The sequence below is a fragment of the Mesocricetus auratus genome, unplaced genomic scaffold (assembly GCF_017639785.1).
Source record: "Mesocricetus auratus isolate SY011 unplaced genomic scaffold, BCM_Maur_2.0 Super-Scaffold_100676, whole genome shotgun sequence".
Taxonomy (NCBI): Eukaryota; Metazoa; Chordata; class Mammalia; order Rodentia; family Cricetidae; genus Mesocricetus; species Mesocricetus auratus.
The window spans coordinates 160,734,867-160,806,955 of NW_024429266.1; the positions used below are offsets into that span (position 1 = coordinate 160,734,867).

The following is a 72,089-nucleotide window of genomic DNA, read 5'->3' on the forward strand; positions in this document are numbered from 1 at the left end:
GAAGTCACCCAGCATGCTCTCCCCTATCATAGCAGCCCTGGGAACTAACATAACCACTACGCTGTGGGGTCTGTTACTATCCTCTCCCTTGGGGAGCTGATGTTTTTTGGAGGGGAACCAAGAATCAAGAGACTTGGGTGGGCTATAAAATCTCCTTCAAAAAGAGGCTGGTAGGTGTGAATTTTATGAGCTGTTCTGGCTGAAAAGAGCAGGGCTGACTCAGAACAGGGCTGCTAGCAGACACATGTCATCTGACACTGAGGACAGAGCTTTGGTTCTCTGCAGCACGGCAGCTGGTTCAGAGGTTGGCATGAATCGGCATTCCCTGTGTTCTGTATAAACCCTGAGGTCTTCAGGAGAGGCCCTGAAAATCAAAGGTGATTCACATGACATTGGCAGAGGCTGAGCACAGCAGCTCAATGCCCACTGCAAGCCCTTCACATGACACTAGGGTACCTTCAGAAGCCATAATATCTATGCTTTCTTCTACCAGTCCCTGAAGGCTCCGCCGGATCTATACGGACCGTATTTCCTAGAGCTTTAACTCAGACACCACCAGGATGGAGAAGTCTATGAACACCTTGTGGAACAGTTGGATTGACTGGTCTTCCCCGTGGTTGTTTGAATGAAAATGGTCCTAGTGTCTCATAGGTTTGACTACTTGGTTCCTCATTGGTGGAACTGCTTGGGAAGGATTAGGAGATATGGCCTTGTTGGAGGAGGTGTGCCACTGTGGGTGGGCCTTGAGGATTCAAAATCCTATTCCATTGCCAGTTATCTCTTTCTCTCTGCCTCATGGTTGGGTCTTAAGATGTAAGCTCTCAGCTTCTGCTGCTCCATCACCATGCCTGCCTGCCTGCCTCACCCTCTGAAGTTGTAAGCCAAGCCCCTAAAGATTCTTTCTTTTAAAAGTTGCCTTGGTCATGGTGTCTTATGGCAACAGAAGAGTAACTAAGACATCCTGCTTCAACTTAGTAACTGGAGGCAAGTACACTGAAACCACTGAACTAGACCACCCTATGTGTTAAAACAGTTTATGGGGAACAAAATGTGGATTGTCTCTTGGGAATAGAGAGCAACAGCTCCTCGGGAAAGCTAGAAGACTTTGGGACAGTCAGCAGGGGCTTTGAGCTGGTGCAGACTGCAGGCTAATAGGCAACTAAATGGCCCTACCTGAGGCAGCTGACCAGGAAGGGAGGCGTGGCTTTCGTGAATAACAGAAACCTGCCTCACAAGGTTTCTGAGGAATGCTGAGTTTAGGTTTCTGTTTACTCTGTTACCTGGGTCCCGTCCAGGGCTGTCATTTGGGGACATTGTCAGCAGCATTGCTATTTTGGAGTCCACTTTGTGACTTAACAGTAGCCTAGTAAACCTTATTGGCCCAGAATCAACAGCGCTCAGTGACAACACCTTCTTGGGAACCACTTCTACTCTATGCAAGCTGTGCCCGCCCTTCTCTTAAGTGCTCTCCTAATATAAAGGTCCTCTCTAAAACAACCCTCTGCAAAACGCCTTCTTGAAGTTCACAAGACACAAGACCTGGAAGCCACCAGCCCAGGGTGGCTTTGGTGACTATTGCTTGTCTGGAACCCTAGACTTATAAATCATGCCCACCTGAAATGAAAAGGCTTCTGTCATATGCAAAGATCCTGCCACCCATCTCGTTACTTTCATTGTCTCTCTGTATTTTTCTGTTATTATTAATATTAAATATTACTTATACTTATACATGAGGGACACTGAGGCAGACTATTCTATTGGGTAAGAGATTTATTAGGAGAGTTAGTAACACCATCACTCAACAATATGTCAGGAGTTCTGAAGAGAGTTCAGACCCATGAGGCATAGGGGAAACCCTCTTTCATTGGTCTTGTGGGGGTAGTAATTGAATGAAAAAAAAAGAAAAGAAGGAAGACATGACTACTCTTAAGGTATGGAGAAGATTTTTATTGTATATAAAAGGGAGAAAGGGAGAAAGGGAGAGGGAGGAGTCCAGGCTGAACATGGCCAGCAGACTAAACTGAACCATGAGAGGAGGAGGAGAGCAAGAGAGGAACCATCTGTCCCCGGGCCAAGGGGCCGAGAGGCCAACGCAGCCAAAATGGCTGAGTTACATAGGGATGGGACCAGGGGAAGGAAGTGGAAGCCCAGCCCCTGGGAGGGAGATGTTTAGGGCAGGGGGCCGGGTGAGAAGCTCTGGGGGGAACCACAGGTACTGACTGAGACTTGTCCTGGGTTTGAGCAATCTCATGTAATTAATGAGATGCACCAAGTAAGTGTCTGACTCCTGGGTGGTGGGGCGTGGGTAAAGAAAGGTGTGGCCCTTTAGTTAATGTATGTGCATCATATTGGATATGCTGCCTGTAGTCCCTGATATCTCAGAGAGCCGAATAAACCCCCTTAGGGGAAATGAAAGTTACAGGTACAGATGGCCATAGTAGGGTGCCTGTCATCTGCTTTACAGAAGCTAGAAGGAGGACTGAGCGGGGTGCACGGGAGGAAGCTGGTGTAGGGGAGCTTGGTCTAAGCGGCCCCTAGTCCATTAAATTATGTGAGAGTAGAGGGGACAGCGGTGAAGAGGCCATAGGCAGCACATACCTAGGCCTTGCCATTGGCAGCACATACCTAGGCCTTGCCATAGACAGCATATACCTAGGCCTTGCCACAGACAGCATATACCTAGGCCTTGCCACAGACAGCATATATCTAGGCCTTGCCACAGACAGCATATATCTAGGCCTTGCCATAGGCAGCACATACCTAGGCCTTGCCATTGGCAGCACATACCTAGGCCTTGCCATTGGCAGCACATACCTAGGCCTTGCCCCTGAGCCCCAGGAGGCACACAGAGAGCTGACAAAGACTAGAAAGACCCAACCTTATCACAAGACCTAATGGACGGATCTATAAACTGAATGAGCTCATGCATGCTTCCTGCCTAGGGGAATGACAGTCTCCCTTTGATTACTGTGCCCTGTAAATGGACCTCCTGAAGACCCCCCTCCTGAGCCTCACAGAGGGCTATTAGCAGTATCCCAGCCTGCCATGAGAAAAGCCCACTCCTCCACAGCGCTAGTCCTAGGCCTAGCTCTGGGCTGCCGGTATGCACAACCTACCCAGATTCCCAGACACAGATTAATTGTGCCCGGGTGTGTTTGCTTCCTAGCTGCCCTGAGATGCCCACTTTGAAGTATACATGAGAAGACATGGTCTGCTGCACAACAGGGAGGAGACGTCAGAGGGAGAGTAGACAGGTGGGAGGGAGAGGGAAGAGGAAAGGGAGAGGAAGAAGGGGAAGGGAAGGAGGGGGGAAGGGGGACGGAAGGAGGAGGGGAAGGAGGCAGAAGCAGATTAGAAAGCAGAAAACAGAAAAGAGGTCTGGTGCCTTGATGGGACTTGAAAATCAGGAGCAGGTGAGTTGATCTACCCTGGAAAGTCAAGGGTTTGGACAAACATCTCCTTTGCTGTTCAAGGCTGGGGGGCTGGGAGCTGGCAGGCACACACTCTCTCTTACAGGGGTTATGGCAGGTACAAAAGCAAGTAGAGACAAAATGGCAGGAAAAAGCCAGAATTCTACACGGCAGGGCTAACCTCCCCACCCCCACCCCCTCTGGTTGCAGAGACAATCCCTAAGAAGTACACAAGTACTACAACTGTCACTGAACAAGTCCACACAAGGTGTTCCACAAGGGGGAGTGACCTACGAAGGACGTGCTTTCAATTTCTAATGGATGGGTTTATTAAGCATATGGCAAGCAAAAATAGCGAGTAGTGGCCACAAGGAAGCAGAATCATCAGATGAGGTGTTTACAACATCCAGCAGAGATGATTGGAGCAGCCCCGAGGAGAGAGAGAAGGGAGGTGACGTCATCAAACTGGGACTTCCAGCATCCAGGAGACACTGCCTGGGGAAGCCAGCCAGGATTTCTGATTGAGCTCTTTCTCTCTCTCCATGGATGAGCTTCCTTCCAGCTTCTTGTTCCCATGGGGAATTTTGTACCATGGGTTAAACAATAGTAATGTCTGTTGTAAAGTACCGTGTCTGGCTGCATTGCTGTTTCTTCTCTCTTCTTGTCATAGTGTTAGGACCCAGCCCATCTGTGGTGATATTTTGTTTATGATCTAACAAATACAGCTTGCCTGAAGATCAGAGTGCAAAGCTAGCCACACTACTTAGCCATAGAGGCCAGGCAGTGGTGGTGTACACCTTTAATCCCAGCACTCAGGAGACAGAGGCAGACAGATCTCTGCTAGTTCAAGGCCACCCTGAGCTACATGAAATTGATCCAGTCCTAAAGAGAAACGGAGCTCACAGAAAGGTGACCCCAGCTCTGTGGAGGCGGAGACAGGGGTGATATGGCTGGGTAGAGGAAGGAATGCAGGGTGGGAGGAGACAGGAGCAGAGTGAGTCTGAGGAGCACTGGAATCGGAAGCAGTCTGAGGTTTGGTGGAGACAGCTGCCACCCAGAGATGCAGTCTGAGGACAGGGGCTGCTTTGCTTCTCTGATCTTCAGCTTTAACCCTGATATCAGTCTCTGGGTTTTTATTATTAATACCAATTATAATTTGTGCTATACCTATCCCCCTCCAGCCAAAGGCCTTGGGGTACACCTGGAGACAAAGGGGAGGAGCCAACTTCTTAGTAAGCTTAAACAGCACATGTAAAATTTACCAGAATAGGTTATGTCACACGGGCTGGAGCAGCATGAGAAGCAGATTCGGTCAGTGGCCAGGAAGATACAGAACCTTTTCCTTCCGTCATTCTGGAGATGAAATTTGGGACCTCAAATTTGCAAGGCAAGCATGCTCCCACTGAGCCCCATTCCCACCCCAGGTCAGACCCCTCTAACCTGATCTGATGTGGCTGAGATGACAGAGGTGTGACCCTGGGACTTGTTTCATGGGTCATGGCACAGATCAGCCTGAGAGAGCCACTGACCTATGTGGTTGCCTTTGTGTGTTATTGTATCAGTACATGCCAACACAGACCAGGACAATGAGTGCCCCTAAGGTCACTGGACTGCTGTGTCTGAGTCTCAGTTTCTCTGTTTGTAGGCTGGCGATCAATTAATTACCTACTTCCTCAGACTCTCAGATGGTTTAATAAGGGCAAGCATATCAAGCGATTATGGAAAGGTTACCCCTTGACCCTTGGTCCTGGCAAATACACAAACTCTTCAGCATGGCTTGGATCCGTGTCTCAGCATCACAGATGTCTGAGGAAATGAGCCCTGCCTTCCAGACTCAGCCTAGAACAGGCTGAGGGGCTCCAGGCACAAGACAGAGGGGCTGGTCAGTAGCCGAGGGATGAGGGTGGCAAAGCTCTGCCTCTCTCCGCCAGGAACAGGGGAATCGATCGTGAAGGAAAGCAGCAGGCCCTTGAGCACTCCACAAGCCAATAATAAAATTTAAAATCAATGGGGAGGCTGACAGCAAACCGATGGAGGGGCCAGAGGCCAGGCGGAATGAGTTTCTGTGCTCAGAGCAGGCAGACAGGCCGGACAGCAGGGCTTCCAGTGAATGGCCTCCTTGGAGAACTAGGGTGCTAAGCACCCAGGGCACAGCCAGAGCACAGTTGAGCCTGGGACCCTGGCTTTCTGCCTTCTAGGCCAAGTATCTTTCCTGTGCATGAGGCCAAAGAGGAGCTGAGACTATTCCAGAATGGAGACCTGGATGACAGTACTGAGCTGTTATCCAGCCTCTGGTGGGACACAGCCAAAGCCTGGCAGATAGTATTTTATTGCAGTGATTCCAGCCACATTTTTAAAATTGCAGACACTGTGGTCTGGCACAGGAATTCAAACTATTTCTCAGTCGAGGGGCTGTACATGTTCATTTATCCCTGTAACATTTAGTGAGCCTTCTCCATGTGCTGGGGACTAGGTTGAAGCAGCCAGACAAGACAGTGAACTTCTATCCATGATGTAGTTACAGCCTGCCGCAGTACCTATCACCCACCATACAGGCAGGCAGGTGGAGGAACGGCTTCAGAGGGCCGTGGACAGGATGCGGTCACTCTCCCTGGGCAAAGGCAGTGTTGATGAAGGATTGATGGGTCTCGTCAGCCACACACATCCTGAGTACCAAGGTGGCAGTGAAACTTGTACTGGACAGGAAATAGGTTAAAAAAAAGAGAGGGGGTGGCTCAGAGCATGGCAAATGAGGAGAGAGAGGGGGCAAAGAGAGGGAGAGAGAGAAAAGCCAAGTGACAGAGACCATGGGACAAAGAGAGACGAGGAGACTATGCACACACTACAGAGGCCAAGATCACCTATGTGTGTGTGACAGACACAGACAGAAGAGACAGTGACAGAGACAGAGATGCACGTGCTCATGGCAGAAGAGGAAGAGAGTGCTTGTGATGGAAGGGTTACACTCTGTGCAGAGATGGAGAGAGATGGGGTGAGATAATGTGTGTACAGAGGGAGGGAGGAGAGGAGGAGAGAGGGACATGCAGCAGGAGGAAAAGGGAGGTAGAGATGGGGGAAGAGAGAGGGAGGAGGAAGGGGAGAGGGAGAGAGGGAGGGAGGAAGGACGGAAGGGGGGAGCATACTTGCACAGTTCAGACCCAGTTGTGCAGTACTGGTTTTGGCTAGACTGTGACTCTGAATTTTTGGAAACTTCTCACTGGATTCCTAAGAATGAACGACCTTTGCCAGCACCCGGGAAGGGGTCTCCTACAGTCGACAGCCCCACCTAAGCTGCTTTGGGAAGCCCACAGCAGCTCTCACAAAGCCACGTGGGCTGTCCTGCCAGATGGCAGAGCAACAGCCTCAGTGCTGCGGTTGGTGTCACCCTCTCGCTTGAGCACGGGTCTGGGACAGTGTGGAACCGGAGGGGCGGTGGCCTCCCATCCCTCTGTGGGGGTATGACCTTCTCTTGGTTTGGAGACAAGAGGAAAGGAGAAAACAATTAGCAAGCAGATGAGCAGACTGTTTCCATTTCAGTTGCAGGGCCGGTCATTCATTTCAGCTGAGGTATTTGGTAAATTAAAGCCACATGGAAGTTAAGTGCGCTGATTTCATGCTCTAACTGTTTGGAGTACAAACACCCAGGCTCTGGCTATTGTTTGGAGACCTGGAGGCAGTAATTAACTCATAAGGTCTCACACTAACAAACGACTTCCTTTACAAGCAAAGTGTCAATCGGACCTTGATTCATCAAGTCACTAATTGCTCTTCTTGGTTTCACATTTAGTCCAGAGCTTTAAAGCTTTAAATGGATTACAGAGTGTTATACAGTGTCCCTGAACTGCTCTCTCTCTCTCTCTCTCTCTCTCTCTCTCTCTCTCTCTCTCTCTCTCTCTCTGTGTGTGTGTGTGTGTGTGTGTGTGTGGTGTGCACGCGCATGTGTATATGGAGGCAAAAGATCAACACTAGGTGTGTTGTTCAGTTTCCCTCCGTATTTTTCAGACAGGATCCCTTACTGAGCCTGGAGCGCATTGATTTGGTTATGCTGGCAGGCTAGCAGGTCCCAGGGATCCCCGTCTATCTCCACCACCTCCCACCAGAATCACAGGTATCTACTGCCAACGCTGGCTTTTACATGGGTACTGGGACCAAACTCAGTTCCTCACACTCGCACAGCAAGTGTGCTTACCCACTGAGCCACCTTCCCAGCCCCAGACTGCAGCTTTTTTTTCTTTAAGATAAATAATAGAAAGCCAGTTAAAACCAAAGCTCCATACAGGCTACCTGAGGAACTGGAGAATGGAGAATTGACAGGGAATGAGAAGGACCTCAGAGTTTCCAAATGAACCGGCCCTCAAATTAAAACTCTTTTCTCTCAGATGCTCAGAGACAGCCAGCCAGGTAGGCACACCCTTTTGTCTAATGAAACCCATAGACACAGTGGCCTCCATGCCCAGAGGTCGTGAGCACCGGGATGGTGTTAGCAGCTGCCTCCCACATGTGACATCTCATACTGGGCTCACCCCCCCTACACGCCCCCCCCCTTGTAAGGGCCTCACTGGAGCAGAGAGAGCCAGCTCTGAGAAAGGTCTGTGGAGACCCATTGCCAGCAGGGGAAAGCGATGCAGGCCACTGCCACTGATGCATTTGGTTCAAATGTCAACATTCCAATCAAGCCTACCCAGAACTGTCCTCATCTGCTCACTTGACAGGGAGACATTGTCTTTTCCTGCTGACCAGATCCACTCAAAATATGCCACTTGGGCACAAGGGATATCTGGAGCTCGGGACAACTGAGATCCAACAGATGTGGGGAAAGTTCTCACACTTCTGACTGCAAAGCTCACTCAGAAGCTGCCGTAAGCAAGACCATCCACTACAGGCCTACGGCCGGACATATAGGCCAATGCAATACAAGAGAGAGTTCAGAAGGAAACTCTTACATTCGTGGTCAACTTGATTGTTGTTTTTTCCTGACGAGGGTGCCAAAATAATTAAATGGGGGAGAGAATAATGTTTTCAACAAATGGTGAGGAGAATGGAATTTGACATTTTCATTGCATCATACACAGGCGTTAACTGCAAATGGATCACAGACATAAAGGCAGTAAGCAGAATTCTAAAACTCTTAGAAGAAAACATGGGGGACATCTTCATGAACTTAGGCAACGTCATCCTGGCACCAGCACAGGTGGCAATGGGCACTGCCCTGTCAACTTTTCATAGGTTAGAGTCATCTGGAAACAGTGTCTATCAGATTGGCCTGTGGGCTAAGGCTGCGGGGCAGTTTCTTGGTTAATGATTGATGTAGGAGGACCCAGCCCACACTGGGCAGGTGGACCTAAGGTGTCCCAAGAAAGCCGCTGGGAGTAAGTAGTTTTCCTCCATGATCTCTGCTGCAGTTCCTGCCTCCATGTTCCTGCCTCAGCTTCCCTCAGTGATGGATTGTACTGTGGACATGTAAGCCAATAAACTCTTTCCTCCACAAGTTGCTTTCGGTTGTGGTGATTTATCACAGTGCTAGAAAGCAAACTAAAATAGACAGAATTATTCAAGGATAATCCACAGATCTGAAGAAAATATTTGCAGTTCATAGCCCTAGTAATGGACTCATTGCTAGAACAAATAAGGAATCTTTTGTGTCAATACAAAAGCACATATCACCCAACTTACATACGCAAAGGATTCAAATGAGATGCATAGATGTCTATTAATGATACGAAGAGTCTCAGTATCACCAGCCACTATAGAAGCGCTCACTAAAAAGTACAGTGAGATGTAAGCCACGCCCACAAGGATGGCTACAAACAAATGTAAAAAGGGTTTTGTCATTTGTGTGGGATATGACGAGAAAAGGGACAATGTAAGTGAAGCATTTGAGGACTGGAGAGATGACTCAGCAGTAAGGACACTTACTGTTCTTACAGAGGACCCAGGTTCAGTTCCCAGCACATACATGGCAGCTCACACCCTCCTTAACTCAGTTTCCAGGGGATTCAGCTCCCTCTTCGAGTTCTCACAGGCACCAGGCATGAATGCATACGGTGCACATACATATATACATGCAGACAATACATATATAGACAAATCCATTAAAAATTGAGGCATTTGTCTTCTGTTTCACAAAGGCTGTCACAATATACCCAGTGTGTGATTTCACATATCCAAGTTTAAAACAAAGACCTAGAGGGAGGGTTGGGTGAGTGTTTCAAGAGAGAAAGTGGGGCGAGGGCACAGGAGATTTTGTGCATTTAGGGGGTCTTTTGTATTACTTTACCACAATTCAACAGGTGTGTTATTAAATACTAATCTGATAATGAAATAGTTTTTGGAAATAAAAAAATCCCCAGCAGCTTCCATTTAAGCAGCTGTCTACAGGTGGTCTGGATACTCAGGGTGGTCAAGGTGAAGGTAGGATGCTTGTAGGAAGGATGTCTGATTTGGAGCTAGGTCACTGGGTATGAGCTGGTGTGACTGGGCAGGGAGCTGTGGGAATTCAGGTAGAAACAGGGCAGCAGTGTGACAAGGCCCAGCATTACCTAGGATATAAAGGTTGACAGTATGTTTGATCGCCAGAGCAGACTCATTTTGGATCTGTCTTGATGATGAAATAGCAAACATCTGGCAGAACAGGAGAAGGTTTATTTCACATGGAAAAGGGAAAAAAGTAAAAGAAGAGAGGAGAGAGGGGGAAGAAATAGAGATATGGGAGAGACAAAGAAAGCAGGGAAGGGAAAAGGAAGGGAGGGAAAGAGAACAGGGGAGGAGGGAAAGGGGAGGGGGAGGGGGGAGGGAGGGAGAGGTCCAAAACTCTAGGACCATATTTTAAGCAACTAGACCCATTAAAGAGAGGCAAGAGTTCTAGACTTGACCGGGCTCTGCCATTTCCTTTTCCCTGAGATATGTGACCATTTGAAACAGCTACCATGGTGTCACTTACTCCTTGATAATCATGTTCTCTGCATCATTATCCAATCAGGCTTCATACACAGGTCAAAGTGTCTTTCAAAGTAGCCAGCCGCCTGCAATTGTGGCTTCCTCTATGAAGAGCAGTTGTGTACACACGGGAAACACTGGAGTCTTCTACCTAGACGCCTCCCGCCCCCGCCCCTGGCACCTCCTCTCCAGCTTCATCTTGGAGAGGCAGGTTTCAGACTCAAGTTTCTAGTTGGCTTTGGCCTTGAGGAGCCCAAGAAGGGTCCAGCTTTGCTTCTGAATGGGACAGCCTCGGTCAAGTCCATTGTGCACACATATGAGGTCCTGGTGTGGAAGTGCAGCCAGGGCAAGGCATTCCCATCCATGGTTTCTGGAAACACAATCTCACTTGCCATATGCTCTGGGAAGCGTTTATAAAAGCCAGTCAGTGCAGTGGTAGCAGAATGTTTTCAAGGATTTGTGTCTTCCTCCCAGCCAGGACCTCTTGGAGTCATGATACTGCCTAAAATGAATTGCTGGGGCTCTGAAGTCCACCAAGCCAGGAATACAGCCAGTGTGACTGCCCGTCCTTTTCAGTTTGAAACTAAATGAAAACTTGGGTTGTTAGCCTGAATTAATTATTTAATTTGAAAAAGAAAACAAACACCAAACAACCAAGCCAGTCAAACCTATGCTAAGTCAAACCAGCTGGGGGGTATGTTCTGTTGGTTTTTGTTTTCAGCAGAGAAAGCTGGTGTGGTGAGGGTGTCATAAACAGAACCGGGAGCTGTGCTGGCTCTTTGCAGAGGCAGCAGCATTCCAGAGATGGTACAGACAGGGAACCTTGAACCTCGGCAGCATTTCTTCCTCCATGAAAGCCCAAAGCTGGCACTGATGAGGATAATATAAATAGGCTGCAGTCTGCAGCAAGGACATACTACCAGCCTTTAAATGTCTGCAGGGCCCTTGAGCAGAGGGAAAAAGCCAAGCAGGCAACCCTATGCTCTGCTTGCACTAACCCAGAGGCAAGCATTAGTTACACACACCCTCATACCTGAGAGGCTCAAGGTGAGTCATTGTGACTACAAAATGCTATTTATTTATTTTCAGTTCTTGCCTGTTGGTTCTTTCCCCTTTCAAGCAAATTAATAAAAACTCCTTCCAAGTTGTTAACATGAGCTGATATCTCAGCTTTTATGCCTGAAGGACTTACTATCACATCTTCATGAAAGATGCTACAATTTAAAAATATTGGAAGTTATTTGCGTGAGAACAGCCACCCTTCATAAATACAGCCTGAACAAGGATGCTACACCATCGGTTAATCTTACAGTCATTGCAAATGAGAAGGATAGAAGACTTGCAGATAAATGACTTTGTCTGTAGCCAGAAGCAAAGTGTGTACAATAAAGCACACATTCAATCGAACACAAGAATAAATCTACTTCATGTTTTCTCCTTGTATAGTGTGCTTATGAAAACCAGGCCAGTCTGACAAGTGTGTCGTTCTAATATAAGCAGCACTAAGATGTACACAATTCTTCTTCATAATTAATATATTAGACAAATCATCTCTGAATCATTTAGGCAAATCATTCTTCCATATTCATGGTGAAGGCAGACTTCCCTGCCTCTTATCTAAGTGACAAACAGCCTTTTGCTTCCATTGCCTTAGATAACTACAGGGACTTCTATTTCCAAGTTGTTCTTAATAAGGGAAAATTTCACAGTGACACATGTTTGTGTTTCTAATCCCCAAAATACTAAATATACATTTGAGATACAAAGAGAACATGGAAATTCTACTAACCAACCATGGAAAATGGCATCGGCTAGGGTGGGGGGAGCCAGCTAAGCTGGTAACATGCTTACCTGGCAAGCATGAGGACCTGGTCAGCCAACTTGAAAAGCTCCAGGTCAATGAGACACCATCTTAGAAACCAAGATGGAGGCTGTGTATGGAATTCAGCTTTTAGGTATTTACCTGGTATGCACAAAGCCCTGAGTTTGATCCCCAGCACTTCACAACACAAGCTATGGCAGCGCATACCTACAGTCCTAGGACATGGGAAGCTGAAGTAGGAGGACCAGGAGTTCAAGTCCAGCCTGTCTAAAAAATCCACAAGTTTCAAGACTGATGAATTTGAATTTATAAATAAATTTTACATCATTCATTTTTATTTTGTATGTAAGAGTGTTTTGTCTGCATGCATGCGTGTGCGTGCGTGCGTGCGTGTGTGTGTGTGTGTGTGTGTGTGTGTGTGTGTTTGTGTGTGTGCCATGTGTATGCATATATGCAGTGCCCGAAGTGGTGGGAAAGGATGAAAGGATGTCAGATGCCCTAGACCCAGAGTTATAGATGATTGTGAGCTGTCATGTAGATGCTGGGAACTGAATCCAGATATTGTGTTAGAACAGCCAGTGCTCTTAACCACTGAACCACTTCCCCAACCCCACAAGTAGTTAAAAAAAAATCAGCAACAAAAAGGTAGGCTACATCCTGAGTATACATACCTTCAAATACACAAGCATACATGGAAACACACACACATACACACGATGACATAACCCTTGGGGTCCCGGAAGCTGGTGGAACTTGAAGCATGCAGCATGGATACAGAGCCAGGAGCAGACCAGCTGATGAGTTAAGACTCCAACTTGCAATTCAGCTATGGAGTCGAGGACCAGGCACTGTTTTACATCCTTATTAACTGAAAACAGTTTGCTAAACAAATTCTCAGCAAAACAAGCAAACAGAAAAGGGTACTTATATCTAAGATCAGCATGAGCCTGTCAAGCAGCAGTATGCAAAATGTAAAAAGATTGACTTTGGACGTAGGAGCCCTGTCTTGGGAATGAGGAAACTAAAAAAAAAAAAAGGTGATTTGGTTTCCCATGTTAACAGTAAAATAAATTAATTGATTAAAAATAAAAATTAAAGAATTGTATTCATTTTCCACTCTAGGAAGAGAATCCAGTACATAACAAACCTTAGTTAAAACTGAGGTCTTACACACACACACACACACACACACACACACACACACACACACACACAAATTCCTCTCTCCCAAAATTTGGTCCTCACATAGCCCAACAGTAAATCCTCCCCACCTGTTTTTCCCTTTGTAACTGGGAATAGAAGCATCTTAAAGGAGGGTTGTCATGGAGATTTGATGCTGATGTGATAACTGAGCTGATGGTTATCAGTTAAGCTGCCTCAGGCTATAATGTGAAAGGAAAATCCCCTTCCCCTGGTTTAGAAACAATGCATTTTATTGACTCCAAGTCTTGTTGGTTTCAAGATTGGGTTGGTGGAACGGTGAATGGTCAGCCAGGGCTTCGGTTCTCAGGGCTTCTCTGGATTCTGCTGTCTTCTGTGACCAGGCTGGCTGCCTTCATGGCCCTGAGATGAGTGGCAATACCAGACTGTGTGACTTCTCCCTCTCAGAAGCTTCCTCTCTCCAAACACCTAGTCCAGGCCTCAGCTGCCCCCTACTGGATTAACAGCCCCACCCAGTAAGTAACTGACATGCTTGCAGCTGCTGGGGAACACAGCTGCTGCTCCATGGGACAGTGGAAGTATGATGCTATGAAAGATGACTGTCACCATGAGGATGCTCACAGTGTAAGGATTCAGGCATTACACTGGCCTGCCCCTGTCACCTGGCAGAATGCTGGCAGTACCCTGGTCAGCCCAGTGTTCCATGGTTGCCTAGTCTGCATGCAGGTGCAAAGGACCCTTTAAAAGAAAGACCCCGCCCACTTATGCATTCTTTCTGCTCTCTCTCTCTCTTTTCCCTCTTTCTTTACCCTCTCTCTTTCTTGTTGTTCCTTTGGGGCGGACAGGAGTTTTCCTGTCTCCCTCTTCTCTTCTGTCCGTTCTCTGTCTCTGTCTCTTTACCTCTTCTCTCTTTCCTTCCCCCTCCCTCCCCTTTCTAATGAAACTTCTCACTCAAGCTCTGTCTGCCTGGCGTGTTTGTCCCCTGTCTTGGTCACCCTCACCCACCATGTAATCCACCAAGGTCTGGCTCATGCTTTGTCACAACACACAGTATAGTCACAGAGCTTTGTCCCAGCATTTGATGTTATCTTCATGGCATCTTTCTCTGAGTCTAAAGAGGGGTTTGGTTGAAACCAGAAAAAGACCCCTTCCTCTGGTTTTTATTTATATATTTTTTAAAGATTTATTTTTGTTTTATTTGTGTGTGTGTGTATGTGTGAGAGAGAGAGAGAGAGAGAGAGAGAGAGAGAGAGAGAGAGAGAGAGAGAGAGAGAGAGATACAGGCAGAGTGAGCACATACCATGCATATGGGTGCTCACAGAAACCAGGAGAGGGCAAAGGACCCCCTGAAGCGCTAAGAAGCATGTTCTATGTGCATGTATGTCTGCATACCATGCAGAGGTGAGAAAAGGGTGTCAGATCCCCTGGAACTGGTGTTACAGACAGTTGTAGTTGCTATGTGGGTGCAGGGACCTGAACCCTCGTCCTCTGGAAGAAAAACCAGTGCTCTTAACCGCTGAGCCATCTCTCCAGCCCCTGATCTGTATTTTTTGAAAAAAAGCAAAGGAATGTCATTTCTCCAAAAAGACACTATAATGCCAACATCCATTTTATCTCACTGGCCAGCCTAGATCATTAAACTCTGCCACCTCGTGTTGTATCATCACCTCTAGTCCAGTGAGATGTTGGGTTCTAAGAATTGTGGGAGTTGCTGGGACAAGTTTGAGGGCATGGTGCTGCTATTAGCTGGCACTCGTCATCCAGCTCATCTATCTCTGTGGCTCAGAGACACAACAGGAAAAGTCCCCTTCTGTCAAGGCCAAGATACCACCTTGTCCCTTTGGCTTGAATGTGAGCTGTCCCCTCTCCAGACTTATGTGCTGAATATCTGTTTCCCTGCTCAGGGCGCTGTTTTGAGAAGATGCAGAAACTTTGAAAGGTAGGGCCTGATTGAAGGAACTAGGTCACTGGGGTAAGCTGTGCCTTTGAAGGTTGCACAGGGTCTCCAGCTCCCTGTCCTCTGCTTCCTATCATGAGTTAAGACCCTCCTCCACCACACTGCTACTGTGATGGGACTATGTGTGGCCATGGATTGGAGCCCTCTGAAGCCATGAGCTGAAATACATCCTCCTTCAATTGTTCATGTCAGGGATTGTGTCACAGTGATGAGAAAAGCCACTCATCACCACAGCCGTGTCAGCCACATTCTTCTCCTTGATGTCTTGGGATCAGGACCAGCACATGCCAACTTCATGGCCCTTGCATTGGCATTGATTCTCTAGACACCTGGCTCCTTGTTGGACCAACATCCCCTAATCAGAAAGGAAGGTCTCATCTTTCCTACAGGCAAAACAGTACCACCTCCTACTTCCTGAACTATGTTAGTGGTGGTTTTGTGTTTTGGAAAGTCTTGGGAGATATTTGAATACACTGTGTAAAGATATGCTACTGTGACTGGTTTAATAAAAAGTTAAATGGCCATTAGCTAGGCAGGAGGTATATCTGGGACTTCTAGACAGAGAGATATCTGGGAAGAAGAAAGGTGGTATCTCCAGAGAACACAGAGGAAGCAAGACATGCAGGAGAAGAGGAAAAAGCCGTGAGTCACAATGCAACAGGTAGATGAATAGAAATGGGTTAAGTTATAAAAGCTAATGGGACAAGCCTAGGCTATAGGCCAAGCTTTCATGATTAATAACAAGTCTCCGTGTTGTTGTTTGGGAGCTGACAGGACAAAAAAAAGACTCTTTATAGGAAAGATTTTGTTGTTTTTTGTTTTCTTACATGTGACTAATTGCCATTTGTCATATTATCTTAGTTGACTGACAGACTCTTTGCTTGTAATCCTGCACTGGAACACAAATATATTAACACAGAGACTTAGGTTTTTATTACTATATCCCCTCATGTATGCTGCTTCTGTCTGTTATGCTCCAGTACAGATGAAATGAAAAAGCGAGTGTCATAGATTGTCACAATCCCCAGCACATTCAAATCTCTGGCAAGTCCTGCATAATTTGCTTAAAACCTGTGTTTCTCAAATCTGACCACTTAATCCCTGTGTGTGTGGGTGTGTGTGATGCTAACATTTCACAGAACTAAGATTTGCTAGATATCACTATGGGAAACACTGGCCTGCCAGCGTCTTGTTTTACAGGTGAAGAAACTCAGGCCCAGATGAGTTCAGGAAGCTTCCAGCATACATGGCAAGCCCATGACCCTTAGGGCAGAGCACAGTTTTCATTCCTATTCAGAATTCCTTAGCTCCAACCACCCCATCCCACCTGCTGTATTGATTGAAGATCATTGGGGCTAATTATAGCAGACATACCAATCGATAAAGCCATCAATGAGTATTAATGGGCCATCTATTTTGTTCCTGTCTATTGGCATCTTCATTGTGACACCCAAGGCTTGGGTGACATTTTTATGGAAGACACAATTTTTCAAGGGCTGTTGATTGATTCCTTGAAGCCTGGGGTTCACCCACAGATACATTTTCCAAGAGTTTGGGCTTCATTGATCTGGGCTGCTCAATGACCCCACTCTCTGTAATTTTATTTATTTTTCATGTTAGACTGCTCTCACCTCTTGGTACTTCCTTCCAGCTGTGTCACAGTTATTGACTGAGTGGGATTTGACCTTCTTTATGAACCAAAGAAAATGCTCTTCAGCATTTGGGAAACAAAGGGAGACTGCTGTGGACAGGGCTGGAGAGAATACCAGGTTGTGCGGGCATCCTAGCTCAGCTATTGGGTCTGTACTGAGAGCCAGCCACCTTCCCACCAAGCTTCCCAGCTGGTCTGTCACTCTTCCAACAGAGGTGTTGTCAGCAGCACAGCACCCGCCTGCAGATCAAAACTCTCCTGAGGCCTCCCTGGTGTGGCAGGCCAGCAGCTTCAGGCACAGCTGTATCCCCTTGGGACACAGGTTCTTTTCAGCTCCCATGGAACACAGTGTCTGGGATGTAGCCCAAACTTGTGTTTCTTCATGAACCTTTCTCAGGTTCCTGTAAGGGCATGGCTGCCTGTATATTCTCACCTCTGAACCCAGGAGCCTGAGGGGCTTGGTCTAGATCCTCTCCAGTAGTGTGTCTCCTCTGGGAGACACTTTTTTTGGAACAATGGTGCTAAGTGACACTTTATCTGTTGCAGATTCCCAAGCCAGTTTTTTTTTTCAGTTTTGTGTCTTCTACCACTACCCAGAACAAAACAAACAAGAAGGAAGCCTGGCAGAGGGCTTCCTTGGATGTGTGGGTGAAGCTAATACAGTTAGAATACAGCAGAGGGGGGCATTCCAGAGGAGACTACAGAGGTCCAGAACTTCTGGGGGTGGGGGAGGAGGGATGACTGACTGTCTCAAAAGAGAAGAGTTGGATGAAGTAACCATGGAGGAAGGGAGGGAGGAGAGAATAGAAGACAGAGGGAGGAAGGGAAGTTATGAGACAGCTGAGCTAGTAGTGCTACAGTAGAATATTACTATTTCTGTGGTTTTAAGTAGGAGACGTGAGGAGGCCCCAGAGCAGACATAGATTATCACGATCCACTCCTTGTTGCTTTTCGGTAGGCTACTCTATCATGGATAGGGGTCTATTCCAGTACCCAGTTCTGGAGATGGAAGGTCTAGGGACTTGTGTGATCACGTCCACTTGTTGGGAGTCTCAAAGCAGCTGCAAATATCGTGTGTGTGTGTGTGTGTGTGTGTGTGTGTGTGTTGGGCGGGGGTTGGGGGGGTGGGGGGTGGGGGTGGACAAAGTTCTTGCCCCATTAGTGCCTCACAACAAGAGCTAAGTTTTTACACATAAAGCCTTGGGGTTGGATCCTCTGAAGGTCCACCAGACCCAAGATAAATGATAAATAGATATTTATTAGGGAAGCACTTATATAGATAAGAGTAAATAACCACTGCGGTCTTCCTGCTCCAGAGGATGCAGTCTCTGCCCTTCTAATGCTCTCTGAAACCCAAGAGAGCAAGAGCCAGAACCTCCTTTACTTTTTAATGGGTCATTTCTGCACCTGAAACCATGCCCGAAGGGTGTGACCGCCACTACAAGTTCACTGGCAAGACAAGATGCCACTATAATGCTCAAACTACACTGCATGGGATTTTGATAGGAGAGCAGTAGGGAGCCATGGAGGAATTGTAAAGATGATGGAGTGGGATCAGATACCAATTTGGGGACCCCTGCAAGCATTTGTGTGAAAGATGTGTTGACTGAGCATGTGTACAAGGGAAGGTGGCAATGAGTAACTTGATGAGAGTTGACACTGTCCTGCCCTGGGAATAGCTTGGGACATATTCAGAGGTAAGTACTTTGTAAGTATAATCTTTTTATTTAGTCTTCATGCTACCCCCTTACAAAGCTGCTATTATCTCTGTTTTATGAATGAGGTTAAATAATTTATGTGAAGGTCACACAGCTGGGTAAGGAACAGAGTCTAGAAGCCATTGGGCAAGGCCAGTGCTCTTAGCTCTTAGATTTGTGTTCCTTACTGCTCTTGACCCCCATAATGATTTCCTGAAGCCAGATCATAATTAGGACTACTATTGCTGGGATAAAACACCATTACCAAAAGCAACTTGGGGAGGAAAGGGTCTGCTTTCGCTTCTATCACTCAGGTTACACTCCACCACGGAGGATCAAGGCAGGACCAGGAGGCGTGACCTGAAGCAGAAGCTGCAGAGAAGCGCTGCCAACTGGCTTAGCCCTCCTTGTTTGCTTTGCCTGCTTCCTTATACAGGGCAGTGTTCTCAGGATGGCACTACATGCAACGGGCTGGGCACTTTCACATCAAGAAAATGCCCCCTGCAGATTCACCTAAGGGCCAGTCTAAAGCAGGCGTTTTCCCCAACTGAAGTTCTCCCTTCACACGTGACCCTGGCTTGCGTCACACTGACAAAAATACTAACAGCACAGGTCACTAGCCACCCACAGCTTTCTGCATTCTAGTAGTACAATGTGAGCCTTCTCCGACCTCCAAGGAAATTTTTTTAAAGATAAGATCTCATGTAGCTCAGGCTGGCCATGAACTCCCCTACATAGCTTAACTTGAACTTTTGATTTTCCTGACTCTACCTCCTAAATTCTGAGGCCACCATCCCTGGTTTAGGCAGTGCTGGGGGTTGAATGCAGGACTTCATGCATGCTGGACATGCATGCTACAAACTGAGCTACATTCCCATCTCAAGAAAGCAAACACTTCTGGTTGATTCAAATAGCTGGTGCTCCCACAGCATGAACTAAGTGGAGAGGACCATCCTGCTTCTGTCATCCTTTGATGTGCTCCTCAGGAGCAAGAGGTTTAATACATTGCATCCTCACTTGTCAGTCAGCTCAATGCAGTCTATTAGGACAGCTCAGAAGGTCTTGAGCCATTTCCTGCTACTCCTGGTCCCAGGGAAAAGATGCCCAGATTCTCCTGACTCCTGAAAGTTACTGGACTGGGACCTTGGCACATAGTTCTGGGAAGCCAAGCTCTGCATTTTCCTGTCCAGTGACCCAGTCCAGGGAACAGCTCAAGTGCCCACCTCTTCATGAGGAGGTCTCCTGAGTCACCACCTTCCTTCTGCACATCACCACAGTCCCAGCAAGTGTATCCAACCTTTTGACACTGAGACATGACATCAGCATCGGCAAATACATGGGCTGCATTCATAATCGGCCTTGGATCCTGCATGCCCAAAGTCAAGATCTCACTTAGCTGCCTGCGTAGCTGGCCATACAGCCTGACTCCCAGAGATACTGTTATTCAACAGCTTAAGTGGTGACAGAGGTAGAAACCACAGGGGACTTTAGAAGACCCAATCCAGATGGAAGGGAAGAACATGTTTCTGTTGTAGCCAGGAAGTGACACTTTCTCCCTCACAGCTAAGTCTAGCTCAGTTTCCTCACTCAGGTGATGGAGTGCAAACAGCTGCCTCTTTAACATGTAAACTCATTCCATGGTGGGAACAGCACTGGGGTGGCTGGGGACCTGCAGAGCCTCTGAGGACTGTTAGGTGTTAGTAGCCTGGCTGCCGAGTGATGTGCTATGAAAACTGGAATAATATAAATTGTCAGCCTCAGCAGAAAATGCTTTCATGGAGAAGTTAATGAGGAAAACGTTGCCTGGAACCAGCCCACCAAATACCCAGCCATATGCATATGCCCCTGGTGGCTCGTCTTAAAGCAATGAGATGCTTTGATCCCCTGCCAACTTCTGCTCCTCTAAGCATGGATGGAGTCTTTCTGGGCAAACTCTTTATTCAGGGTTCAGGAGCATAATTTAGCACAGTAGGGATGAAGCCATTTATTCATTCTGTGTGTGTGTGTGTGTGTGTGTGTGTACTGGATGTTGACATTAGAATCTGTCATATGCTGGACAAGTGATCGACCATTGAACTATATCCATGGACCTCTTTCTTACTTTTCTACTCTTTAGTTTTCAAACAGGCTCCCACCAAGTTGTCCAGGCTGGCTTTGAACTCACTACCCTCCTGCCTAAGCCCTGCAAATAGCTGGGACTACAATCCTTTACTAGCCCTAGCTTCACCTGTACTTTTAAGAAGTGCAGTTTTGTCTTTAAAAGTTTAATCGTGCTGGGGAATAGCTGGCTCAGTAAAGTGCCTGCTGTGCACTAATGAAGACTTGAGTTGGACCCTCAGAACCAATACTAAAACAGTTAAAAGGCTACATATGGTGACCGGCGCCTTTAATCCTAGTGCTCAGTGCCTAAGCTAGCCTAACCAGTGAGCCCGAGGCCAGTTATAGAGATGTTAGCCCAAAAGAAAAGTTGAAAAGAGACCAGGGAACAACGCCTGTGGGTTGACATTGGAGTTCTACACACATGCATGTGTACGCTTGCTATCCACAAACACACCAGGCACACACCCACACAGAAATAAAGTGCAGAGTTAGAATTATGTTTCCACTCAAAAGGGATTGACATTAGCAAGTGTAAAATGTGCTGTTTGGAATTCCAGGCCTTGGAGACCAAATTCGATAGTCCACTAGCCCACATAGCCCTTAAACTTAGATCTGCCTGCCTCAACCTCCTGAGCAGCCAGGATTACAAGCTTTGAGATACCAACCCATCTTGAAATGAAGCACACAGAGAGATATGCAAGTCCCCAGCATGAATGACGGCCCCTAGCCTTCGTCCCACGTGGTGATCGGCTCGGGGTCCCAGCCGCAGGTGTGCAGAACTGGTCTCATCTCACCCACCTGTGACCTCTCCAGCTGCACAGGCTCCACACCTGGCTGTTTCTGGACAAGTCTCAAGGATTTGTTCACGGGTTATTTGATCTGAAGTCTGGGGAAGAAAACCAAATGTTCAAAGATGAAAGTGTTTGTGATGATAGTCTGTTCTTGGGGAAGAGAGAGCTGACTGCCTTCTCCTCCATCCTGATTCACTGGTCTGGACTCTCGGGTGGCTACGCCCCTCCTCAGTAGCAGAAGATGAACACTGGGGTAGCGTTTGCTTCAGTATCCACCTGACTGTTTATCCCATCGGTGGAGCCGGGCCTCAGTGTCCAAACTGCTTCCTGGATGTTCCAGGAAAGTTTCCATGGCAACACCACCTCGCTGTAGGACCAGGTTCTAATTTACCAGTTTCCAGTCCAGGTGGGTTTTTCCACCACCAGGTGGAGACTAGCTCAAGTCTATTCACTGGGAGATTCTTTGCAGATTCAAGAGGCAGCTTGTTTGATTTGGAAAGCCCCTCGGAGGTGGGCTACTCCAGTGATTGTCAAACTCGAGTGATCACAGGCCCGAGGGGCATCTCAAACACACAGCTGCCTGCTTGTGTTTGAGATTAAGGAATCATTGTTTGTCTTGCTGAATGGGATAGCGGCATTTGTGACACAAGAGTGGCTTGCCTTAGAATTATGCAGATAAATATAAAAAGACAAGTAGGTTCCCACAGGAGATGGGAGCATGCAGAAAGATGGGAGCAGGTGTTGTTAATAAAGATGCAGGAAAGGCATAGAGAAAGCACAGAGGGCTGTGCCAAAACTAATGAACGAATAGCCATCGCTGAAGGGCTGGGAGAGGGAATGGTTAGGAACTGACAGGAAGCTGGGCATGGAGGCTCACTCCTGAAATCCCAGGACTTAGGAGGTGACAGCAAGAGAATCTTGACTGTAAGGCCAGCCTGTGTTACACAGTGAGATGCTGATTTCAAAACAAAACAAAAACCTTCCAACAACCCACTGACAAAAGCCAGAGAAGCTGCTGCCATGAGCTGTGTGTGCCCTGGGGTAGAGGGATGGAGAGCTATTGACACCAGGGCAGGGGTTGGCGATGGGTCCTTTTTGAGTCTGTTTTCCGGACATTTTCATGATCAAGTTTAGAGCAGAACAGATTCCCAGGTCCAGCTTCAGACTCACCAGCTCAGAATCCTTTGGGATTGGGGCTTAGTTACTGGTTTTTAAAGATTCCCCAGGCATTTAATCACCAGTTCACGATAGCCTTTCTTCTTACAGAGGAAATCTGGTCCCCAGAGACATTCAGTGACTTGTGGAGAAATCCCAGAGAGGCGGGTGAAACCTGCATCAGAAGGTCAAACACTATCCCAAGGCAGTGACTCGTGACAGCCGGACAACCCCACAGTCCGGGACCACGACATTGTTACTCTGTCCCTCCCAGCACTCCGTGTCTGCTGGGTGTGGTGTAGGACTTGCCCCCACACTGCCTCAGTGGGTCCTTTGAAGACAGGGTGAGTTGGAACATATGAAGTGTTGAAAGCAATGTTTATCAAAATACCCAACCAACGGTAACTATCCTTTTCATCCGTGTTTTTATCTCCAAGCTTACTATTATTTCCTCTTTTTCTTTTCTGAACTGAAGAGCCCGAAGCTACATAAGCTAAACCCTTCCTCCAGTCCCACCCCAGCTAGTAGGAGGTTGGCCACAGGCTGGTGAAGCCCAGGCCCATGTGATTTCTTACCACCCACCTTTCAGCAGGCCAGGCCCTCTTCTAAAGCCCAAGCCGTGCAGGGAAGCCTGCTTCTCAGCCAGCATCCCCCTACTACCTTGAGTGTGGACTGCAGGTGACACTGACATGTCCTAAAAATGCTTTCCTCCTGCTACTGGGGCAGCAGTGAAACTTCAAAGTTTCCTGAGAATAGGTATTATGCCTACACGGTGCTAGCTAGCTACAGCATCCTGCAGAACCTGATATCCCAGATCCGAGACTGCATCTGCCTGTGTGCGCATGAGCACACAGACAGACAGACAGACAGACAGACAGACCAGACAGACAGACACAATTATTTTATTTATTTCATTTTACTGAGTGAATAAGAGACAAGAAAAATCTATCCTTACAAATGGATCCTCTCATCCCCAGTCATCTGACACTTTGCTACTCAGGACTAATACTTACTAAAGTCCCTGTGGAGCCTAGAAATGGCCTCAAAATCCTCAGCTGAGCAGGTCGTACAGCCACATCTCCCAAGCTGGAGTGGTCTTGTGAGAGGAAACGGATGGTGCCGGCAGCTCTTTTGCAGCAGATGCATTTAAAACAGTGGCTCTCAACCTTCCTAATGCTGAGACCCTTTAATGCAGTTCCTCACGTTGTGGTGACCTCCAACCATAAAATGGTTTCCTTGCTACTCCATAACTGTAATTTGGCTACTGTTATGAATTGTAATGTATTAAATATCTGTGTTTTCTGATGGTCTTAGGCAACCCCTGTAAAAGGCCATTCAACCCCTCAAAGGGGTCGTGACCCACAGGTTGAGAACCACTGATTTAAAAGCCCTGCTTACCCCTCAGACAAGAAGGCTATTGTTTGAGGAAGAGATGATCAGAGAGCACAGAGTCAGAAGAGTCTAGCCAGGGTGGATAAGGCTTGCCTGAAGGACTTCGAACAAGTCGTCTACTGTCTCCAGGTGTGAGCCCTGGGCTGGCGAAGGCCACTGCCCTCTTCTCAGATCACCCAGAGAACCAATTGAGAAAGCGTCTGCAGAAGCAGGAGCTGTGGGCCCAGGAAGGTGAGGTGCATGTTGCACAAGCATGGAGACCTGAACTTCATCCCAGAAAGAAGTCAAAATAAATCAGTGCTCTGGTGGGTGTGCTTGCAACACCTACGCGTGGGCACACAAATTCCTGCTATGATCTAAATCATTGCACATGCACAGGTCATTAACAATAAAACAAAGTACCCTGTGGCTACAGATGACACTAACATAGTAAAGACCGTGGCTATATCCTGAGTAACCCTCTCTACTCCCTACCGATTAATCATAAAGGTAGGAAAACTCCCTGGCAGCTGGACTGTTTTACAGCTATCATGACTCACTGAAATATGGGCTCCCGAGTTGACAGTAGGTTGCACGGACTTGCTTTTCCTTGGACCTGCCAAACAATCCTCAAATTCAAACTCTAGTGAGAAAATGCTTCTACCACACGCAGGGACACTCTACCTAAAACTACTGGGTCAAACATAGTTTAGGAAACAGGATCTTTTAGGAGATGGGTGAGACACACATACCCTCCATCGGATAGCAGTCCACGATCAAACCCATTTGATCTGAAAGCCAAAATACAATCGTCGATAGTCAGGGTGAATGAAGAGACTCGGACTGGAGCTGGGTTCAGATCCGGTTTTAGTAACTGCAGCCCTGCTCCTCCCATGCTCCTGTGTTCTGTAGTCAGAACTGATGGGAAAACACGGCTTGTCTCCCACCACTGCCCGACCTCACGGCCGCCATGATCATGACCCCTTCTGTGGCTTAAATGTGAATGTGACTTATGTGTTTGGCTGCATAGTAGGTAGCGCTGTTCTGGAAGCCAGCAGAACCTTTGGGAGGTAGGGAGGAAGTGGTCTCTGGGAGACAGGCCTTGAGGGTTATAACCTGGTTCCTCATCCTGTCACCTACCCGCTCTCTAATAGGCAACTCCATGCTGCTGCCACCATGGCCATTCCTGCTGTCCTGCCTCCCAGGACATGACGGTCTGTAACCTCGAACCTTGAGCCAAAATAAATCCTCAGCATGCTTCTTGCCAGTATTTGGTCACAGCAGTTAAGAAAAGCAACTGGTACAACTCAGTGTTCAGCTCCTTAGCCAGGCTGACAAGGCCTTGGGTGGTTTAACCCCTGCTAGACCGTCTCCTCTATTAGTCCCTCTCAGCAATGGCTCACCTTTGGAAAGGGACCTCTGTGCCAGATGTACTTGGCATTCCCTTGGCCTCCCTTTCATTCCGCAGAAAGCACAATCACTATGAACTACCTCCTGTTACGATTTGAACCTGAAGTATCCTCACAATCACACATATTATGTGTGTTTGAACACTTAGTCCCCAGTTGATGGCACTGTGGGAGCTTTGGGAAGGAGAGCCTCACTGGTGGATAGAGGCCACTAGCAGCAGGCCTTGAGAGGTATCGCCTGGCCCTGCTTTCAGCCCTATCCCTGCTTCTTCATCTACAAAAAAGCTATGCTGCAGGCCTCTGATGTCACAGAACGAGCAACTCCTGCTGCCAGGCCAGATAAACTGCTCCCCTTGAAACTGTGAACAAAAATAAACTTCCCCCGGAAGTAGCTGCTGCCAAGAATTCTGTCCCTGCAGTGAGAAGGGTAGCTGACATGGCCTTGCTGTCAGTCCTTCCTCGACACCCGCTCTTTCCCACACACAGCTTGGCATGTAGCTCCGTGAGCTGTAGTCTGGAGTATGACATCCTTCTATAGAACCAGGCTCCACCTGCAGGGATGCTGCCTCTCTGTCCTCTGGTGCCATGCATGTTACAGGTATCCAGAGCACACACAAAGCCAGGCCCCCATGACCCTGCTTGTGACTCACCAGAGCAGAGCAACGTCCTCAGCACAAGGCTCTAAATCGTGTGTGTGTGTGTGTGTGTGTGTGTGTGTGTGTGAGGGGAGGAGAGTATCGCACATGTGTGTGGGGGAGTGCATGTGTGTATAGAGTCATGCCGAAGCCAGAGATCAACTTCTAATGTCTTCCTCAGTTACCCTCACCTTGTCTCTTTGGAGACCGTGCTCCTTACTCTTTCATGAGCTTGCCCGTTTGGCTAGGCTGGCTGGCCACCAAGCTCAGGCGCCTTCCTGTCTCCACCTCCCCTTAGCATGGTTACCAGTGCACATCGCCACGCCCGGATCTTTTAAGTGAGCTCTGGGGACAGAGCTTAGATCCCCTATAAGCCATCTCTCCAGGCGGAGTACCACATCTTAAAGAGGCCCCGCACTGATAGGCCCCACGCTCCCTTGATCTGTCTCCCAGTATTTCTTCTGCTCTTTGCTAGGGTGTCCATGCCTTCCACTGGATGGGACCTGCCCCTTCCGGGCCCCTCCCCCACCACACCTCTCAACATCAGCATCGCCCCTCTGCAGAATGACGCTCTTTTGCTTCACATCTCCTGCAACAGAGGCAGCTGAATGCCACCTAATCTCCATCCTGCCCTCTTTGTCGTTGGTTTTGTCGCTGGGATTTAATTTTGAAGTGATAGTGATCCCAGTTCAAAGTCTGCATTTCCCAGCCCCTCTTACGTCTAGGTGGCCATATGAGTGTTTTCTGATGAGGGCATCTGCAGAGAATTTGGTTGATTGGTTGGTACCGCCCTCTGTTCTTCGTACCTTCTAGCATATCACCTTGACAGGTGGCGTGCCTGCATATCATCCTGACAGGTGGCACGCCTGCAGCCATCTTACACCATGGGATAATAGCCTATGGACTGTGGACCAAGATGGTGGACATGGATTCCTGTAAAGAAACCATACAAACTACTTCTAGATTTAGAGGGGAAACAACTCTAATGTAGTTAAACACTGATGTTTTTTTAAAGGAAAAATATTCTACAAGTCATGCTAACATATTATTATTTAAGTCTATAATTAGACATTTGATGGGTTATTTGATTACTTTCCTCTCCCAGGAGACAGATTGTAATAATCTAGCTGTGGAGAATGCAATCAGTAACTGATGGAATTGTCCTTTCATTTTACAGACATTCTGGAAGCTTCTACTAGACCCTTCTTTTTCTGTCTTTAAGCTTCATGGTGAATACTACATGCAGAAAGGGCTACACTTAAATGCTTGAAGGGAGGAAAAGGAAAAACTGCCTGCAGATAAAGGTTAGTGGTCCATCCCTCTTCTTACCATCACATGCTCTTCTGGAAAGCTCCCACTTGCCCAGTGCCATTTCTTTCCCATCAGGCTCCTCTTTTGCTTTCATGAACTTGCTCTGAAAGCTCCAGCCACACTGACCTCTTGGTCATTCCACAAAGGCCCCTGCTCTTGCCTTTTTCCAAATCTGTGCCCATGCTGTTCCCCACCTGGAACTCATGTAGCCCAGTGCCTTAATGCCTTTTCCTGTTGCTTTGACGGAAGCAACCTAAGGAGAAAGGCGTGTTTTGGTTCATGGTGGGGAAGGCACAGCAGCAAGAGCTGGTCTCTCATGCTGCATCTACAGATAAGAAGGCTGCTGCGCTGCTCAGCTCTTTCTTCACTTCTACAGCCCAGGACCTCGGCCAGGGGAATGGTACCGCCCACTGTGGGTAGGTCCTCCCCCCTCAACTGATGCAACAAGATACCCACCCTTCCCAATACACACTCAGGCATGCCCAGAGGTCCATCTCCTAGGTGATCCTATAGTTTGTCAAGGTTCCAGCTCACACTTCCCATCACACCTAGATAATCACTATCACCCAACCACGGGATTTGTGCTGGTTAGTTTTATGTCCAATGGACACAAGCTGGAGTCATCTCAGAGGAAAGAACCTCAAATGAGAAATTGCCTGCTTAAGATCAAACTGTAGTCAAGCCTTTAGGGCATTTCATAGTGACTGATATGGGAAAGCTAGCCCATTATGGGTGGTGCTGTCCCTGGGCTGATGGGTGCTATAAGAAAGGTGACTGAGTAAGCCAGAAGCAATCTTCCATGTTCATGTCCTTTGCGTCAGCTCCTGCCTCCGAATTTCTACCTGGTTTGAGTTCTTGCCTTAACTTCCCTCAATGGGCTTTGAATCAGGATATATAAGCCAAATAAACCCTCTGCTCCCCGAGGTGCTTCTCGTCATGGTGTTTCATCACAGCAATAGTAGCCCTAATTAAAACAGGCCATCGACTTTAATGTCCCCTCTTCCAGGAGGTTAGACCCATCTCCTAAGTGTTCCTCTTCCCTTCCCTTTAGAGTACTTGCCACACTGTACCCCGTGCTACAATTGAATTGCCTCCACAGTGATACATGGCAGTACTAACCCTGCACACAATCTTATTGGGGTTTCTGCAGATGTGACTGAGTTAAGATCAAGTAATTAGTAGAGGCTTTAATCTTCCTAAGTGTGACCATGTGAGAAAATGAACATGTAGAGACAGCCTTAGAGGTAGAACACTGTGTGGAGGAAGAGGTAGAGTGTGGGAGCATAGCTGTAAGTCAGGGTGAGCCAGGAAGAAACAGGCAACAGATTCCCCTTAGAACCTTTAAGGACTCTACCATCATTACCTGGGTTTTGTGCTTACAGCCAGTTGTGATTGGGAGAGTGAATTTTTGTGGACTGAAACATGGACTTTGCTACTTTATGTTGGAGCCCCAGAAGATTGATACATTAACCCTTGTATTGTTGCTTTTCCTGGGGAAACATGGAACAAATGACCATCTACCCCAGATAAAGCATTAATGACTGACCAATGCAAGTCCAGCTTGCTGAATCTATGAGTTTGGTGAACTTACTTAACAGATAATGGCTGGGGGCTGGTGACCCTTCCAAACAGCTCCGTTTGACAAATTCCACCCAGCATGGGTGATGACATGTTAAAAGTCTCATAAGTAGAATTCCCTGTAGTTAACTTTCCACCTCTCTATGCTATTGTCCCTTGGGCAGGTGTGTCTAACCTGCAGCTAAAAGGCTACAAGGAGCTGAGGACGGCAATAAACAGGGGCCAGCACAAAGTTTAAAAGTTGCTTAGAACATTAGGAAAAATTTTGTTAACTTGATTGCATGGTCTAGAACCACATTGAAAGGTTGGGCATGCCTACTAACACCTCCTAAGACTATATGCAGCTGGGGATGGCTCGAACCTCAAGCAAATGCTTAATGACTACGCCTAGCTCCTTTTATGAGGGAACATCCATAGGCCTGATCTTGTGAAGGTCTTATTCAAGCCATCAGAGATGCTCTGATTTGGTAATCATAACATCCTGGAGGACAGAACCCACAAGAACAACCTTCCATTCCCATGGATTCTACATTTTCTCATTCTCCCAACTGTGGGCTGAAAATCTCATTGAAAGGCTGTGTCTGTGCTAAACACAGACCTATCTTCTGCCACCATTTCCCAAACATGTAACAATTGAAATAGCATTTATCTCTTATTAGATTTGGTTTTTTGTTTGTTTTTCGAGACAGGGTTTCTCTGTGTAGCTTTGGAACCTATCCTGGCACTCGCTCTGTAGACCAGGCTGGCCTCGAACTCCCTGATATCGCCTGCCTCTGCCTCCCGAGTGCTAGGACTAAAGGCATGCACCACCAATTCCTGGCCCTCTTATTAGGTTTTATGAGGAACCTAGTGACTTAGAGCACGTAGGAGCTGTGTTTTGGTTGTGTGCTAACACTGCCTGATTTGATGGAAGGAACTTGAGCATCTGTGGATTTTGCTATCTACAGAAGGCCCGCTAGCCCACTCCCTCTACATATAGAGTAACAATTAAATATGCTGTACAAGACTACACTCCTAGAGGGATGGGAGCAGTGCTGTTTATTGCTGTGGGAACCCTTGTATCCTTCTCCTCAGGATTCTCAGCATCCTGTCTTGACAATAATCAGGTGGGACACATTACTGCCATTTCTAATAAACACCTCTGTGAGAGACATTGAAGAAATAACATCTTCCCACTGGGGCCTTCCTGCCTACTTAGCCTCCATTGCTCCTCCCACCCCCTCCCACACAGCATCTCCTCCCTAACTGGTCCCCTCATTGATATTAATAAAATCCATACTGTCAGCACAATGGAGGCAAAACCCTTAGAGAAAGTCTTCTTCCTCGTGAGAAGCACCCTTGACTGACTATCCTGGAAACTTAAACTTGGTTCAGTTGCTCCTGCCAAAGGCCACAGTAGCTCCAAACACAGCCCTTTGTAAGCCCAATACTGCAGATTGAACTGCATCCCTACAAGTCCCACCTATGCAAGTTGCATAGATGAAGTCCACATCTGTCAACCTACAACCTCCTACTCTAGTACAACTCAAGACCTTTGGCAACCCCAGGTGTGATGGTGCATGCCTTTAATCCCAGGCAGGAGACAGAACTCTGAATTCTAAGTCAGCCTTGTCTACATAGCATGTTCCAGAACAGCCAGGGCTACACAGAAAGACATGCCTCAAAAAATTTTTAAAAGAGCCTGTCATGATTTGAATGAAAGTGCCCTGCCCCCCTGCTCATACGTTTTCATGCTTAGTCCTCAGTTGATGGACTGTTTGGAAAGATTAGCAAGTATGGCCTTGTTGAGTAGGTGTGTCCTTGTTGGAGGGAGTGTCACTGAGTGGACTTTGAGATTTAAAGGTTCAGTCTCTTTTTCTCTTTGTCAGCTGCTTGAGGATCAGGATATAAAACTTTCACCTACTAATCCAGCATCATGCCTGCCTGCTGTCCTGTTTCCCCACCATGATGACATGGACTAACTCTCTTAAACTCTCTTAAACTGTGAGCAAGTCCCAATTAATGCTTTTTTCTATAAGATACATTGATCATGGTGCCTTTCACAGCAATAGAACAGTGACTACGACAGACCCTTTGCTGTGGGAGTGTACAGGAGTGGAGATATATTCAGGTCCTCACTCTCTGGCACTCACTGACCAGCCAGCTTAGCCAAATCGGTGAGTGCTAGTTTTCAGAGACTCTGAAGAAACAAGGTGGGCAGCTCCTGGGGAACTGCACCTGAGGTTGACCTCTGACCTCCACACTGACTTGCACATGCATAGAGGCATAGACACAGATGAAGGGCTTCCATGTGACCCGGATGCAGGAAACTAGCCCTGCCACAGCAGAAGCAGGAAGCATGAAGGGCACCTGGGAGCAACCAGAAGCTCCCAGGAAGAGCATGAGTCAGCAAATACCTTCCTCTCCAAACCAGGGAGAGCACAGGCCTTTGCTCTGTAGAGCCCTACAGTTTGCAGTTTGGCTAGGACAGCGTGTGTGTGACTGGTGGAGGCAGATGATGGCAAAGGTATCAGTCAAACAGAAGGCTGGCTCAGTCCCCTGAAGCACACAGCAGAAGAAGCCATCCTGCCATCTGTTAATGTGTCCTGAATGTGAGGCTCCTCTCTGCAGCAGGCAACTCAGGGAAGCCCAGCATCCTCTCTCACACCAGGCTCCCCGGGGCAGCTTTGGAACTGCGCAGTCCTCTCTGCCTTTCCTCCCCATTTCTAGATTAATTCAGCTACACAGAGGTGCCCTCCAAATGGGTCACACAGGATGCCCAAAGACCTTCCTGTCAGGGTATGCCTGCAGTGGGCTTGTGAAGACATTAGGATCAGAGCCTGGGTCCTGGGCAGTCCTAATAAGCTGGACCCAGCCACCCTCCCACCCCCAATATGCCAATTAAGAAATAGTAAAAGGCACAGAAAGAAGGGTCATTCACTGTGGTCCCATTGGGGAGAGCAACCCATATCCCAAGTCCATCTTTAGGCTCTGGTGCAAGGTTTAGATTTAAAGAGAAGGCAAGGGGTATGTATACCAAAGCAGTGATGGTCAAGGTGTGGTCCCACCCATCATCTTTGTCTCAGCTTTACTCTTTAACGATGAGTCGTCAGAACTGTGTGAAAGCTCCTCCTCCTCCTCTGATGGGCATCGGGCTGCCCACTTGAGATTTCTGGGAACTTTCCAGTTTCTTGGGTCCCATTGTTTCAATAGTCTGACAAGGGAGGGGTGCAAGAGTTTCTCTTTAAAATATCTTCATTCCTGGCAGGATGGTTACACTCCCCCCTACACACACACACACACACACACACACACACACACACACACACTTTTGATGAGCATCAGTCACAAGCAGGAGACAGTAACCCATTCCCTTGCTGTGCATTGAGCTATGTGCCTGTCCTCATTTATTCCCACATCTGGGAAACTGACACCCCAAAATTTTCAAGTTAACTCTCATATTGAAAGACCTCTGCTTCCTTCTCTGTCACCATATTTTTAAATGTTTTGGTAATTTTAGGGAAGGAAACTTATTTTGAATATGTCTTATGTTGAATTGAAATATCTTCGCCATCCATCCATCCTACCCCCAGCTCCTAGCCTTATATACATTAAAGCACTCAATCTAAAACTTGATCAATCAAAAAAGCTTCTCTTTATAGCAGGTGGAAATTATTACATAAATCCACAACTGTCAAAATTCATACAACAATGGACTGAGGAATACTCAACACCAATTGATACACCTGCAATGTAACCCTTATACTTAAGGCTTGGGAAATATTGAGGAAGAATGGGCAGAAGGATTTTTTAAGAGGCCGAGGACCAGGATGTCTGCTGTGAGAGAGTGTCTCCTATTTATGACATGGAAGTAGTACCTATGAAGTGTCAACCATAGAGCTGCCTAAATAAGGCCTAAATAAGACACCAGACAATGTGGATATGGGAAATCTCCCAGGGCTGTCCACTTTAGATGAAGAGCTACAGGCAATTAGTTAATGGCTGCTGAGGGAGAGAGGATCAGTCTTTTCAAGGAATTAGCCCCTTGCTAGGTTACCCAATCTCAAGTGATCAGCACATGTACATACATGTGAATGAACAACACTAAATGGACTCAGAAGGATGTGTGAGTCTCTCTGTGTGTGTGTGTGTGTGTGTATGGTGTACACATGTACATATGTAACAGTAATCATTAAAAAAAAGAGGGGGAATACAGGTGGAGTTGGAGGTTGGAGAGGTAGGGGTGGGAATGACACAAATACATAAAATTATCAAAAATATTAAAATTTAAAAAGTTGCTTAATGATTGGGGCTGGAGGGTTGGTCCTGCAGTTCTGAGCACTTGCTGTGCCCTTAGAGCTTGGAGTTCAAATCTCAGCACCCACATAACAAGCTGGGTCTCCAGCACATAGCTGTAACTCCAGCTTTCAGAGGGACAGAGATGAGAGGATCACTTGGTTGGATTCCAGATTAAGAAACTGAGAGTCCCAGCTTCAAGGGTGAAGCCCCAGCTCAAAGGAATGGGAGAATAGTGATAGAAGAAAATATTCAACACCTTCTGGCCTGCATGTGTTCACACACAGGTGCACGCATGCATACATACATGCACATGGGCAAGTGAACATGCATGCACACAGGTGCACACACACAGGCCAATGAAACAAATCCAGTTTTAAAGGCTTGCTTAATGAAATCTTTGGCTCTTCTCATCTATCTGGTTACATAATGCTTGGCCAGAGCGTCCTACTTCACAGGATGGTCAGACAGAGCAGGTGTGGCCTCATGCTTATTTAATAGCCTAATAAAGGAGCATTCCCGCTTGAGAATGTGGCCTGGAGTGGACTGTTTAATCACAGCTGGTCAATATTTACGAGGCCAGAGGCCCAGCTGTGCACATGACTTATTTACAAGCCAATTCTGGAGCCCAGAAGCCTCCCTGTGAGGTCCACCTGTTCCTAGGCCTGGCCCTGGTGAGTCTGCCAAAGCCAGCAGGAGAGAATGCATTCGCTGGCCAGGCAATTCAAAGGACAATTCGCACCTTGCTGCCGCCTTCCTGGAGCACTATTCCCTTTTATTCCTTTTGAATAAAAAGCTTTTCTTCTCTGTCAGCCATAGTGTTTTCCCCACCATCCCCCTCCAGGTAGCCGCAGCCCAAACAGAAAAATCAGACAGGAACCAGATACCCTAAGGCTTCCGGTTTCCCACATGGATGTGTGTTAGAATCACCCCGGGGAATGCTTGTTAAAAATTGTAAGAACCAAAGCCTTGCCCAGTCTTCCTGAGCCAAAGCCTTGCACATGGGGCCTGGATGTAGTTCTTTTCATTAGCTAATTGGGGTTGGGTGCCTGAAAGAAAGCTGTAGATAAACTCTGAGGCCCCCTGCTCCTAGGACCTTGGATTCTAAATTCTAAAAGCAAAGTACTATATAGGGGTGTACATCCTCACTGGTCTGGGGTGCTCAGAGTTTGAGGCCTCAGCTGTCTCTAAACAGACAACATAGGTGAAAAGAGGGGACAATAGGCTCTTAGAGATTATTCTACAAAGAGACACTTAAATCCTTCCTTTAGCTTCCAGCTAAGGTCTACTACCAATCAGAGGAGGAATGTGTCTCCCAGGAAGAGATTTCATACAATTCTGACAAAATTTCAGACTACCTTGTAGGAGACTGAAGCCCAGACAATGATGGCTCAGTGATGGGCAGAACCACACCTTGACCATGACCAGTCAGCTATGCATAATTTATTCTGTGTTTAAACTTAAATATCAGGTCAAGACCCCTAAAATGGACTTGAGGGATGTCTCCTGACATGTCAGGAGACATCTTCATTTATTCCTCTTCCTGATGTGGCCACATCGAATAAATCTCCTCTCTTTGCATTTCACTGTTACTTGTCTCTTTAATGGGCCTGTTGAAGACAGGTGGCTGAGCCTGTGTAGTTAGGGCTGCCAGGGCACAGACTTTGTCCTTAACAGCTCCAATGACAGCATCCTGAACTGTTACCCTGCAGCTGCCCAGCTATGTGGCTTCATACACGCAGCTTATACTCAACTGAACCTCTGCCCTTACCTGAAAGATACTAAGAAAAGGTCATTTGAGGTTTTGTGAATTCCACATTATGGTGTATATCTCAAATGTCCCCCCACAATCCACAGGTTTAAGGCTTTGTCACCAACCCTCAATGTCTCTAGGAGGTGTAGGTTCTTTAAGAAATGAAGCCATGAGGGAGAAACAAGTCTCTGAAGGGGATACTGGGACCTCAGCCTCTTCCCTATTTGCTTTGCTTTCCAGTAACAGCTCTGTCCTCCGTGGAGCCCTCTGTGATGCTCTGACTCTCCATAGCCAAAAGTAAGAGGACCGATAAGCCATGGACTGGAACCATGAGCCAAGACAGACCTTTCCTCCTTTAAGTTGGTTTTCCTCAGGGACTTTGTCCCAGCAACAGAAACCTAACACCATAGAACATCAGAAAATACAGCAAGCGCCTACCAGTCCATGACAATGTGGTCAAAAATGGAGATAGGGTGGAATACGATAAATCCAGGACACAAACATGAAGCAATCACACAGATGAATTTACCGTCCTATTCACTGGGCCAAGGAAAGATTTTTTTTGTCAGAGTGTGAACCTGATGACCGTGAGCCAAGCTTAGGGGATGTGCTCTGATACCTAACTTGAGAACTGAAAAGATGAGGGAGTGAAACCGTGAGGACTGGAGGCTAGACACAGCTAACCACATGGAAGGAAAGGAACTTTCAAAAGCCCTGAGTCAGGACAGAGCTTGGCCCAGGGAGAAAGCTTGAAGATGTTCCAGAAAGCCAGGCAAAGGGTGTGGCACACTGGGGACTTTGGAAAGGGAGGCAGGACTTGCTATATGGAACTGACCAGCTGCTGCAAGCAAGTCCAACTGATTGGCTTCCGTCTCTGAGGCCTAGCTTCCGTCCTTGTGGAAGGACCACCACAGAGCCGCTGAAGCGCCCTTTGGCCTCTTTATTCCTCCCTTTTGGCTATGGTTGATTAGCCCAGGGATAAGCTCTGCTTGGCCTCTGCCTATTTCACTTTCTCTCTGGACTAGGGAGCAGAGAAGAGGGAGAAGTTTAGTTACTTTAATGGGAAACCTGACTTGTGACCAAGGATAGTCTAGTTTAGTCTTTCCTTAGACTCCACACAAGCAGCCAACAGGAATAGGTTATCACTGTAACTAAACCGGTTCTAGATCCCTCCACCTCTGCCCCAGAAGCCTAGCAGGGTCCTGTGGGCCAGGAAATGCTCACTATCAATGTCTTTAATCCCCCCAAATGGTTGGCTTTTCTCCTCACCCTCATTTGTACTTTTGAGTTCCTTAGGAAATAAGCTCCTGTGAGTGGCTTAGCTCTCCCTAGCTGGAGGTAATTCACATCAGATGGTGGCTGTCAACTTTGACAAGGCTCTGCTGAGCCACACGCTGGGATTTCTGAGGCTTTGCTCACAGTGTCCTGACCTCAGAGAAAGTGCCCAGCACATTGACAGGGCCTGACATAACTTCCTTCCACACCTCAGCTGATGTGTAAGGCAGCATGCCTTCGAAAAGGCACAGTGAAGCTGGAGACCAATGGAGGTTTCCTTCCTTTCCCAAGACTACGGTGCTCAGCCGATTGCTGAGGAGTAGGTGCGACACCCTGGAGGGGAGGGATGGGATGTGAGACTTCCTGAGAAGAGTCTCTGCACAAAGCATTGTCAATATTGTTTATTCAGGCCTCTCGCTGTCACCTTGATAAATTACCCCTCCCCACAAATCTTACAGCCAAGAAACCAAAGCTGGAGATTTAGAAATAGGCTCTCTTGTGACACAATCCCAATTGAGATCCACATAAGATTCTGTGCCATGGAAGTCAGGTAAAGGCCCTGGAATGATTCTGAGGTCCCCGAGAAGCTCTGTGCAGTAACAGGCTCCTAGAACCATAATCCCAATGAAAAGGGGAAGTGTACACCTCAGATCCTGAAGGAAACTTAAATGAGACTTCTCCAGTGTGTTCTTCGATTCTGAGAGTTCTGTTATGCATTAGATATGATGTTTTGTCGTGCCCTGCCCCGCCCCCATAGGCTCTTGTGAAACAAAATCAGAAAGCATGAAGGAAGTGGGGTCTGGGGGCTGGGGCTCCACCGGCAGAGTGCTTGCCTAACCAGCATGAAGCCTTGACTTTGATGCTCACCCAATATAAACTGTGCGTTGTAGCTCAAGCATGTATTCCCCATACTAGGGAGGTAGAGGCAGGAAGAGCAAAAATTCATGATAATCCTCAGCTACGCAGTGAGTTCAAAGACAGCCTGGGCTTCAAGAGTTCCTGTCTCTATAAGAAGAGCATATCCAAAGTGCACAAATAAAATATACCTCCCCAGAGAGACTGAAAAGGCATGTGCTGTTAGTTATTGGCTCATAAAGGCTCTGACTTAATCATCAGAGAAAAGCAATGATGCATTTGTAACTTGGTGGCACTATCAGGTGTGGGCGTGGCAGAAACTATCCGGTGGCGCCTGGTTGGAAGAACTGGATTACTGGGGATATCTTGTCCTTGGCCCCCTCCCTCTGCTTCTCTCTGCATTCTGTTTGCCACGGTGAGCAGTTTTGTTCTTTCATGTACTGAGATGTCTGCTTCACCGTGCTGGGGTCCAGCAGTAACGGAACCAGGCATCATGAGCCAAACACACCTTGCCTGCTTTACCGTAGTTCTCAGGTATTTTGCTACAGCGACAAGAATCACCCCCCTCCTCATCTCAGTTTCCGACTCTTTGAGGGTACACTGGATTTTTGTCACTCTAGAAGGTTGGAAGGCTGCGGTGCACTCTCAAGAGCTGCATATTTAAGGTCAGAACTCTCTGCTCTGGACCTCGTTCTTTCATAGGTGAGAAATGTTGAGCAAGCTCCCTCCCCTCTGTGATCCTTAGTTTCCACAGTTGTGAGCTTGTGCTGACAAGGACCCCCTTTAGAAGCATTTTATGGGGTGATTCTCACCTTGCAAAGGGGAAACAGACTCAGAGCAATGCATTCACTCTTCATTCTTTACAGAAAATGATATAACGGGAAGGGGGTAGAGAAACTCCACGCACACAGCCTTTGAATGACCAGTAATTATTATCACCCCTTCTATAATGGCCAGGCAACACTACTGAAAGTCAAAGGTAAGGAGCTGGAGAAATGACTCAGCAGTTAGGAGTACCTGCCATTCCACCAGAGGACCAGAGCTCAATTCCCAACATTCACACTGGGCTGCCTGTAACTGCAACACTAAGATCTCCATTACCCTCTTCAGGCCTCTGTGGGTACCTGTGTTCATGTGGCATGCATTCACCCAGATGCATACACATACATGTAAATAAACGTGATAAAAATGAAGGATCTTTAAAAGAAAAAAAAGGAAGATAAAATAGAGAATAGGAAAAGTGCCATACGTTGGGTTGTTCCAGGCAGAGTTCCTAAGCTGAGGATATCCAGCATTCAGAGTGTAAAGTGTGGTTTTCTGCATCTCAGGAACATTGGGAGGGCCTGAGAAAAGTCAGTGAGAGTACACAGACCTCTGGGAACCTGGCAATTACTGAGAATCTCATGAAAGTTCATCTTACAAATGGAGGTTTAAAGGAAACCGGGAAGAACATTGAAACCAGATCCACCCCCACCAAAGAAAAGGGGCCTCCCTTCACACATCCCTGTGTGGACAGGGTATGTGAAAGCAGCAGTTCCTGGAACCAACACAAGTCAAGCTGATAACTTTGGCCTTGGATACACATAGCCACTGCCCTTGGCCAGGGGATGAAATAGCTGGAAAAAGGAAACTCCTCCAACCTCTCTCTTGTCCTCCTAGTGGTACTCCCAATGGCTGAAGTCAGCTACAGAAGCTACAATACAAGCACAGGGGCTCCATGGATACATTGCAAGAAGGTGGAACAAAGAAGACACAGACATTCATTTTAGAAATAAAGGATCTATGCACATGGGGAATAAGGTTCCAAAAGGCCCTTTGGATAGCTGAGTGGGATGGGTGGTTACGTTTTTAGGAACTATTTGACTTTCCCTCATTACTATACAACAAAGGGAGGGTTACATTTTGTGTCTATGTCAGCTTTGTGTTTCTGTAACAAAACAGCTGAGGCTCAGAAAACTTTGAAACACAAAAGTTTATATGGCTCACAATTTTGGTTTCTGGAAGGTCTGAAAAGCATGGAGCCTGTGTCCTGCTCAGGGTATCCCACAGCATCACAACATGGCAGAGAAGTAGATCGGAAAGTTGGCATGCACATGGAAAAGTCACATGATAAACAAGGAAGCAAGAGTCCTGGGAGGAGCCAAATTCACTCTTTTATAGCAACTACTCTCACAAACACTAATTAGAGCTTACCAGATCTGACCTACATCTGTAACATAACATCTATCTGTTCATTCATAAGCAGGGAGCTCTCCTGATTGCCCATTGAGTCCTACTTCTTAAAGGTTCCATTCCTCCACACTACCACGATGAGGACCAAGTGACGAACACATGAGTCTATGGGGACAAACCTCATCAATCCATATCAAGGTCTTTCTGTATATTGCCTGTTTAGTCCTTAAAGGTCAGTTCCAAGCAGCAAGACATTAATCTTCTCTCCCAATCAATAAAGGCTCAGTGATTGGATTGTTAATTGGTAGTCCCAGGAAGTCAAGACTCAAAACTACAATCTCCTTGAACCTAATGCAGTAGCACCCAGGTTCCCCTTCACAATGATTCACTCTACCAACTGGTGCTGGCCTAATGTAGGTAGGATCACCTCTCCTCTGACGAATAGACCCACCCACACACACACACACACTCTCTCTCTCTCCTTTCTGGTACGGTGGTAGACAAAGAATCATTGATGTGAAGTTATAATAACTGGTGGAGCTCTGAAGCCCCGCTCCAGAGTGTTTTTGAGATTGACCTTAATACATCACTAGGATGCATCTCAGCCCAGTCTGCTTTGGACTCCCCCCCTTCCTTTCCTCAGGTGTTGCCACCGACACATCTGGCAGGTCTGGAATTTTAACTTTGCCTTCCTGGCATCCACCTGCCACAGATGTTAGATGTTGCCCTCTGAGCAATGCTCGTAAACAAGACTACAACTGAGAGTTTCCAAGCAGTAATAGGCAACATCTGTACTGCTGTGTGCCCCACCCAACACTCCTATACTCATTCAACTCCTCGGCCATCTGAGGAGGTTGGCAGGCACTCAGAGGACAGTGGCCTCGCCTTGGCTCATTTCACAAACACAACATCTCCACCATGAATTGGTCTCCAGAAGAGATCCTGTGTTAGGCAATAATTTGAATATTTAGGACAATGATTGCAAACTGTTTTGTAGAACATGGGCGCTCTATCAGGTGTTTATGGTGGTTTTAAAATGTTGGGAGTGTTGTCTTTGGAAAATACTAGGTTAAAATTGGTTTCTTGGTTCTAGGATGTGCTGGGCTTTTAATATGCTAATGTGTATTGTTAGTCTATGAAGACATTCTGGGCACAGAATTTCTTTAGATCTATGTGGCTGCAGAACACCCTCACCCTGCATCATGCCCAGGCAGCCCGTGGATGAGTGGTGGTGAATGGACCTTACTGGAAGGTTCCATTAGGCAGATAATTTCTCAGCTGTTACTTTGCTCCCTGTTTATTTGTTCCTCTTTGATGAGAAGAGAAAGGCATCCCAGATTAGCTCTGGAGGTGAAAGAAGAGGTGGGTGTGAGCAGGAAGCCACTGGCAAAGAAAGATGCAGGCTGGGAGGGGTGGTGCCTGCTAGAAGCCAGACTCCTCCTGGTTTAGGAAGGTGAAGCCCAAGAGCCGTGGACCACAGACTCTCCAGTCTCTGTGTGTGTGTGGGGGGGGGCAGTGGGTGGGGGGGGTGACGACAGGACACGACACTTTCTCCAGATCCAGGAGGAGTTTTCAGAGTCTGACTTCCTGGTCCAGCCTATGGGGGCCTGTGAAGGCCCTGATGTTTTTAAGAGAGCAAACAAGAGGGAGAGAAATGAACTTGGGGGCTTCCACCCCGTGAACGGATGGATGTAGCACCTTCTCTTGCTGTTCCCTGGGGTTTTGGCTGCTGTAGCTCACAGCCTCCAAGAGCAGAGACTGCTGGCTGACATAAAGAGGACCAGGCTCTGAGCTCGCTGCATCATGTTGGCCTGAAGGTATGAAGCCAGTTTCAACATAAACCTGGTGATACGATGCTAAACACAAAAGCCAAGCCAACATCAGGTAGGATTCTCCTACCTCATTTAATGAATGAACCCTCAAAGATTTACGAGGAAAGAGAGCTTAGGCTTGTGGCTAACTCTTAAAGACAGATAATCCCTAAATCTTACTAATTAAAGCTTCTTATGGATACACCGTGCATAAATCATTCATGGTGGTTTTGTTTTGGTTTTTGTTTTCTGTTTCTTGAGAGAGGGTTTCTCTGTAGCTTTGGAGGCTGTCCTGGAACTTACTCAGTAGACCAGGCTGGCCTCGACCTCACAGAGATCTGCCTGTCTCTGCCTCTAAGTGCTGGGATTAAAGGCGTGCTCTTCTACTCACCCTACCATGCTGAAGCTTCCTAGAACATCAGGTTCCTGTATGACTGCTGCTCAGGACCCACAAAGTCTCAGCAGGGTTTAGGTCTGTCTGGGTCTTAGGCTTTCTATTGCTATGAAGAGACACCATGACCACGGCAGCTCTTACAAGGAAAACATTTAATTGGGGTGGTGGCTTACAGTTTCAGAAGTCCAGTCCATTATCATCATGATGGGAAGCATGGCAGACAGACGTGGTGCTGGAGCTGAGAGTGCTGCATCTTGACCAGAAGGCAGCAAAAAGTCAACTGATGATCACACTGAGGGAGCTTGAGTAAAAGAGACCTCAAAGCCAGCCCCCACAGTGACATACTTCCACATCAAAGCCACACCTCCTAATAGTGCCACTCCCTCTGGGAGTCATTTTCTTTCAAACCACCACATTCTGCATTTGTATATGATGGAGGATATGCCTGGAAAGCTGCTCAGTTGAGTCAAGGTCTCAAACAGCTCACTTCTGAGCTAGCTCTTAGTTCAAATCCCACTCTTGTCATTTTTTTTAGTTTAAAAATATTATATTTATTGTGGTATTCAGGGGACTATACCATCCACCCACATGGGCTTGAACATGCCACAGTGTACATGTGGAGGTCAGGGGATGATTTTGTGAGTCGTATTTTTCTACCATGTGGGTCCCTGGAACAGAACTTAAGACATCAGGCTTGGTGGCAGATGCCATTACCTGCTCACCCATCATTTCTTCTATATTTTGGGTTATGTCCAGTCTAGAAATTGACCCCAAGACAAGGATATGAATGGAAGCAGGTGCCTGGAGAGTCATGGATGGGGTCTAACAAGGAAAGGACAGTGGCTGTAAAGGACGTTATTAGTAGATTTCCACATGGACAGCTGAGATGCCCTTTTGCTAGAGAACATGGAAGACTGTAAAGCAAGATTCAAGGTGATTTTCCCCAAAGTCTAGGATGCTAGTTGCCTAGTGCATGCAGGCCCTGCATTTGCTGGAGGCTGCTTTTAGAATTAGGTCCATAGCAGCTCTGGTCCACTATGCCAGTTAGTTGTCAACTTGACACAGACTAAGGTCATTCAGGAAGACAGAACCTTAGTGGAGGAGATGCTTCCTCCATCATTTGCTTGGTTAACAATCACTGTGGAAAGGTCCAGTTTACTGGGAATGGTGCCACCCCTTGGCAGACAGGCCTGGGTGGAAAAAAGGAAAAAAGCAGGTTGAGCAAGCCGTGGGTAGCAAGCCAGTAAGCAATGTTCCTCCATGGTGTCTGCTTCTATTACCATCCTGGCTTCCCTCAGTAGTGAACTAACTACAAGCTATAAGATGAAACAAACCCTTTCCTCCACAAGTTGCTTTTTGTTATGGTAATTATCACAGCAATAGAAACCTAAGAAAGACACCCACTCCACAAAGAGGTGAGAAGGAAGCTCTTGTGTGAGAACTATAGGTCCTTGTTATTGGAAGGATGGGGACTAAGCACAGGTGAGTCACCACTGATCTAGGATTTGGCTATGTGGAAGAGGCAGAAAGACTCAGTTTCCTCACCTATAAAATGAGGATGGCTGTTAGCATCTATCCGATAGACTGTTGTGATCATTAAGTGAAATTGTCAAATACAACAGGGGGCGCTAATGAGCCACTGTTGGATGACAGATCTACCCAAACATGCTTTAAATCATCAACACTCATTGACTGAATGCTCTGGCTAGTCTTTGTCATCTTGACATACACACTGAAGTTATCTACAAGGAGGGAACCTCAATTGAGGTGTAGGGCATTTTCTCTTAAGTAGTGATTGATGGTGAAGGACCTAGCCCATTGTTGGTACTTCCATCCCTGGGCTGGTGGTCCTGGATTCTGTAACAAAGTAGGTTGAGCAGGCCAGCATTCCTCTATGGCCTCTGCATCAGCTCCTGTCTCCAGGTTCCTGTCCTGGCTTCAGTGATGGACCACAATGTGGAAGAGTAAGCCCAATAAACCCTTTCAACCCCAGCTTGTTTTTTTGTCACTGTGTTTTACTGCAGCAATAGAAACCTTAACTACTAAGGCATCATACTCTGTGGTGTGTGAATAAGCCCACTGGAGCACAGCCGAGACAGCTCATCCCTGCTCAGTGACAGAAGTTACAGCTGGAAGGCACAAAAGCTGGAGCTGAGGGGAACTGATGGGCTAGGACACCCACCACCAAAGCAGCTTGCAAACCATGACTGACAGGGGGGTGCTGACTGTCAGCCTCAGTTTCTCTCCACATGGACTTTTCTAGGAGATAACTTGAGCGCCCTTCCAACACGGCAGCTGGCTTCCCCCAGAGCAAGCCAACCAAGAGGCCACAGGCAGAGCCACAGTGTCTTCCTACCCTCAGGATCACATGCTGTCCTTTCTGCAGAGTTCTATTGGTCACAAGCAAAGGTTGGCTCTGGTCAACTGTGGGAGGGGTCTATCTGAATGCACAGAGAGCAGGACTAGAGGGGGCTTGGTCTCTTGGATACTGGTCACCAAGTAAAGGAACCACAGGGACATAGAAATGACTTGGAGAAGGAACCATTTTGCTGTAAGAACAAAAGAGTCCATCTGCAGCCTTGCCTCTGCAGAGTCAACTCTCTCTCCAGTGTGCCCCTCCTGCTCCTCCCAGGCATCTCTCCCTGTCTGTTCTGTGTGATGAGAGGTGTGTCTCTCCAGCCTTCCCCAGAGCCAGGAAGGTATCATTTGGCTTTGAGCAAGTATCTCAACAGGCAAAGCGAACAGAGGGCGCGAAGCTCTCCAGATCGCTGTAATTAAGCAAAGAAAGGTGCTAACTATGAATCTGGAGCCCCAAATGTCCTCCGAGGGGTAGTTTAGGGCTGTGGAGAATCTGCTAACTGGCAATAACTTTGGGAGGAGGCTCTGCCAGAGCAAAGTCAGCGTCAGCATAGATCACCTGCAGAGGACCCTGGGCTGACTGCTCATCCAGGCTGGAAGACTGCAAGCACTGAGCCAAAAAGTCCAGCCGGGGACTGAATTAATGATGAGCATGAATGGAGCCTGGCACAGCTTCCTCGAGGAGAGGCGGGCATTTAATGAATTTTTCATGGCCTGCTCCTGGTGCCATTCCCTTGGTCCATGTGCTGTGAAGGGGCTGGCTTGGATAGAGGGTACAGTGGCAGCTTCTTCCCTTGCTGCAGTGTCACCCGTCCTGGACACCTTTAGGGTCCTTGCTAATTTACAGTGGTCTCCCTTAACAACACACCCATGACAGCCATTTCCTAGTTCCTATGACCACAGCATCTAAGAGAAACAGCTTCTGGGAGATTTCTTTTAGTCCATGGCTTCAAAGAGCCTCGGTCCATTACACTGGGGTAGGTGGGGCTCAAGTGAGGTGGAGACTTGTTCACACAGTGGAAGAGTGGCCAGAGCTAGGGGCTAGGCCAGAACCATCAAAGGCCCATTCCCACTGACCTGCCTCTGCTAGTAAGGTCCCATGTCATGAAGGTTCCACAGTTTTCAAAAGATGAGCCAATGAGGGCACAGTTCAAATTCTGACTGTGACACCCTTTAGTCCAGCAACAGGATAACATGCAGTACCTCCATGACTACGGGTGAGTACCTTTCACAGGCCTCTGAATATGACAGTCTTGTAAGAAAAAGTGCTATGAGGCGGAGATCCTTCCCAGGAAGCATGGACTGGCACTAAGGGAAAGTTATTCTCTTAAGATGTCTAGATCTTTATTTAATTTGTGCTCTTGGTCTTTCATGAAACAGGGTGGGGGATGAAGGAGAAGAAGGGAAAAGAGGAAGAGGAAAGGCGAGAGAAGATGGGGAGAAAGGGAAGAGGGATAGGAGGATAAGAAAGGAGAGAGAGAGAGAGAGAGAGAGAGAGAGAGAGAGAGAGAGAGAGAGAGAGAGAGAGAGAGAGAGAGAGAGAGAAAGGGAGGGAGGAAGGGAGGGAGGGAGGGAGATTCTTATTGCCACTCTGGTCCACTCAGGACCAGACATGTGCTCCCCACTGAGTTCTCACAGGCATCTTTATGTCCTCATACAGTCCCATTTCCTGCTTAAACTAGTATAGACTAGATTGGGTTTGTTTTTACTGTAACAACAGGCCAATCTTCTAATCAGGTTGAGAAGTTATGATGCCTTGTTAAAAAGAAAGTAACTAGGATAATAAAATCAACAGGCAGGCAGGCACAGCGGGGGAGGGGAGGAGGTAGGGAAGGAGAGGGGGAGAGGGAGCCTCATCCTTTCTACTCTTAGTGGTGGGAGCTAGTGTGGCTGGTACCTGGGACCAGCAGGTCTTACTCCATGGAACCACCCAGGAGAAAGAGCCATTTCTGAAGGCACAACGTTTTCATCTCCCCTGATTCAGAGTATGAGGGTATGTAACATTGTTTTGGTTTGAGTTTGATTAGCAATTGTCAGGGAAGTTTGGGCTTTCACATAAAATGTACTGGACTTACATTCTTGTGCTGTGAGCCTGCCCCCTCCAGCATCAGTCTAGAGTTATGTAGAGGTCTGATGCAGGCTGGAAGGAGGCTGGCCTGTGAACTAAGTCGCCCTGTGTTCCCCTTTCTCTTCCTCCATCCCCACGCTTTCACTGAGCCTGAAACCCTAGGTGCATGCTGGGGCAGTTTCAATGATAGGATACCTGTGACAGGCCTGCAAGTTCTTAGCTTTGAAGGACACTGATGGTCGCTGGTGTCGTTGTATTCCCAGGGAACTGTGGTGAGTAGGTTCCGTGTCATTGGCTTCCAGTTCTTCTCTGTAAACAGGGGTCTGGGTTTGTGGCATATGATGGAGCTGAACACGAGGCTGGCACGGCTTTCAGTCAGTCTCATTAGAAGTCACTCCTCTGACTGTCGGGACTGGTTTTCAGACTGTCTAAAAACCCACCATGCCCCTTTCGCCCAGAGATTCTTCACCTAAGGACTGATGCCCTTCCTATCTCTGTAGAATGTTACTCTTCAGGACTCAGCCAAGCTCTACATCCTCCATGGAAATTTCTCATCACAAAACCGTGGCACATGCCAAACTCTGGCAGCAACTAGAACACAGAATCGCCCTCACCACTGACGAGGTATCTTTACTGAGTGACTAAAGCAAATCGGAACATAGAGGTGTCTATGTAATGTCAACCACAGCCCCTACTGGTCATGTGACTATAATCTATTTGAGGAAACAGTTCATTCACTTAGTCATTCTTCCATTCATCCCATCCCCAGTTACTGAAAGTACAGGCACAGCATGATGTACTAAGAATACACATTCATAAACATCCATGCATAGACACTTAAATAAGCAATGGTACAGGCACATTCATTTTCTAGTAACATAGTACAGTGCTGGAGAAGGGAAGGGGGCGGGAAGAGGAAGGAGAAGGGAAGGGGAATAGGAAAGAAGAGGAGAGTAGGGAAGAAGAAGGGGGGAAATGAATGGGAAAGGGAAAGGGGATGGGAAAGGGAAAGGGAGAGGGAGAGGGAAAGGGAAAGGGGGAGGGAAAGAGAAAGGGAGAGGGAAAGGGAAAGGGGATGGGAAAGGGAAAGAGAAAGGGAGAGGGAAAGGGAAAGGGAAAAGGAAAGGGGATGGGAAAGGGAAAGAGAAAGAGAAAGGGAGAGGGAAAGGGAAAGAGAAAGGGAGAGGGAGAGGGAAAGGGAAAGGGAAACGGGGAGGGAAAGGGAAAGGGAAAGGGGATGAGAAAGGGAAAGGGGAAGGGGAAGGGAAAGGGAAAGGGAGAGGGAAAGGGAAAGAGAAAGGGAGAGGGAAAGGGAAAGGGGGAGGGAAAGGGAAAGGGAAAGGGGATGAGAAAGGGAAAGGGAAAGGGGATGGGGAAGGGAAAGGGAAAGGGGATGGGAAAGAGAAAGGGAGAGGGAAAGGGAAAGGGGATGGGAAAGGGAAAGGGAAAGGGGATGGGGAAGGGAAAGGGAAAGGGGATGGGAAAGAGAAAGGGAGAGGGAAAGGGAAAGAGAAAGGGAGAGGGAAAGGGAAAGGGGGAGGGAAAGGGAAAGGGAAAGGAGATGGGGAAGGGAAAGGGAAAGGGGATGGGAAAGGGAAAGAGAAAGGGAGAGGGAAAGGGAAAGGGGATGGGAAAGGGAAAGAGAAAACAAAGGACTGGGCCCAGACCCCAGCCCTATCACTACTTAGAACTTTGACCCAAGGAGGGAACATAATGGAGACTGTAGGTTTGGGCAGGCTGCCTTTTCCTCCCTCTTTGGTACCCAGCTTAGAAGACACAGAGCTGAAACTCTACATGCTCTGCTCTCTGGGCTTTCTTCCCCAGAACCAGGAAGACTATGTCATTTTGCCTTTAGTAACCTCACAGTGGGAGACATTTGGGGATGTATTCTGCAGACAAGGTGCCCCTTTCTAATTCACAGGACAGCCCAAGAGGTAGCAGCACCCCTACACTTCCCAGAGCCTCAGTTTCCTTATCTATAAATGGGTTGAATAATAGCCACTCTCTAAGGTACTGGGGAGGGGTTCAATGAGCTAACACATGGGTCATGTACCCTCAGTTGCAAAAGAAAGAAACCCAATTAAGCCATCAAACCAAAAGAAAAGGAGGAGAGGGACAGAGGGAAAAGGGACAATGGAGAATTTCTGGTATAAGTTGCTGGGAATGGCACAAAGGCTTAGAAAGAAAATCACAAAAGCAAGAGGCTGAAAGAGGGGTGTGCTTGCCAAAAAGTTCTAGAAACAAAACCACCCTGTGCATTTCAACCAGGAAAGAACTGAACACAGGAACTAGAAACGTATGCCATGAGCAGAAGGGCTGAAGAAGTAGTTAGGGGACGTAGCTGGCCTATTAGTTCAAGGGCATTACCAACTGTGGGGCCCAGAGGGCAGAGGACTTCAGTACCTGCCACTCTTACTGTCACTCATGTCTGTGAAGCTGGCACTGGAGGCCTCTAAAGAAAGGGCTTGTCACTAAGTTTCCTTAACTGTACAAATCCATGTAAAAGCGTGGTGCTGGACAGTCAGGACTCTCCAGCCACCAAACAGGAGATGCTAGAGACAACCCCCCCGTGGGGTACCCGAGGGTTTCTCCAGGAAGAACGTGACCATGTCCCCTTTTACCCAGGCCGGTGCCCTTCACATCTTGTCATTCACCCCGAAGCCTTCAGGGATGCTATTGGCAGAGCCAGTGAGGCATGATGGGGGCAGAGGAGACGAAGCATCAGACATGGCTGCCACCTACAGCTGAGACCGGTTAAGTAGCTCTAGTTGGGTGGGCAGGTGGATCTGCGCCAAGGCCATGCTTCACCGAGGCCAACTCTTTCACTTTAGTTAGAAAGCCCATCTAAGGGCACTCTGAGACTCGGCTGCTCTCAAGCTGTAAAATGGGGGTGATTATAACAATAGCATGCACCAGGCCCCTGTGAGGCTGCAATGAAACTGTACTGGGACCACCTGGCAGGAAGCCAAAGTACCGCCTGGTGCGATGGTTGCTCTCTGTAGAGTATCGTCCGTGATAATGTGCTGTAGGCTGTTCCAGCTCACTGTGGCTTGGCTAGCAAGTGCTGCACAAAGGATGGCGGTTTAAAGCCTTTGATCTCAAATGGTGGCGGTGTTGATTGGACCATGAGGACATTAACCCCATCAATGGATGGGCCCATGATAACAGCATAGATGAATCAGCTTGCAGAGGGGGGCTCCTCCCTGGAGGAGGCAGGTCCTTGGGGCATGTCTGAAGCCTCTGTTCCCGTACCTTTCCTGTCTCCCTCTCTCTGCCTCCTGCATACCATGAGGTGAGCCACCTGGCCCCACCACACCCCCCCCCCCCCATGATGTCCTGTCTCACCGTGCCGACCAGAAGCAACAGAGCCAAGTGACCATGGACCAAAGCCACTGAAACCAGAACCCAACAAGTCTTTCCGCCTTTAAGTTGATTTTCCTTAGGCACTTTGTCACAGATAAAATATGAATAACAAGTCCCACTCCAGACTAACAGTAAATGTCCAGTGTTTACCAAGTTCTTCCACGAACCCCTGTATTAGGGGCTAGAGGAACAGAACTGATAGAATGAATCTATATCTATATATCAAGGGGGTTTATAATAGTGACTTACACATTGTGGTCCAGTTAGTTCTCTGTCTCCAAATGGAAAGTCCAAGAATCCAGTAGTTGTTCAGTGCATGGGGGAATCCTGAAGAAGTCGGCTCTCACACCAGTGAAGCGAGAGCAAGCTAAAGTGCCTTCCTTCCCTGTCCCTTATATAGGCTGCCCCAGGGAGGTGTGGCCTAGATTTAGGTTGTATCTTCTGACCTCAGGTGACCTGGATTTAAGGAGTCTCTTCCTACCTTAACTGAGCCAATTAACTAAAAAAATCCCTCACAGCTGTGCCCAGTGACTTGCTTTTTTTAGTTAATTCCAGATGTAGTCAAGTTGGCAATCAAGGAGTGACGTCACAACCCTCAAAGCTCAGTTCACCCACAATGAGGCTTGGGCTAGAGCCTAAACCAGGGCGTCGCAATGGACAAGAATAGCTGACTGATGTGAGGAGAACTGGAGTCGGAGTGGGAGTCAGGAGTGGGAAGAGAAAGTGAGACGGGAAGACAGAGAGGTAATGAGGAGGAGAGCGGGAGGGAGGGAGAGAGAGCAGGAGATTGAGGTGGGAAACCCAGGCCGTCTTTTTCCTATTGGCAGTTAGAACCAACCTCTCAGGAGTGACTCTGTGCCAGCCTGGCTGCTAAATCACCGACACTGCCGTAATTGAAACAGAAAATCATGTCCGACAACAGCCTAGCAACACCACCATTAGCAGCTGGGCTTCTCTGCTTTGAACCAGGGAGCTAATATGCCTCTTTAAGTATTCGAGGGCACTGCCAGATGTATATCTTCCCCAATATTTCAACACCGACTGGGCCCTTCCCACCCCTTCTTACCTCCACAAGAGACATGGGGCTGCTCATGCCAGGAAGACTAAACTTGGCTGTGGGACCCAAGGCTGCCCAGCTGTGTGGCTGATGCAAAAATTTTCTTCCTTTCTCCCTCCATCTCTTCCTCCCTTCTTCCCTTTCTCTGCTGGCATTGAGCTTGTGTTTGGGCCGAGGAAGCTGAAACCAAACAAATGATCCCACAAACCTAAAAGTAAACTGCAACAAATGTCCCCAATTAATTAAGCCGCTCTCCAAGGGGATCTGACGGCTCTGGAATGAAGAAGGAGGCAGTGGTGAGAACAGAATAAAGAAACTGGGATATACAGGAGAAGACTGCTCTGCACACCCACAGCTGGAGCACAGGCGCTGAGCTGGAAGGAGCCTGGCGTGTGCGATGAGCTAGACCTACCAAGGCACAAGGCCAGGGGGTGACTGTACAGCTTCAAGAATGGTGCCGCCAGCTGGCTCAGCAGTTAAGAGCACTTCCTGGACAAACATGAGGACCAGAGTTCAGATCCCAGGACCCGTGTAACAAGCCAGCTATCCCACACACACCTGTAACCCCAGCTCCAAGGAAGGTGGTGAGATAGATTTCTTGGGTTGGCTGACTTCCAGTCTAGAGACCCTGTCTTCAAAGAATGGGCAGATGCTGGAAGAGAAACTGAGGCTTTCTTCTGGCCTCTGTGGGCACAGACTGGTGCATACAGCTGCACACACTCACACATACACACAACAAATATATGAGTAAATAAGTCTTTAGAAAGAGAATAGTTCTCTCTGCCCCTCATTTCACTCTGGGGAAACCAGTGACCATGCTGTGGGGATACCCTAGCAGCATTGCAGGGAGTCTACACAGGCAACAACTGTAGCCTCCCACCGAGACTCCAAGGACCTGCCAGCTGCGGGGCTGCTACAGTTTCGATCTCCAAAGGCCCATGTACAGAAGACCAGGTCCTATGTCTGTAACACCACTGCCAGGTGCTCGAACCTCAAAGAGGCAGAGCCTGGTGGGAGGAAGTTAGCTGGCAGGGGCGGGGCCACATCCAGGAAGAGGATATTGGAACCTTGGCCCTTTCCTATCTCTCCTTTGTTTCCTGGCCACCATGAAAGAAGATGCCCACTCTGCCACATCCTCCCTGCATGGTATGCTGTCTCACCACATCTTCCAGAGTAATGGGCCTGCTGACCAGGAATGCGACTTCTGACTCTGTGAGCCCAAACAAGGCTCTCCTTCTTGGAAGCAGAATTCTATCGAGTACTCTGTCAGTGGCAGAGAGCCTGCACAGTTGTACGAGACACCCAGGAAGGAGACAGACCATGAAACCAGCCCAGGCAAGCCTTCAGATGACTGGATACCTCAGCCTGTGGGGATTCCAGGAGGGGGCCCAGACATCATGGATCAGACACCAGCTGTCCCACGTGCTCTGTCTCTACCCCTTTCCTACACACAGGCACAAAAATGTCTCCTCTGTAGTTTTGGCATGTATGGAACCTTCTAGAAACACACCTATTGTGTAAGTCAAGGGCACAACTGCATTTTGTTTTGTTTGAATGTTTTTGTGTATATGAGGTAAGGTCCCACTGTGAAGCCTAGGTTGTTCTAGATGTTGCTACGTAGCCCAGGCTGGCCTTGAACTCACAATCCTGCTGCTTCTATTTACGCACTGGAATTAGAAGTGCGTGCTTCAATGCCCCATTCTGTCTGAGGTTTTATTTTAGATGTTGCCTTTTGGGAAAGTGATTAAAATATCAATAAAATCAGGCATGAAACCGGTCACACTTACAGCCACTGTGTCCCAGTTACGCCCCAAGCAGTGGACCTGTGCTCTGTGTGTCTCATATCCAGGTGGTTTTTACTAAGAACCTGACTCTTTCCTGATGACCCCCCACCCCACCTCCAAATCCAAGCCAAACAGTACCGTAAACGGCCCTTCTTTAATTTCTCCGTTATCCTGGAATTGAACCCTTATATCTATTTTTTAAGATCATGAGTAGGCAGTCTAGGCTTTTAAAACATCAGTTAAGGAAAAGAAGGTGGGGCTAGGAACTCTAGGAAGTCCTAGAGGATATTTCACTGGGGAAATTCAGATCACTTGCTCTTTGGCTTCTGGAAACCCTTGGCAACCTCCAGAATTTTTCCCTGCTGTCTGACTTGAAGAGCTTTTTTCCCCCCGAGTTTCAGAGGCCTTCCCTTGTCCCCCAACACTCTGCAAGTTCTGTCTGCCCTATACTGCTTCCTTACCCTGACTGCTCTCTTTCCCTTGTCTTTGAAATCTCTTTCAATCCCAGCCTAACACCGTCATTCAAGAAACACAGTGTACTCGTGTCTATTATCTGGCCCCTGTGCTACACACAGGGTTCCAGCCCAGAAACCGAAGCCAGTTGCCTGCCGCTCTCTTGAGGACTTGGGAGAGGCGGCTCTGCTCACTGAAGACTTATCTTAAAATAATGCATGCAGAGAACCCCCAACAGGTCTTTCACTAGCACTGTCTGCATTCACTATTTCTCTTATTACCACTCTAGCAGTGTTACAGCTTCCTGCATAGCCTGAAGGTTTCAGCGATGTAGCCAATCATCCCTCTTCCGGCCTGAACAGCTCCCAAGCTTTCCAGTCTCCTCTGTGTGCACACACCTGCAGCTCCCAAACACTACCCTACAGGAGAAGGATTGGTGCTTCCTTCCATTTCCCTTCCCTGGGGAGATGAAAGAAGCCTGGGAAATTTACACCCCGAGGCTGCTTCTCTCTAGAGACCAACCAGCGACACAAGGGGTGAACCAAGAAAAGATGGAGTTCAGATGACCAGGATACTTGAGGAAGGACGAAGACTATCAAAGACAGTCACTGCCTCTTTCCCAGTCCTGAGTGCAGCCCACTGTGTCTGGACAGGTCCCTTGGCTGCCCTCTGCCCTCCTGAAGGCTGGCGTAGCAGGCAGCCCCTTCCCAGAGACTGCTTCACCGCATTCTTCTTTGCTAGGCTGACTTTGGAAGACACAAACATGTACACACAAGCTTGCACAAAGAAACATGCATCTACACACAAACATAGAACATGCAGGAGAAAACTTACTCAATAAGCAGCTTTGGAAGATCCTGCTGAATGTTTCTCACTTGGGGAGAAAAAAACAAAAGAAAATAGGTTTTTCTAGAAGGTACCTGTATCCCTTCTTCTTCCCCACTCCCCTCCAGATCTTTCCAGGTCAGCCTGGAATTTGGAGGTGAGCCAGAGAGGACAAATCTCTGGCCACAAGAGGGCACCCTGTAATCCTGAGAAGCGAGAAGCGGGATATTCTCTCTCTCTCTCTCTCTCTCTCTCTCTCTCTCTGTCTCTCTCTCTCTCTCTCTCTCTCTGTCTCTCTCTCTCTCTCTCTCTCTCTCTCTCTCTCTCTCTCTGTCTGTCTCTCTCTTTCTCTCTCCCTGTCTCTCTCTCTTTTCAAGAAACCCCCAAACTTGAATGATCCCAAGTTGGCCATCAGCAAGCAATCTGAAACCCAGCTTGCAGAAAGAGTGTTGACAGATGGCAAGGCTGGTTGGAGCTGAACTAGGGGCTACATTCTTTCTTGTAGGTGGATCATGGGGAGCCTGAATTTTGTTTGCTGTTACTCAGAAGGTTCTGGCCCAGGGTTCTTAATGGGGAGGAGGGGGGAGGGAGAGGGGGAGGGGGAGGGGGGAGGAGATTTGTGTGTCCTCTTCTACTCTGAGGGCATGTGACAACATCTACAAACAGGGTGGGAGCAGAAACCGGAGACACTGCTAAATGTTACACAGTCCCCTCCCCACCAAACAATTGCAGCAAGGTGTTACTTGCCTCCTACCACTGGGCTGAGAAACCCCTAGTGAGCCCTGGAAGAGCTAAGCCAAAGCTCTGACAGCAGGAGGTCCAGGTTCCAACACTGTCCTCAGCTTCTGATCTGTGCTGAGGCAAACTGATAGTGGGCCTGGTTTGGCAGATGTTCCCATGGTTCCTAGTAGGAAAAGCAGCTTGGGATGCCAGCTGCCACCCTTTCCCATCCAGACCAAGTTATTGTTCCCCAGTGGCACAGCCTCAGATGGAGAGTGTGCTCAAATGGTTGTTTGGAAAGGACTCCAGAAACTACTTACGGTGGGGATTGAGGGATAAGAGACAAGATGTTCTCTCGAAAGTTACCGCCGTGGGAGCTTGATTCTGCATTCTGCCGGGAAGCTCCTAAGCCAGGGCAGACCAGGGCCATTCCTACAGCTGTCCTTAGTTTTCAGCTGAGTGCTTCAAAGGGAGTGGCGCTGGCAGCCTTTCCTGCTGGAGAGAGGCCGGCCGTTGCACAAAGTCCACCGGAGAACATGCCACAAGTGTAAGTCTCAGGAGATGTGGAAGGGCACAGATGGCCTCTGTCCCTCTCACCTCCCTGGATGTTTCAGGCACACTACACAGACTGCTCACTTCTGTTTACTGCATGAGGGCACCACACGTCTTCCAGACGTGGTAGGAGGCATCTGGACTTTGAGGGACCAAGGTCATTTACTAGGTGGTGTTGAGGCTCCATGAGGTTCTGGGTCTGGGTCATTCAGTGCTATGTAAGAGTCAAGGCCTAGGACCTTACTGCAGAAACCAACCTTGTCTTTGTGGGTCTTGAGAGTCTGCATTTCTAACTAGCTGCTTGAGAGTACAGAGCTGTGGTACAGCAGGAGAGGTTGTAACCAGGAGGCATGTCTGTGCGAGTCCTCTGGCAAACTGCCTAGAGAGATACTGAAGGGAAGGGAACTCAGAGGCTCCAGGCTCTAGTCAGAGACTTGATGTGATTTCTCATTCTGGGTAAAACAATCATATCTGCTTTTCTGGGATTACTTCCCCCATGAAGGCGGTTTCTCTGCCTATCAATGTATAGGCCTTGGGTCTTATGGAACCTGAACTTCTCATCTGGGAACAATTGAGCATCAATCCATTTAGCTCTCAGAGTAAGGGACCCCAGCATTTTTATTCATTCTTCAGAACTCTGGAACTTTTCATGTTATAAAGGGAGAAAATGGAAGTTCCCCTCAGAGGCTAGATAATGGGAGTGGGACACCCCAAGTCCAGCTGGAGCATCAAGTAGGGAAGACGCCAGTGATTCAGGTGATTTTCAGTCATCCACTCACCCAGCAACTCTTTACTGGGTACTTATTATGTGACAGGCATGGTTGTCAGAGCTGAGGATATTGAACAGGAGAGACTAAAGTCTCCATCTCCAAAGAGTTGACAGGCTACAATGGATAAGAGATGATCAGCAAGCCGTCTGTGTACCAGAAGAGAAAGGACAGACTGAGAAGGGAGCAGTGAGGGACGGTGGGGTGGACTCAGAGACAAGGCAGTCAGGGAAGGGCTGGTCAAGAAGGTGACATTGAACCCAGACTGGAATAGAGTCAGGGTTTGGGTATAGAATTTTAATCTTACTCAATTAATTGAACTTACGATTTAACTTAATAGACCAATTCAATTTTTTGTGTCTTTTCATTTTCTTTGCCACCTTAAAGAATAGAGCAAAATGAACTTTCCACCTTCCTCTTGTCCATTTTTTTCTCATGATTTCTAGGAGGAGAAGAGGGAGTCAGAGTCTTTTTCTTAAGTAATGGATTAGTTATCAAGGTTTATCATCCAAGAAATGAGAGGAATACCTCAAAGGGAAAGAGGTCTGTGTCTGCATGTTCATGTGCCCATGTGTGACTGTGTGTGTGAACTGTGTCTATGTGCATGTGTGTGTGTGTGTGTATGTGTGTGCACGTGCGCAGGTACATATGTGTATGTAGATGTTGGCCCCTCCGTACAGGAGGGGAAGGTTGGAGAGGAAAAAGTCAGGCTGGGCTGCACCCACAGGGAGTGACTTCTACTTCTAGCTCTTTCCTTCAGCTACCAGGTGCCACCAATTGCCCTTTGAGGAAGGGTGACAAGTCCCTAGATGACTGTCAGCATAACTTTGGAGAATGACCTGAAGTCTTTGAAATGGGGGATACCCTTCAGTGGAACGCTAGACACCCTCTCAGGGAGGGGTGTCTGATCCATGGAGGGCTATCCTTGTCACTGTTCTATGAACTGTCTCAAAACTGTGTTGAGGGGGCAGTGGTAACACTTCAAGCAAGTTGTGTCCAGTGAAGGAAGGCACCTGTAGAAGACGGTGTTGCCTCTGTAGAGAGAGAAAAGTTTTCTATCTTGTCCAAGTTCTTATCAACCCAGACACTTGTGGCCAAGGGCAGAAACCTGCAGCAGTTTACCAACAGCAGCCTGGCTTAGCCCTCGTGGACCTGGGGAGGCAGCCAGGGAAATGAGTGGATCCCAAGGGGTGACTCAGCATTGCAGGGTACCCTCGTTGAAGGCTTGGGAAATTGTAGAAAGTGACATGACGGGACAAAGGACCCACTTTCTAGGGGCCAAAAGCTTTTTAAGAAGATTAATAAAGGAGGACTGAGGAGAGGGATTGGTTGGTAAAATGCTTCTTGTGAAAGTGTGAGGACCTGAGTTCGAGTCTCATAACCCATGCAGAAAGGTTGGTCAAGGTTGTCTTCTGATCTCCACATCCAGGGACACACACACATACAGTGAAACAAACATATATCCACATACATAGGCACACACACATACAGTGAAACAAACATACATCCACATACATAGGCATAATGTTTAAGGATCAGTGAGCATGTTGGCCAATGGCTGTCCCTGGAGCCTTCCTCAGTTAGAGACCCCCCCATTTCATTAGTATTTTCTCCACTGTGGTCCATATGCTCACCCACCTCTGTCCCTCATACCCTGACCCATCTCTCAATCCCTAGGATTCTGAGTGAACAGGAAGCAGTTGCATCTCTCCTCTTCAGAGCTAATGTGGGAAGTCCAGGGGTGCTGGGCCTGTGCTAAGCCCGAGGCCTAGGACTCTTGTTTCTCTGGGTACTGGAGAGCGATCTCCCAGGGTCAAGGGTCAGGCTTCAGAGCCTACACAATTGTTTTGAATGCTGTTGTGCGTCTTCCTAGTCATGTGTCCTGGACAGGTCACTGTCGCAGGTTGTTGCTGGTAATGCTACCGCCTGTGAGCGGGCAATGTTAGTAGGGGTCACAGATGCATCTGTGAAGGTGAGGCACACAAGCTTCTGGGGATGCTCGGCCCAGTGTCTGACGTCAGCACTAGCTTATTTGGCAGCAACTGACCATCTACACTATTACTGTCTCCATATTGCTGGAGCTCCCCACCATGTCCTCAGACCTCGCCTTCCTGTCCCGCTCCATGCTCAGTGCTCAGGAAGCTTCATCCTTAGCTGGAGTCTGTCAGCTCCTCCTCCTCCTTTTCTAGAGTGACCCTAAATGGTAGTGGCCCTCTCCAAGGTCACAGTCAACTCCAAGTTCCCACAAGTGGCCCTGTCTTCTGTTCCTTCGTGCATGGGGGCAGACATAGTTCCTGGTGACCTGGTGACAGCCTGGGCTTCTGCATGCCCACCCATGGTGTTTCTACGTCTGCAGACAACCTCCAGTGAGAATATAGTTTCTTCCCTCAGGGTGCCAGTTGATCCTTGACTGACATGGCTAACATCTAGTCCCCTAGGCCATATCTGTCCTTAAGGAAGGAACATGTCTCACACAGGGTGAGCAGGTCCAACTGTGACTCAGATATGACCCCTCAGCAATGCCTGAAGCATAGGGAAGCTACACCAGAATGTAGCCTGCAGGCCACATTTCTTTTTGTGACAGATCCCAAATACGTGCGTGCGTGCGAGCGCGCGCACACGCATACACAGGAAGAGAGACTGACTGGAGTGGTCCCGTGATCGGTGGCTTCCCTAACCCTAACCCTAACCCTAACCCTAACCCTAACCCTAACCCTAACCCTAACCCTAACCCTAACCCTAACCCTAACCCTAACCCTAACCCTAACCCTCCTCCTCTCTGTGCTTTCCCAGTGCCAGGGTTATAGATAGATGAGTGCCTCCTCCACAGCTCCTGGGGAATTGAACTCAGGTCCTTGTATTTTCACAGAAACCACTTTACCCACCCAGCCATCTCCCTAGGCTTGTCTGATCCCCTTAATGAGAGTCCAGAAAACCCCATCACTTTCTAGTTTCAAAAGCCCAGTCCAGGCAAGTTTAAACTTAATCCTACATCCCAATTTAATATTTATCTCCTAGCCCTGGGAGCACACCTAGGAAGGGCTGTAGTCTGTTCTCCATCATGTATCTCTCCATCTCCTGGACTCCCTCATTAGTGCTCTGGGGTTGAGAGGCAGGCTGGGGAAGAAGAGATTGGTAATGCTGTTTCTGAGGTTCTCCTGGTTTCTCTGGCAATGCCTTCAGCTGGGCTGCCAGCCAACCTGCCCTCCCTCTCCTGGGGCAGATAACTAAGTTATGCCAGAGTTCCCGAGAGAGGGCCTCCTTGACCTCAAGCATGCATTCTGCCCAGATATCCCTCCAATGCCTCTGGGATGCATAAAGATGGATGAAGAGTCTGCTGCACTTTCCCTGGAGTGGGAGAGAGTACCTTCCCTTCTCATTCAAGCTTAGCTGAGAAAATACACAACAGAAGGGACATTCTGGGACTTCTGTGGTGAGATCCTGAAGCCCTGGCAGGACCACTGGGCTCTCAAGGGTCCCTGAGCTGTCATATAAAGAGTGTCTCCTGAGACAGCCAACCTGGGAAGGTGACTGCAGATGCTGCAACCAATACTACCATCTGAGCCTGCCCTGCACCTTCCTGCCAAGGCGACAGGCCCAGCTGCATGGCACCAGAGGTCCTCCACCAAAGCCACACGAAGAAGATAAATTCCCAGCAGAGCCCCTCCTAATGTCTCATAAGTGAAATCATGATGTACAATAGCATGGCCACTGCTTTATAGTACTGTTTGCAGGGAGGGAAAGTCATGACACAGCAGGAGACAACCCCTTCCCTAAACTTCAAGTCCTTGGCTCTGGAGTTCTCCCCCAAGGAAGGGGTGATCAGTGGCAAGGTGTCCCTAATTGAGACACTCACTGACATGAAAGTGACCCAAAACCATTTTTCTGAATTTTTCCTCTTGAGCAATTCCACAGAGAGCTTTTGAAGTTCTCCCAGCTTGGCTGTGGGTATGAAGCCACCTGTCCCATCCTGGCCCCTAGATGACTCCAGACACCTCTGTGGTCCTGCTCTCTACTTTCTGTTATACAGGCTAATGTGAGTGGGAAGGATGCTGGGGCAGCCAGATGACTTCTTAAAGACCCCTAGGGCACTGCCTGGTTGGGATCAAATAGCTCTTTGCCTTAGATTTGGATTTTAGCAGCGAATTTTGCTGTTAAAATATGCAGCCTTTTCTTTCCTCCTTAAAGCTGGAAACTAGACAATAACAAGGTGTACAGCGGTAGGGATCAATATATAAATTATGTCTAACAAAACCAGATTAATAGAAATGTTTAGGTCTAGTTACAGGCTTACTAATACTGTGTCCCTGAATGTGCCTTGTGTATCTGACTTCTGGCAATGTTGGAAAACCATAGACCTTTCTCCTAACGGAAAAGGATTTCTAAAAGGTCCTCCATGGTTCTATAAGCAGATTTAAACCCACGCTTCAGGGGGGTAAACACTAGGATGATTGCTGGTAAAGGGGTTGCTCTGTCACCATAAACTTTCTTCCCAGCAAATTCTTCTCTCTAAACCAGCAAATGAAGGGCACAAGAAAGCCAAGACTCTCCTCATTTAACAAAACACAAACAGGCGCCAAGTATTTCTCCCAGCAGCCAGGCTCTCAGGACACAAGCAAGTTTTAAGACAGCACTGCATTCATCCCCAATTGCTAGTCTGATGTGCTAAATTATTTTCTGTTTCCTGTTCCAAACTCTTCTTCACACTTGACCACACTCTTTGTTCAGGGTGGCTGTCCCCATGCACTGCACACCTGGGAATAAGGCTCCATTGGCCTTTTGGTTGGCTTGGGTTGGGTTGGGTTGGGTTGGGTGGCGAGGCACCAGGAAGAGAGGACATGGTAAGCATTGATTCAGGTGATGTCTCCCTTAACTTCCTTCATGAGCAGGCTGTGTCTCTCCAGGGAAGGCCATTTAGTTGTCAAACCTCTGCCTTTATTTTCTTTTGAATCTACAGAAACTAGCACCTCTGGCTTTATCTGACAGGAATTTCCCCATCCCTTGCTGGCCTTCCAATATCTTACCTACAGTTTTACATGGCCCCTTCATTACACAGTCTACTCAGGGCCCTGGCTAAATGAGCCATCTGTTTTCTGTCACAAGACTAGCTCTTCTGACTTGTCACTGACAGTGACCCTACAGGGCACCTCCACACACCTTCACCTCAGTTCTTTTATCAGTCTTCTGGCTTTAACCTTAGCTTCACATCCTGACTGAAATGGTGGCAGCCAGAGACCTTGTTAGATACAAGAACCAAGAATTCCTGAACCTTTCAAAAATCTGAGTCACTGAAAAGCATCAAGTGCAACCCTCAGTATCAAACACACATGCAACACACACAGACACACATACACACATTCACACGCACAATTAAAAAATATATTTGGGGGGATGAATTTCACTTTTTAATGGCTATTACACTTTTATGAGAGGTACAGAAATGTAAGACATCCCTATTGTTTAGGAAATATTTAAGAAATGGATAGGCATTTTGGTCAGGAATTATCCAAATAGATAGAAATATATAGATGGACAGACAGATAGATGATATATGTAGATAGGTAGACAGAGAGCTGAGAAGATACACAAATGCATGAGAGGGATTTAGTAGAGGGACTGACTTCCTTGATTATTCAGGTTGAGAATGGAAGCCTACCACAGACTTCTGCAAGCTGAGACCAGAGGCTGTTAGCATGACACAGCCCAAATCTGAAGGCCTCAGTACTGGGTGAGTGCCCTAGTGTGATAAGTCTGAATCTGCTGGTGTGAAACTGAATCTGAGCATCAGAAGACCAGGAGTAGTGATGCCCAAGGGCAGGAGAAGTGCATCCTGGGCTTAGGAGGGAGATAACAAGAGTCCACACCTCCCCCATTCCCACTATGTTCTATGAAGGTGCCCACCCAGATCAGGGTAGAAGTTGCTACTCACTCCAGAGACCCACATGCCTATCTCCTCCACTACCATGCCCAGCACTCGGATGCACCTAGGACTTAACATCCGTGTCAAATGTCTTACGGCCTGCTTCCCTTTCGGCACCCAAGGGATGCTTCAGTGCCTACAGAAACACGGAAAATAAACAATGCTCTATCAGCTCTGTAAGCTCCCTAAACCCATGCAAATTGACCCGGGCGTCTATCATCACAGTAGGACAGTGGGGAAAAGCCTGGAGCTGTGCTGTAAGTAGACACACACGATTTCTCATTCCCGAGTGGCCCCTGGAAGCTACTCCCCTCTCCACTTCAGCTCCCTGATCCCTGTGATGAGAGGGAGAAGCAGTTGTCAAGACAGAGTGAGGTCACACTTGGATGCATAACAAACTCATTAGGCATCAGAAGGGATCAGCCACACAATTACATAGACACCAGATGCTTGCTAAGAGGTGAAGGGTGGCTGACATGCAGCCAAGGGGTCCCGGGCACACCGTGACAGATGTCCACAACTACTCCACACATGGTAGAGATAGATGCACGGGATTAAGCGCCTATTGAACTGTGCGCTCTGCCAGTTTATCACGGATTGTTCCTTCTGTTCTTGTGACTCTCAAAGTAATCACCTTAGCCCCACCAAGGTGGGAAAAAGGGGAATAAAGGCAGTGACAGACAGAGGTGAGACTGTCTTTGGTGCCTCTGGCATGCTTGTCTGGATATGAAGTGTCATTTGATCATGAGATCTGCAATTTAGTGGCTGGCAAGGATCAGGCACCCTCAGAAACTCTGCTTCAAGTGTGGGATGGGTTCTGATCCCAGGACTGATGGGTGAGCAACTTTCATTACCCATGAGCTGTGTTAATGGCCCTTGGGGTATCTTATTGCTATTCTGACACGTGGGAACATGGCACTTTCCCATTAAAATGCCAATTATCTTTGAGTACTTCTGCAAATCCATCAGCTGGAGGCTGCTGGATTGTCAAGTGATTCGGTCTGATGGTTGGAAACACACCTGTCAGATCAAGGGCATTTTATCTGGCAGTCCATCAGTCCATGACTGTTCAGAGTGCCACAGTGCCCCTACCTACTGCTCCCAGGCCCCGAGGAGTGCACATGAATGCATACATGCACACAGATGCCCCATTGCTGCTATGCAGAAAGATCTGATGAGAGGAAGGAGCTAAGAATTAGGGAGAAAGTCAAGATTTAGGAAAGAGCTTTCAAAATGGAATTTCTCTCTGTCTGTCTCTGTGAGTGTGTGTGTGTGTGTGTGTGTGAGTGTGTGTGTGTGTGTGTGTGTGTGTGTGTAGGCACAAGCATACCATGGTGCATATGTGGAGGTCAGAGGAGTCTGGAAATCAAGCTGAGGCTACCAGTCATGGCAGCAAGTGCCTTTACCTGTTGAAGCATCTCACCAGCCCCTACTTCACCCATATTTTAATGTATAGTTCAGTAGCACAGGGGTCATTCATTGTGCTGGCCATTCACTCTCTAGAGCTTTCACAACTTACAAGATGGAGACTTCATATCCATTAAAGGCTCCCTATCTCAACATCCTCTAGCCCATGACAACCTGTGTCCTGGTCCCCATCTCTATGAACTGGAACACTAGGTAACTCATAGAAGCAGAATCAAGTACCATTTGCTTTCTTGTTACTAGTTTATGTCACTTGGCACAATGCTTTCAAAATTCATGGGTGCACAATGAGTCATGATCCCTCCTTTTGAAGTCTGAGTAACTTTCCATATGCTCCTATTTTATCTGTTCGCCCGCCCTATGAGACACTTGGGTGGCTTGTACCTTTTAGCTATTGTCAATGATGCTGCCCTGAGCATCTGGGCATGAACATATTATAACTGTTTGAACCCTCCCAACCCTGTTAAACAACAGATCAACTCCAATGGTTGTGTACAAGTCAAGCTCTCTTCCTCTGGACAGGACCATCTTTGTGTCACAAGTGACACTTTATAGATTCCCCTGGGATTGTCTAAGCACACTGCCTGTCCCCTGTCCTGCCTTGTCCTGACTCTTTGTGGAATTACTCTTGAAGCATTCCCTCCAGATTCCACATAAGTAAAACCCCTCATCCTAGGCTCTGTGTTGAGGCCATTGACTGGCACTTCATGGCCAGGGAGGTCATGGGTAATTGCAGGAGTGTCATGGTGATGGGACAGCATTGCACATAACAATGTAGTGGTTGTTGGTCATTATTAACTGTTGGAAGACTGAGTAGCAACTACATCAAGAGATGCACTGACTAAAGATTAGTCCTCTGTGTCCTGCTGGAGTAAAACTTCCAAATCTCCAAGTGGCGTTAGCCTTGTGCGGGTTGGACAAGAGCTCACAGTTCCCTGCCATAATGGACATGGGCTCACTCTCTAAAACTATAAACCCAATAAACACTTATATAAGTTGCCTTGCTCAGAGTGCTTTGTCACAGCAGTAGACAAGTAACTATGACAGTGGGGTTTATGTATTTAGATTTGTAACAAGAGACCCATCTTTCACACAGTATCCAAGTCACTCAGGGCAAAGCAGTTTCAAGTTGTCTTATAGAATTGTAGCCTGTTCCTGAGGTTTTGGCCTGCCTGCATACTTTCTTCCTTTTTTCCTGACAGCCTGCTCCTTCGAGTTCTGCCTCTGGCATTGGCCCTGGCAGGGCTGTATAAGTAGGCCCTTTTCAACCCTGACAGGCATCTTAGTGATCAACTGTTTTATTTCAACCCCATAGACACTGAACCATCCTAGACACAGACCCTCTCCCCAGCCAAGCCTCAGGCAATGGCAGCTACAGAAGACAGCATGGATACCACTGGGAAAGACACCAAGCTAGAACCATCCAACTTCCTGACCCCAGAAACTAAAGGATAAAACAGGGAATGTTTATTATTTTAGGCAGTACATTTCACAGTAATTTGCATTCATAATTCAGTGGTTTGAACAAGAATGGCCCCCATGGACTCATATTATTTAAATGCTTTGTAATCCAGGGAGTGGTACTATTTGAGAATGATTAGGAGGTGTGGCCTTGTTGGAGAAAGTGTCACTGGGAGTGGGCTTTGACCTTTCAAAAATCCACACCAGGCCTGCTCTCTGTCTCTCTGTCTCTCTGTCTCTCTCTCTCTGTCTCTCTGTCTCTCTGTCTCTCTGTCTCTCTCTCTCTCTCTCTCTCCTTCTCCAGCACCATGCCTGTCTGCCACCATGCTCTCTGCTATGATGATGATGGACTAAACCTCTGAAACTGTAAGCAAGTCCTCAGTTAAATGCTTTCTTTTATAAGAGTGGCCTTGGTCCTGGAGTCTCCTCACCGCGACTAAGACACATAAGCAGATGGAGTCATGCAAGCCCTTCCAGGGGCTCTTCTAAGCCACGCCCCTGTGTTCCTGCTTTGTTGCTCTAACTAAAGCAGCTTAAGGAATGAAGGCATTATTTTGACTCATATTCTAGAGTACGATTTCTTAGGCAGGAGAGTGAGGACATTGACCAGAATGTATCTGCAGGTAGGAAGCCGTGAGAGGTGAATGCTGTCCTCAACTCACTTGTGTCTTCTGGGACCCCAGCTCTCATAGGGATGGTTACACATTCAGGTCAGATCCTCCTTCATCCAATCCTCTCTGGAGATGCCCTCACAGACATGCCCAGAGAGGCACATTTCCTCCATTCTTTCTAAATCCCATCAAATTGGTAGCTGAGTCCAACCACCACACCTGGCTCTATTTCGCTACAACACCCTACTGGCACAGCCCAGTGTTTACTCTTCCACAGCAATCATTTGCGTTAGCAAGCTCATTTAGAGCTTATCCAGCTTTCCCACGAAAGCATTAGCCTTCCGAGTGTGGACACCTCTCCTGTCCTCTTCATCACAGTACTCAGGCAGCCTAAGCCCTCCACTTCTTGTTAGTCACGAGGCTTTGGGAAAGATCATTCAAACAGTGATGATCTAACAGGGTCCGTCTGATGGTGGCTGTGTGTCTAATATGAATCAATAGCCATAAAGTACTACAAATAATATCTTATACATGGCGAATACTTAGGAAGCATAATCTGCTGGTACTTTTAATAGACCCAAATCTTAACAAACATACCAGGGGACTATTCGAGGGAGCCCATTGATTGTCTTGTCCCATAATCTTAAGCATCCCAGACACAAGTGAGAAAGTCCCAAAGGCCTTGAGACAGCTAAAACAGATGTCCCAACGGCTAGTAGCAAAGCCCATCTAATTAACTTACAGGAAGCTCTTGGGCTATAACTCAGGACCTAGTTACTTAATAGTCTTAGCAGATATTTGTTAGTCACCTAACATATGTGGAGCTTTGTGCTAGGAGCTAGGGGAAGGGGGACAGACAGACACAAAGGTGAATTGAGTTCGTTAGCACCCCACAAAAGCATGTGCTGTCCAGAGGGGGATACGGATAGATACAGCAGCCGCCAACCACCCAATTACAAGAGTGAGCCTGGTAGGGGGACAGAGCAACTATCAAGGTGGCCAAGCTCAATTAGTCACAAATTATAACATGCGTAACGAGCCTAATTATCTGGTTGCCTCATCCATAATGGATTAGAAACGGCATATTAGAAGAGAAGAAAGGAGGGGAACAGCCAGAGGCAGGTACAGACAACAGCAGTAAGAGAGAGCCAACAGGAACAGAAAGTTGCCCCTTTTTGAAAAATGCTGAAAATGGAGACTTGACACAGGGGGCAGAGTAGCGTCGTGAGTCAGCCTGACTGGCTTTGAGTCCCAGCACCATTGCTTACTGTCATTAACTAGGCTACCGACCCCACGAGTCCTTGGTTTTCTCGTCTGTATATTGACAGGAGTGAGCGTATCTACATCACAACATTGTTGGGAAAATTACACTAGTTATATGGTTGGGCTGGGAAATTAGTTCCTTTGTATGGTGGTTTGTTTACAAGTACAAGGACCTGAGTTCAAGGTCCAGAACCCAGCTGGGGGTGACAGCACATGCTTGAAAACACACTGCTGAGGAGGTGGAGACAGGCAGATCCCTGAGGGGAACAGGCCAGCCAGCCTAGCCTAAGTAAGCTCCGGGGTCATGAGAGACACTTGGATACCAACACCCGAGAGATGGTGGCAACTCTTCCAGCCCAGATTCCCACTATACAGACACTGATAATTCAGAACGGACCTCCCCCTTCAAATCCATCTGGAAGGAAAGAAATCCCTCATTGTGGGGAAGACTTAGGGGATTGTTTGTCACTTCAGCAACCCAGTCAATCCTGACTGATACACGGTATCTGAATGGTTACGTGTCAAGATCTCTTCTTGACAATAGAATTCACTTAATTTGTATGTGACACAGGGGACAGACTGTCTCATAGGCCATTCATGAAGACTTCATTGTTCATCCCAGAAGTGCCAAGCCTCCTGGCCCACAACTCATTGGCTAGCTCTGACCACAGTGCTCCCAGATTTCTGTGCACCCAGAAAGGGGGCAACGGTGATGCTTGTGCAGCAACACACGGCGCTAGCAGAGAGAGCGTCTCTGTATGATATGCTCCCATGGACACGGGTAGGTCACAGAGACAAGCAGCTGTGGTCCCAGGACATAAGGCCATTCATCTGAGAAAAGGAAGACCCACAGGAATTCCAAAATTATACTGGCATTTGGTGGACTCACGGAGGGAGGCACTGAAAGTATGAACTGTTTGCTTGAGGGATGTGGTGCTGGAGGGCTTTAAACACCCCTAGCTCCTGCTTGCTAAATGTCAGTAATGATCTTCCTGCAAGCCACTAGACCATCAATAGTACACTCACCTACTACTTAATCTACTCTCCTGGGACAGAGGGTGGCTTCACCTCTCACTGCTCAAAACAACTAACTAATGTTGAATTTTACAGTGATTTGAGCCAGATATGGCACCTGAACCCAGCTCCCTCGAAGACCATTGATCAGGAATCCCAGTCATATTGCTAATAACTTGTTAATCAAGGTGAGGATTAGTGCTATGGCTCAGCAGTAAGTGCTTGCTGAACATTCATGGTGTCCTGAGTTCCAGCCTCAGTACTTCCAGGAAAGCAAACAAACATAAAAACAGGATCAATGACTAATAGTTTCTAATAGTACAAATTGGGCCAGTGACTGTGTGAGACTATACATGTCCCCTGGGGAAAAAACTGACCATTTAAAATATTTTTTAACCCCTGGATTTCTCAAGTCATCTGTATGTATTCCATAATTCTCCCACTTTGCTTAAGCTAATTTGAGTAGGGTATTTTTTGTCACTTGTGACCAAATTATTTCTGCTTAGAGCACATACCCCCCACAAACTTTTTTTTCCAAGTATGATTAATGTCTTGCTTGCATGGGTAAGCAATGCTTGGCAGAAAAACTTACTTCTGTGAGACTGTTCCTTCTTCTAGTCAGTTAGTCAATGGACTGACTATTAATGTGTGGCTATGCAAAATCAGTTCCCGTTGACAGAAGAGAGTGATGTATATTCTATAATGAATGTTCTAGAAATAGTCTCAGGAAGGTTTCAAGAAGTGGTGAAACTAAAAAGACCACTGAATATCTTTGTATCCCTCACTTGAATGAGAACATTAAACAATCCTTGGGTTGACCGTCCCTGTGACAACTCCCCTTATTTTAATGGGCAGCTGTGGTTATATGTTTACATGTTCACATTTATGTGTGTATGAATGCGGACACACATGTGGAAGCTAGTGGCCAATCTTGGTGTCATTCCTCAGATGTCATTCACCTTGGTTTGTAAAAGGGGCCCTCACCCAGTAGGTTAGGCTGGCTCTCTGAGGTTTTACGTGTGAGCTATCATCTCTGACTTTTTCTTTTAAACTCAGGTTCTTACTCTTGTAAAGTGAGCACAAAAGTGAAACGTTTCCCTGACCCCTAATCTTGACTCTTGAGGACACACTGAAGAATGGAACTTCTGTCACTATTGGACACAAGATGCCCCAGGACCCCAACAAATACAACCTGAAGGTTGGGGGAATCATTACTACTTTACACAATGCTTCAGCCCCTGGGAGATGGGAACTGAGGAGCGACTGTTCTGACAGCACTCAGTTCTGAGGTGTCTGCCAGCCTGTCAGAGGCCGGTGACTGGAGATGCTTGCCCCCTGGCCTGCTTGGTGTTGCACCCAAATTCTGAACCCCCAAATCACCAAGAGATCTGATCCAATACAAAAGCAGAATCTTTAATAATTAATGAGTCAACTGTATTAACTCGGGTCCTTTGTCCTTTCAACACACCAGTGGAGTGAGAAGGACCTGGAGGGACCATGGGGCAGACCAAGGGGAGTGTCTGGGGTCTGCAACAGTCTCAGGATTGGTGCACTTCCATGTTTGGGTGACCTGTCCTGTGTTGATTGGTCAACTGTACCCACAGGTAGGTTGCTATGGCCTATAGGCCCTCCCATGGTGGTTGCTGTAGGGTGAAATTTGGTGCTCCGCCATTAGCCATGTGGCATATTAGAGGCACATACAGATGAGGTAATAAAAGGGCAGTTTACCACACCGCTAACCACACCCACTTTAGGCATGACTAAAGACGTATACGGACATAGGCGGTGAACTACATCACTAGCCAGGCCCACTTTTGGGCATGGCTAGGGGTGTGTATGGAGGAAGGACTAAAAGACTGAGCAGCAGAACGTCTCGCCCTCTTTCTGGCTTCCAGTTCAGCGGTGGCAAAATACTCTGCTCATCTGGGTTGCTTGTTTTTCTCTTGTGAGTAATTTCTACAATAGATACTTACACTTTCAATAAGTGTGCTGTTTATCGTTGCAGCATCATGTTGCTATGCTCTGTACTCCACGATTACTGTAAAGCACATCCAGAGCCCACCGGCTAACTTCTGATTGGTTCCTTGCCACATGGAGGGTATCTGGCTTCCTAGTGACTGGAAGGTTGGGTAAGGTCAGGAACTTAGCACGTGGCCTACATCTTGCTGGGTCTTTTCTGCAGCCAAAGCAGGGGGCTGGCTGAGGGTCTGGTCCCATCACTTGGCACATGCCATTCACTCACACCTCAATCCCATTGCCCTTACTTCAGCTTTCCTGGGACTGCACTTCCCAACAGGATAACAGCATTTTCCAATAAAATAAAGCATTTGCCTTCGGCTCTGCTTCCTGGAGAAAGCTGGCTGAGCTTTCCAAATGCCCCCAGGAGTCTGGGATTCAGAGGTTATGATGTGGAGAGACCTTTTCGCTCTGCAGAATCTTTGTGCGACTCCGAATTTCCCTAAGATCCATACTGGATCATGATCCAGGCTGATCTGTCTAAGAAGCTTTTCCCACATAGCGTTCTCTTTTGCTCTCAAAACTCAAAAGACTGGGAAGATCTATGTAGCTGGATAGATCTATGTATCTGTAGAAGCCATGGAGAGATGCGGGCTATTCCTCTTTAATCGCTGTAAGAGAGCCACATGACAGTCTCCTCTCTGGTCACCCTCTATTCCTGGCCTTTCTTACTGAATCCTTCCCTCCTGCCTTAGCTCACTGAGACCAGAACCAGGAAAGCAAAGGGATCCCAGATCTTGCTCCTTTAGCAGCTGCTTTCTGCTTCTCCAAGGGAAAATCAAGCTGGACCTGCCACCTCTGGCCCTATGTATGTAGCAAGGGGACAAGGTTCCTTGACTACCACCATGGTCCTCTGACCACCCTGGGTAAGCAGGCTGCACACATCTGACTTTGTTCTTAGTTACAGCTGGATGTCTCTCATATGTACTTAGGTTTCCGGATAGATCAAAAGCAAATGGTATATCAAACATGTTCAGATCAGGTTGTATCATTAATGAGTGTGTAACACAGATGCTCTGCTGGCCTCTCTCTGAGTTCACTGATTGGAACCCTAGCTAGAAGGGCAGTGCTGATCCTAGGAGGGTGAAGAGGGGATGGCCATAATGCATCCCACTTGCCGAGCATGTCAGTGTCTCACAGTCACTTAAGGGCAGATAGAATCCTCTCCCATTTACAATGGAGGAAAACAAGCTTCGGAGACATAAGGAACTTGCCAGAATTCCATAGTCAGGTGGACCCAGGCTGTCTAAGGGCAACGCCCAAGAGCCTGCACACCATCCACACCCTCACTGACCCCTGCTTTCAGACACACCCAGCGCACCTTCTACCCATACCTGAGGATCTCTGCCTTAGCCCCACTGTCCTGGTCACCCTTGGGCTACAAGACCTGAGGAGATGTCACTCCACCCACAGCTGGCTTCCTTATCTGCTTTGTCTTCTTGTCCAGCATCCCTGCAGTCAGCTCCCAAATCAACAATATTTACATGTCCCCGGTCTCAGAGTCTGGTCTCCTCCTGGGGCAGGAGGGAAGAGCACTCCAGCAGGAGAGTCACTTCCTTATTCTGGAAAAATTTCAACCCCATCCAAACAAAGAAAAATCCCAGGACTGTGTGTGCCTGGAGGCTGTGCTGGTGTGTGTGTGTGTGTGTGTGTGTGTGTGTGTGTGTGTAGGCACACCAGTCTCTGTGGTACAAGTCTGAGGTAACCACACATGACTCCTACATGCTGTGCCACTGTGAAGGGAAGAACTGGAAGAGGAACTGTCTGTCTTTCTCATGGTTTCCAAGGACTCAGTCCAAGGTCACTTCGGCTCCACATGCTTGGGCAGAAGATCATGGCAGTAGAAGTATGTGGTGAAAGACCATCTTCACATCGTGATAGACAGGAAGCATGGGTGGGAGGAGCAGGGCAGATATGGTCCCAAAGATACAGCCCTAGAGACATACTTCCTCCAGCTGGACCTCAGCTCCTAAAATTTCTAGAGCTTTCCAAAATGGTACCACCAACAGGAGAATAAACCTTTAACATGAGCCTCTGAGGACACTTCCTATCCAAATCTCAGCACCACTTCTCATTATGTCTGACTGTTAAACAGTCTCAGATTCTCCCTCTGCTACCACCAAGGAGGTCAAGAAAAGAGTCTAGGCGCCGGGCGTTGGTGGCACATGCCTTTAATCCCAGCACTCGGGAGGCAGAGGCAGGTGGATCTCTGTGAGTTTGAGGCCAGCCTGGTCTACAGAGTGAGTTCTAGGACAGGCTCCAAAGCCACAGAGAAACCCTGTCTCGAAAAACCAAAAAAAAAAAAAAAAAAAAAAAAAAAAAAGAAGAGAGTCTAGGCCTTTGAACTGTTTCTTCCCCATCTCAGGCCCTTCCCACTCAAGAGGGCTTGTGCCCATCACTGTAGAGGATGTCTCAGAAGTTACCACCCCGGGTCCCTCAGTCATCTTTCTTGGGTTGGAGAGCCTTCAGTCACTCAGCTACTACAGCTGACAGCCAGCAAGAGAATTACACATTTTGGAAGTGATATGTCATTTCTCATGTTTGGTCCATTTTACTTCAGTGCCAAAATATACTTTTGGCCTCCTATCAAGACTGTATTAATGGTATCAGTTCACGGCCTGACTCAGACCACACCAACCACCACTCCTCAACACCTATTTTCTATGTAGGTGATGAAGACAATACTCACATAAAAGCTCTACTGGCCTGGATAAACAACATCTAACCCCTTCATTTATTTGGTGGAAAAGCAAGCATTGCCTCAGTGTGTTTCATAGTAACCTCCTAAAAAACATGTTCACCTGCGCCTTGTGAAGGTACCTGTACATACACAAGGTATGGGTATGTCCAGATGTGACTGCATTAGGATCTGAAAAGGGGGTCATTCTGGATTACTCGGTGAGTCATAAGTAA

The 72,089-nt window shown here is 47.6% G+C and overlaps 2 long non-coding RNA genes across 2 annotated transcripts; one reads left to right on the plus strand and one right to left on the minus strand.

Moving 5' to 3' along the window:
• Positions 1–8,449: 8,449 nt before the first annotated feature.
• On the minus strand, positions 8,450–49,684 carry LOC110341081. Its single transcript, XR_002382975.2, has 2 exons — positions 49,558–49,684; positions 8,450–8,942 (listed from the first exon to the last, which is right to left on the minus strand). It is a non-coding gene; the product is annotated as an uncharacterized LOC110341081 (long non-coding RNA).
• Positions 49,685–49,967: 283 nt separating this feature from the next.
• Positions 49,968–52,145, plus strand: LOC110341057. The gene is made up of 2 exons (XR_002382940.2): positions 49,968–50,052; positions 50,136–52,145. It is a non-coding gene; the product is annotated as an uncharacterized LOC110341057 (long non-coding RNA).
• The last annotated feature ends 19,944 nt before the right edge of the window (positions 52,146–72,089 follow it).